Here is a 59,560-nt window from a genome sequence, read left to right as displayed (position 1 = left end):
ACTGTCCACACGATCGCAACCAGAAGCTCTTACGGCCCCACATCCACCGTCTCACGCGCGCCACGTGGCATGGACTTCTCACCAAGTGATTTGTCAGCGCTACTCCGATAGCTGGGTTTCATCTGTCACCAAAAAAACAAGTTGGTGAGTCGTCGTAATTGGAAAAGTCGAAAGATTTCGTGATCCCGCGGGCTGTGCATTTGCTTCGCCAATAAAACTCAATACAAGTAGTTATACACTTGAAAAAAAATAATGCCCAACTATCCCATAAAATAATGCCTCAAGATTGACTGTTCAATACGATGAGATCATAGTGTTATAGAACTTAAAATCCAAATTTTACCTTTTGAGAATGATATCTCGTGATTTTTAGGTCCATTCCAAATTTTTGGATTGAAATCCTAACAAGTACGCCATCTGGCAGAGAGAGTGACTAAATGTATAGTCGCCCCCGCAGGAGCATAGTATAGGGACTGGAACGTTTTAAAAAAATAAAAGGCACAACTTTTTTAAGGTGGTGCGGTTCGTGTAGAGCCAAGCCTCTAACCAATCTAAGTAAAGCGCACGTTCAAATTGTGTCGACAAATATGGTTTCAATATTGAAAATTTTTGTGATAGTATTAAAATAAAATTTTAATTTTAATTATAAATTTAAAGCTTCAAATATAATGTAAATTTAGCAGATTTTAAAAAACTTAAAAATTTTGAAAATAGATGGTTTAAAAATACATTATAAGATGCATTATTTTTAAATTTTGAAATTATTATTATTTTTCTCATATCCATAAATGTCAAGATGATCAATTTAAAAATATTTGACTGAAATTTTTGAGGTGATCTTTAATTTGATTGTTTAGAGCCTGGACTTTATATAAACTTTTTTATCTGCAGGGAAGACAGACAGCATGCTTTTTTGAACTTGGGCTCTCTATTTATGGCAAGTAAAAGGTCATCATCTCTTTTTGTAGTCCGATGCCAAATTTGACCGTTGGTGCTACGTTGTTGACCACGCTTAAAGTTTGAGCGTAAAGATTTCTTACTCTTTTGCCGGAGGATAAAGATTCCTTACTCTGGCCCGGCGAATGCTACCCATTTGCTTCCTCGACCAAAATGTATATTAATCTCCACGACCCATAGACTATTCTCAGTAAAAAAAAAAAAAATTGTGAAATAAACTCTACGTTCTGGAAAAGAAATTGTCTCCAAATTGAATACGGACTGTCCGATTTCTAAAGGGCTAGATCTAAGTATTAGGAAAACTAGAAAATCAAATTTTTTCTTTTGGAAATAGCCATCTAATATTAATGAGAAATTATCAATAATATTCCTAAATTTTAGTTAAATTCGCAAAAACCCCTAAACTTTCAAATACCTCACACACACCTCTTTTTCCCATTTTCCACTTTTTTTTTTTGATAAAATTACCCTTTACGGTAGATAGACTACCATAATTCACGAAATATTTACGACAATCTATTTACCATAAAAGCTTAAAGATCTATTACGGTAATCTATTTACCGTAAAATATTAAAGCTTAATTACAGTAATATATTTACAGTAATTCTTATAATAGATAATACGGTAAATATTTTACCGTAACAACATTTGTTAGTTTAATGGTATTCTAAATACCGTAAATTCTTAAAGCTCTATTACGGCAAACGCATTGCCGTAAAGCTTTCCCATATATCCCCTCATTAGAAAACCTCCTTCTCAAGTTCTCCTCAAGCTCTATTACTGCAAACGCAGTGTCATCTCTTAAAGCTCTATTATAGCAAACGCAGTGCCGTAAAGCTTTGCCGTACCCCCATATATCCCCTCATCAGAACCCCCCCCCCCCCCCTTTCGTTCCTCTTAAAGCTCTATTACGGCAAACACATTGCTGTAAAGCTTTCTTTCATTGAGGCTATTGAAGGTGATTGAGTATTAGGGGACGTGAGGCTATTGAAGGTGATTACAATGTTTCTATTGCAGTTATACAGATCTCTTATCACAGGTTTTTTTTTGCGATTTATCCATTTTATATGCATTTATCAATTTAAATAGATTTTAGATGAGAATGAGAGATGAAAAGATTCGTTTATTTTGTCGTTATGATAGATGTGCATTTTATCTGGATTTATTCCACGTTTTTTAGTTGTTTTCTAGTTCTATTTATTTCATGTTTTTTAGATGAAAATTTCTCAGGGCTTTCCTGTGAAATTTTAGAATTTTTCGGTGAAAACTTTAAATTAGGGTATTGTGAGAAATTAGGGTTTCTCTATGGGGGATTGATTTTTATGATGTATGATCGGTTTATCATAGATTTTGGATGAAATTGAGAGATGAAAAAAGGTTTGTTTATTTGGCTTACTGTTAAAAGCCCAAAAAAAAATGAAAGAATGAATTATCATTGAGAAGTACATCCAAATAACACTTTCTATGAAATTTTTTACAATATGGAATTATTTTGAGTTATATAAAATTGTTAGTTTGTTATGTAAAATCTATTTAAATAGTTTTTGGATGAAATTGAGAAGTCAATATTTGGATATGTTTTTTAATGGGGGAAATTTTCTCTTGAATATATGGATTTGTGAGTTTTTAACCATGATTTCATTGGACATTGAAGTTTATACTGTATTAGTAGCGATCTACAAATAGGTATCAAAATTTTATGTGAAGTTGTTTAGATAGTTTTATTAGCCATGATTTAATTGGACATTAAGAAAATTGTATTCCTGTGATTTCATTAGACATTCATATAATAATGAAGTTGTATCATCAAAATTTGATTCAATGTTTTGCTTTTGTCGATTTGTGATAAGTGAAATATCTTTTATTTTGTGTCACCTAGAAGATACTAGTCCATCAGGTTGGAATCATGTTTAGTGACTGATGTATGCAATAAATAAATAAATAAATAAATAAATAAATAAATAAATAAATAATATATATATATATATATAGGAAAAGTCTTTCTATGGCCTATAAGCGAAAATGAATAGTGATTTTTCCTACCCTCATCATCGTCCAAATTTCATTGCGCGGTTACGATTGTCCGGTAGTGTTTTATTTTTCATTTTTTTTTTACAAATCGAAATGACTTGAAATTTGGAGGATATGTACATGTTACTGAGGCGCATCTAATAAAAATATAAAAACAATTAAATTGGCCAAAATACCCTTGAAGCTTCATGTAAAATTTTTTTTTTTATAATTTTTGAAGATTCCCCTATTTTTGATGAATACACGCTCAAAATTTCAGGTCATTCTGATTTGTAGAAAAAAAATGAAACACTACCGGACGATCGTAATCATGCGATGAACTTTGAACGGTGATGGAGATAGGCGAAATCACTGATCATTTTCGCCTATAGGTATTGTTTTTCCATATATATATATATATATATATATATATATATACATATACATTTATATATATTACCTTGTAATCTACCTATTTTTATCACAAGAGGAGGCTCAAGGTCAGCCGCATCCAATTTTAGGGAAGATATAATTCAGGGTTCGGCCTCAATGTTATAATTCAGGGCGCACCAAGGCCACAAGTTGTTTACTTTTTAAGCTTAGGCACAAGTCGTGCCGAGCTTGGGCTAGGTGTGACCCATCCCTACTGCCATAAAATTAGAAGGTAGTTTAGTATACATCCCATTTTTTATTGTTGGCATGCCAAAAGTATAAGAGCCTTGTGTCCTGATTTGCAACATTACGACAGTGTTTGTAAAATCGAATCGGAACGGTTAATCGGACATGGGCTTGGAAGCGATTCAACCGGTTTAATCGGTAAATCAGTCGATTCAACCGCTCTAATCGGGCAAGTCCAGAACGATTAAAAAAATGTTAAAAAAATAAAAAGAGTAATGATCCTATGAGACCCTCCCACACCCATCTGTATAGGATTTCAAAGGATCACCATTAAATTTGATACAGATATCTAGAAAAGTTATCACATGGATATGAGACTTGACTTTTCTAGAGATCTGTGCCAAATTTAATAGTGATCCTATGGGGTCCTACACACATGGGTGTGAGAGGGTCTCATAGGATCATTACTCAAATAAAAAAGATACAAAAAAAATCTACTAAAATATGAAAAACATATAAAGAATATGATTAGACCAAAACACACTCAAATGAAATTGAAAATTAATGAAAAAATAGATTTTAACGAGTCGATTTGTGCTGAGGGATATTTTAAAATTTTATGAAAAGATAGGAAAATATAAAAGTGAATATCAACTATCAAAATATGTTGTAATCTTTACCATAATGTAAAGAATATTAAATAATATTAAAAAAATTGACTTGACCAACTCTTTTTTTTTAAAGAAAATAATCTTTTTTTAAAAAAAAAGATGATCTTTTTTATCTTTTTTTTTTTTTTTAAGAAAATGATTTTTTTTTCTTAAAAGAAAATGAAGAAAAAATTATGTTATATATAATATAAGAGTAATATGATCATTTCTCATAATTATAAACCTTTAGTTTTATTTAAGTAGTAAATGTTGATCAACTAAGTAATAAATGACATGGTTTTTTAACAGTGTTTCAATTGGGGGCATTGTTAACGCTAACCAACGAGCCACTCTAACATATTTAATATGAATATGAAGTATTATTCTATTTAAAGTTCAAAATACTAGGTGACCACCAAAACTGGCCAAACCGGAACCGGTTGTTGGACGGTTCCGATCTAACTGGCCGGTTAGTGGTTCGATCGGTCGGTCTTGCGAACACTGCGCTACGTCCTAAGAGGGTAGGGGACCTCTCCCACTGACTTACTAAAAAAGAAGAAAAAAAAAACATATACCATTATAAATGTTGGATGATTATTATTATAAGGTGTTGATTGATATGAGATAAACTATAATTAGCCTCAATTTTTTTTATGATAGTACGTAGGCATAGTTAAATTGGTCTAAATATTTTCTAATAGTATCTCAACTTCATCTTTAGAGTTTTTTTCCATCTATTTGGGGTCGGCTACACGAATCTTGATATACCATTATGCTTTATTAAGGGCATTACCCTCAATGAGACCTGTCCTAATATAAGTAGATATCATTGATGCATCATTCATGATAAGTTTTGGCAAAGTTTTATGTTGTCTGCCTGCCTAACACTACCCACCTCCTTTAGCTGAGCTTAGGACATGTTAAGAGGAACTTCAAGGTCTTCGCCCTTCTTAGGCCACACCAAAGTAGGAAAAAATCAAACCAGAATGATTCACCGGATATGGGCCCAAAAGTGGTTCAATTGGCCTAACCGATAAACTGGTCGGTTTAACCATTCTAATTGGATAAGTCCCAAACTATAAAAAAAGCGTTAAAAAATAAAAAAAATCTAATAAAATATGAAAAATATATTTAAAAAGCGAGTAAACAAAGAACATCCAAATGAAGTTGAAAATTAATGAAAAAAATAGATTTTAAATAATATATTTATGCCTTGGGGTAGTTTTGAAATTTTTTAGAAAGATGGAAAAGAAAGTATTAATGGGCAAAGCAATTTTCAATATTTGATATAATGATGAAAAATATTTTTTAAAAAATACATTACAAACAAAATCTCTTATTTTTTTTAATTTTATTTTTAAAACACCTGACCCGTCACCAAAACCGACCAAAATTGTAGCCAGCCAATGGCGAGCTCCAATCTAATAGAGTGGTTAACGGTTAGAGTGCCCCATTTTTCCTTGAATGGTATCTACCTTCCGTTTTTGGCCAAGGTTAATTTGGACTATTTACAGACGCCTATTTGGTCTCGTGTTACATACCCAAACCCAACTCCAATTCCAAATTGTACTTGTTAAAGAAAATACGTACAAGTAAGTACCTTGTCAAAATCTTTTCTCGTTTTAGGCTAAGCCCCAAAATGTTGCTTTTGTAAATTGATGTTAAAATGCTAGTTCATCCACACAATACTGTCCTTGCAACCACCTCACAATCCTCTCTACCCATCCTCCTTTTTCTCTTATTATTATTATACTTTTTGAATTCTCTGTCATGTATCCATCGTTCCTCTCAATTAAGTTGAGGCATGTAACTCAAGCTTTTTCGTTTCCCTTGTGTTGTGCCCATGAGGCCCTCATCAATTCATGAAGTGTGTGGTTTCTACAATGCTGCAACATTAAACAATTCAATTAAGGTTGCACCTCCAAATTTTATCATAATATGTAATTTTAGTATAAAAAAAATTACCTTCACATCAACCCTGCTAATTTTTTTCCTCTCAACTAACATGGCCATTTGACTCTAGATTTCACTGAACCCCTTCCGTTCACCTCACGCCCTTTCCTTGTACTTTTCTGTCGAAATAACAAGAAGTTTGCAGTCTGCATTTTACCTCCTGTATTTGCTTTGCAATTGAGGTTGATTGAACTCCCTTAAAAGTCCAACCCTCTTCTTGGGACATGTTAACTGGGGTAGTAAGTAGGAATGGAACCCGCAACGTAGAAATGGAATCCATGTCGTAACAATGTGGCTTTGCTATCCCAACCACTCGAGCCTCAGCCCATTCCTAAGATAACTTTTGCCAACCACCCACACTTTGGGCCTATTGCTACAATGATCTGATCTATCGTATGTAGTTAGGCCGACCATCAACGAAATCGTTAACCCCAAAAATACGGTTTAGGGAGAGTTTCTTTATTCAACTAATTTTCAGTTATCCCCAAAGATTAGTTAATTGGAATGCAAAAGGGAAAAATAAATTTGAAGCTCAAAAGCTAATCCAAATTAATTCCCCCCACCTTGAACCATCCATTTCACGGAAATAGATCAAGAGATTAAAAGTTTGGAAAGTATTTCTTGTTACTGGAATTATTTACAAGGTGAAGGAAAGATGATAGCGAAAGTATATAAAGAGATATTTTGTATAAGGATGTCACAATCATCTTGTCCCTTAAATTTTAAAATGGGTGATCGTAAAAGTCTCATCGACACAAACTTCCCAAACAATTTCTCAGACTTTGGAACTTACTCTAAGTCGTCCAATTTGACATTTAATGAGTGGGACCAGTTGTGACCTCCTTGTAATAAAAATTAAAACTCCCAAATCATAAAATCCCTCTTGCTATGTTTCTTAGGGGCATTCAAGTGGGCACTTATAATGTCCTTTATAAGGGCATCCAAACAAATCCTTATAAATGTCGGAAAAAGTTTATATAAGGATGCAACCTTATACTGTAGAACTACGAATGCACCTCAAAAATCCATTGGAAAAGGTAGTTTTAATGTTGAAAAATCCTTTGATTGATCATCGCAACATCGAGATGTATGATCATGAAAAATAAAAAAGATTTTACGTCTCAGAAATAGTGCATTTTACAACATATTATCTACACTGTCCATTTTCAAGATTTTCATATGTTATAGATCTACTTGATCTTAATCATTTTTGAAATTTAAAATTTTATAATTAGATATAAAAATAGATTTTGAGATAATCCTAAGAACATTTTACATCAAAATTATAAAACATGATAAAATTTGAAGGTGCACCTTACCTTTACAGCTACGGATGCATCCGGATGCCAACTGCACCCATATGGGGGTAAACCTGTCATTTTTTATCCACTTCACTCACAATATGTAGTCATGGAGGTCTTTAATGCTTAGGCGCGGTATCTTCTTCGTCTTTGCTGAAACGTGAAACCCCTAGAAAATGATATATATACAAATTTTATCCCTTTTTCTCAATTATTTCAACGCTTATTTCTAGTTATTTTTAATCTGATAATAGAGATTGTTATTTTTTTTTTTCATTTTTGGGAATTATCTGTTTTTTCTTTGTTAATCTCGGCTCCAAAGAAAGATAAGGCTTCTCCCCCATCTTCAAAGCTTGCTAAATCTGGAGGTGGAAAGCAAAAGAAGGTGCAAATTTGTGTTTAGGAAAATTTCGTATAGAACTCTCATTCAACATATTATTTCATGGTAGATACTCATTCTGTTTTTCTTTCAAGCTGCATAAAGAAACCCTAAAGATTCATCATACCCCCTCATCTCTTATCTCTCTCTCTTTTATTGACTTTTAACAATAAAAATTAACCCAATTTTTTTGTTATACCATTTCAACCCAAAAAGTTTTTTAATGGGTGGAAAGTTTTTTGTTTATACCATTTTAACTCAAAAAGTTTTTTAATAGGTGGAAAAAGAAAAAGAGGGTTAAAAAAGCTTTGAGTTGAAATGATATAAAAAGAATTATTGGGGCTAATTTTTATGATAAAAAATCAATAAAAGAAGATAAGAGATGTGGGGGATTGTGAAATCTTTAGGTTGCCGCTTGAAAGAAAAACGGAAAGATGGTCTATCATGGAATAGTACAAGGAATTAGGGTACTACATGAAATTTTCCCTTTGTGTTTTTTGTTTTATCTTTTTCTGTTTGAGATATGTATTTCTTACTTATACCCATCATTTGTAGGGAGGTTTTGTCTAATCTAGGGTTTCTTTTGGTTTTCGGCTAATACCGAGTGTCACAGTTTATTTATGATTGAACTTAGGGTTTATTGGCGATATTCAGTTTAGTTTTCACAAAACATTGTACAGAAGCTAGTGGTTTTGATTATTGTACTCGTTTTCTTTCTGATAATGAAACTGAAATATTCTACAGTATTTAGTGGTTTTGATTGTTGTTCTGGTTTTCTTTTAATACTGGTTTTGGTAATTTAGGGTTTCTGTTTGTGCACAGAAATGGAGCAAGGGAAAGCAAAAGGAAAAGGATGGTGCTATTTGATCAGGCATGCTATGACAAGCTGCTTTCTGAGGTGCCAAAATATAAGCTCATTACCCCTCCATACTCTCTGATAGATTGAGGGTACGCCTTGAATTTCTACGCTTTTCATCTATTTCTCCTTTGTTCTTGGCTATATTCTTAGCATAATGTGGAAACCATGTCTATTTCCTAGAAGTGAGATAGAGGAATTGTACAATTTTGAGTTGTGTTTTTTTTTTTTTGCGTGGATTATTCAATGTGGCGGATGCTGTTGGTTCTCTATGTAAAAAATGTCACATGTGTTGTGTTTCCTCTGATCAATTTACTGTAATGGTGAAAGCTATCCATGCAGCACTTTTTTGTTATTGTTAGCTCTATGTCTAATGGAGGAAAACATAAGAATGTTTTATGATTCTTTGAGACGGTGGATAGTCTACGAATTCACAAAAAAATGAAGTTATGGATATTGGATCTTAGTGGGTTTCAATCGTGGAATTTGTGTGCAGATGAGGTTGTTAGAGTTCGTAGATCTTCGCTCTTTTATGCATAGACCTTCTTCTTTCACGTAGAGTGCTACATTTTATTGGAGTTAGGTTACTGTAACTAAAAAGTAAAACTATTATGGTTGATATCCTAATGCATGTGGTTTTTATGCCAGATCTGTGCTAATTGTCTTGTCTAGCAGAGAGCCCTTGGGGAATGTTTTATTGAGAGGTGATAAATGTTGGTTTATGGGTCAGAAGAACAACTCTGATAACTTGAGGCGGGAGTTTTTACTTCGACGATTTTCTGATAATTTTGTACAGAAGGAATGGTATGGTACCATGAGAGTAAGTGGTCCCCTTGTGTGCTTTTCAATCAAGAATTAAGGCGAAAAAGGTTTTTACTAACTTTCGTTGTGAATTTTTGTGTCTTATGGCATTTTTCAAATAAACAGGCTTTGAGATGTCGTGTTCCTCCTGATGAGACTCTAAAGAGGACCAAACGTCTCATTAAATTGTAGGATGCCTGTTGTAATCATAGTCAGCAAGTCTCCGATTAAAACACTAATTTTCCAAAAAAAACTTTGATTTTTTGAAATACGCTTAGAATTCCAATTTTTTCAAAAGATCTTCAAAAAATCACGACTTTTTAATGGAGCCGAATTAAATCCAAATTTTATCTTTTTTTCAAAAAATCTTTTCAAAAAAAAACTTATTCCTTATTACTTTATTTATTCATTAACTTAATATTATTGAATTTTGATTTAAAGATGAATACATTAACAGTGGGAATAAATTAATATTCTTGATTTAGCAAAAAATTCCATCAAGAATTTCATCAATGAGTTATTTTAAAAAAAAGTGTACAAAAACTACAAGCAATATATTCCTTTTTTTTAAAAAAAAAAAAATCGTATATTTTAAAATAATAGGAAAAATTAGAAGAAGAGCAACTTAATAAAAAATCTATGTTTTTTTTTTCTTTAAACCCATAGTGTCCTTGTAAAGAGCGAGAGAGTGATTCAATCATACTAAAGATTTAGGTAGCTATTCAGTGTGAGATTCAAATTTTCTTGAGCAATTTTTTTTTTTTTATACTTAAAGAAGTTTGATTAGTATTTTATTGGTGTATACAACATAGCATTTTGGATGGACCATTATTTTACATATTTGGGTCTTTGTGTTGTTTTTTTTTTAATTACTTGCAATCTCATATTGAGGGCGTTTTTTGTTTTTTGTTTTGTTTTAGAAATAATCTTATACTTTGGTTCGCAGTTCTTATTATTTACTAATTAGTTCTTTTAGTATTGTCGTTGTTGTTTCATTTTGTGCTCGCAATAGATCTACGATATGTTTTGTGATGTGTCAACAAAGTAAGCATTGTTGTTGGATTTATTTACAGTTTCAACAAAAAAGTGTCAAGCATTATTCTAATGTCATCAGTAAGGCTATAAAATTATTGTTTAGTGGCTTTAGTATATCTATACAATAGCTGCAAATCATAATCCTATATTTTATTATCTTTATATATCCGATATTTTCACTACATTTTTTTGAATGAAATCCAAAATATTCACGATGCTATAGCTTACCTTATTTTTAACGATCCGTTTTTTTTACCCAATTTTTTCCTCCGAGTTTTTGAAATAAAATCTTGCTAACTATGATCTACACTCGTGCAACCAACACCTAAATAAAAAACGCCTCTTTCTCCTAACATGAACAAATAAAAAACGCCTCTTCGTTCTAACATGAATAGCAATAACAATGTCTCGGTTGTGAGGCCTATTGAAACCCAAAAGTGTTTTTGTTTGCTCAGTTTTTATAGGTCAAATTTTGTTTATAACATGAACGACAATGGCCTTTGCTTGTGAGGCTTATTGAACCTAAAGTGTTTCTTTTGCTCAGCTCTTTCAGATTAGGGATTAAAAACAAAGTTCTTTTTCTTAACCGTGCAAGAGTGGCTATTTCCGGTCTTGTTAACTCTTATAAATGTTCCTAAATTTTTTTTTTCTCGTGTCTTTTGATCTTTGCTCACTCATATTCTTCTCCATAACGTTGTATTTTTTAAAATTAGTAGGATGGACGATATATGCATTTTAAAGACACCGAAATAATCTTTTTGAATAACTTTGTTATTGGACTTAAATAACAAATTTAAAGGGATTAAGATTTGAGGAACGACTCTTGAAAGTGCATAGAGATTTGAGGAATTTTGAAAGGAAAATAAGGGAAAAAAAAAAAAGGGTTTGTCCATCTCAAAATGGCAGTCGTTAAACCAATTCTCCTATCAAAGTGAATGCTTTCTAGGAATTGTCTTTTTCATGTACTTAATTATTTTTCTAAGGATTTTAAAATTGTTCTTATGTTGTGTTTGGAATTTTGGATAAAGTACAATGAGACTGTTAACCTTTGATACAAGGAGGTCACAATTATTTACAGCCATCGGATGTGACATCAGATAGCTTTGGTGTCTTACAAAATTCGAGAAAATTTCTTTTGAAGTTTGAGCTTGATCAATAGAGTAAATACAACCATCTAATTTCACATCTAATGTACAAGATTCATTGCGACCACCTTATACTCAAAATAAATGGTCTCATTGTATATTTTTTAAAAAATCTATATAAAGCTGCAATTTAATACCACATAAGTAAGGTGCATATCAAAACAATACGAAAACAGTAGAAAAGAGAATGACAAAGTTGGAAAATCTTTCAATTGATCATCTCGATCTCACGTTGTATGGTTATTAAAAAAAAACAAAAAAATAATTTCAAGTCCTAAAACTTGTGCATCTTATAACAAGTTATTTATTATGCCTTTAAGATTTTCATAAGTGTTTATATATCTGCTTAATTTGTTATTTTTTAAAATTCTAATTTTCATGATACTGTTAAACATAAATTTTCAAACCATTGTAAGGTTTATGCAAACTTGGATGTCACTTTTACCCCGCCAATGTCTAGATCCACACCCAAAATGCCCGAGTTTTGAGTGATAAAAAATGAAACGAAAAAAAAAGTACTAATATTTACCTAATATGCCAAGTGTTTCAAAAACCGACAAGAATATTTGTGGAACCAAACAAGCCGTTATAAACCAGGAAAGAATACATCATTACCCAACTTATCTGTCTCAAAATCTGAAATAATGGATCACACTGTAAAGCATTGATTAGACTACAAATTCTTTTTCCTTACACTCAAATGAAACACAAATATGAAGCATAAAATAGGCCACAAATTCCTTTTCTTTACACCAAAATTTGCATGAGACTTGGAGTTCCATGGATTTCTTGGAATCTGCCTACATCTCGTAGTATTATTTCTTATCCAACATAAACTGAAAAATAGCGCTTAATCAGTGAATGAAGGATAAAGGCTGAATAAATGTATCTAGAAAAATAAATGAAAAATAAATAAAAAATGAAAAGGACCACCACCCCTCAAATAGAGAATATAAAGGTTCTACAACGATCAAGAAACCACATTTCCTAGAGAGAGAGCCAAATGGTGAGGTCAGTTTTCCTCTTATTGTCCTCTTCATGATCTCTGAATTTGGTGAAATAAAAACCATCCAAATACTAAACAATAATCAAGTTGCGATCAACCGATGCTCCTTTGAATCATCTGGAAGTAGCGGTTCATGGAGTCAAGGCGTTGGAGCTTCATTTGCTCGTAGAACTGTGAGATGAACTCCTCCGCCCTCTCGTCGATAGAATCGAAAGATTCCTCCCTGATTTCCTCAGAGCCCTCTTTGCCCTCACCTCCATTCTTGACGAGCTCTGCCAAGTTCTCCGCAGATGCGTAGCAACTCATCCCGCCATCACTGTCATATTCCTTTTCTCTGCAAGCCCTCGGTGGGGCTTGCACATCGTGAAATGGCTCCAACTCGCACTCAACCTTTGGCTCAGGCTCTAGTTTTTTCTCAGGCACGGGTTCGGGCTCAATGCCGGTCTTAGGTGCCTCAAGATTGTGCTGAAGGTTATGGTGCCCGGGCCGCATGGCGCTGATGAGGCTTTTCCAAATGCTAGCCTCCATATGTGCACTTTTCGACTTCCTGGCCCTACGAAGCATGAAGGTGGCCATCATAACCGAGCTCCAAAAGCCCCGTTTCTTTGTAGAAAGGCTTTGAGAGGCCTCTCTACGAGACTGTTCCATGGCTTCGAATCGGAGCCGGTCTGCCCTGCGTTGAGCAGGGCTCCAGTGGGGATTGCACCTTATAGAGGGGGCAGGGGAGGGGCATGTTTGTATTTATATTATTTAGAGAGAAGATGGGAGGTGAATAGGGAGAGTATTGGGGAAGAGAAAGAGGGGGAGGGGGAGAGGGAGAGGGAGGGCATTTAGGGGTCAAAGAGGGAATGAATGGAATTGGGTGGTGTGGGTTGCCTCGTATCGTTGGTGTCACCATGAAACCTGTACTACCTTCCACAGGATTCAAAGCTGTAATCCCGCGTCACTCGACAACTTGTCATTTTAGTTTCATTGAAAAAATAATTTTTAATTAATTGAAGTCAATTACACGAATCTTAATCCCGCATTTTGCTCTATTAGACACATTCGGCATTTTGCTCTATTAGACATATTTTGATGTATTAAGGGACGTACCTTAAGTGCACTTCCGGCATTTTGCTCTATTAGACATATTCTGATGTATTAAGGGACGTACCTTCAGTGCACTTCCGGCATTTTGCTCTATCAGACATATTCTGATGTATTAAGGGACGTACCTTCAGTGCACTTCCTTATTAGGGATTACTATCATTTAATTGTTTGTGTCTTGCTCTATATGCTCAATGTCCCGAACTAGTTTACCAAATCGCCAAAATGCCCATGCCATTTTTTGTTTTGCAAGGTTGTGACCTTAAATGGTAGAACTAAGTTGCACCTCAAAAACCAATCGGAAAAAGCCTGTTTTGATATTAGAAAACACTCTAATCGATCATCTTGATATCGAGATGTACAGGGAAAAAATATTTGCATCCCAAACATAGAGCATCTTGCAACATATTATGTTGACTATCCCCTTTCAAGATTTTCATGTGTTTATAAATTTACTTCATTTGAACCATTTTTTAAATTAAAAATTTTGTAATTAGATATGAAAATAGATTCTCATCATGTCTAAAGATTTTTTTCTACCAAGATTAATCTTACGATAAAATTTGGAGGTACACATTATTTTGACTTTTTGGTTTGCAACCTTATGCAAACCACACACGTTTTTTTGTATTGTGCCTAGGGGTGGTTTGCAACCTTATGCAAACCAAACCAACCCTGAATGTTGCAGCCTAAACCACAAAATGTGACTCGAGGGCCTAGCTGGGGCATGCTTGGGCTAGAGCTAGAACTAGAAGCAAGACAAGTTTGGCCCGGCTCGTCCAAATTCTTTACAAATTTTTTCTTTTATTTTCTTTTTTTTTCCATCCATTTGGCCTGGGCTGGCCCTGTAAAGGGCCCACGCCACAGCTAGGGCTAGCCCTATAAGTACCAAGGCTGGGCAAGGGCTGCCTGCCCGGGCTCAGCACATTGCAAGCCCTAACTTTGTTTTTCACGTGGGACCCATTTGCTTAGCATGATATTGAAAATTTGTGAAGGAAAAGGTCAACTCAAAGTCCCTCTAGAACTTGCATTTTTGGTATCAGAAAACCTTGAAATTATCAACCTCGATAAGTAAGGATATTCAATATCGAAGCAAAATGATTACAAGCTTTAAAGACAATGTGCCTCGTGACATATTAATATTCATTTTTGCACACAGATTCATTAGATCTACGTTATTTTTAGAGTTTCAAATTTCATAAACAGGGGAAGAAATAGATTTTAGGATTGATAATATTTTTAACGTGAGAACCACCTTTTCTAGCAGAGTTATAGGTTACTTTATATCATAAAACTGGGCCCTTAAGCTAACCACACACATTTAAAATATTTGAGTAAATAGTTCACGTAAAATATTGGCAGTTTAAAATTAATTGGGATTATTATGGACATTTCACTCAAATTCCACCTGGGTGCACCATATATGTTTAATTCTCTCAATTATTGAGAGGGATTGAGGTCATGTGTTCCCATGAAATACGGCAGGAGATGCATTACAGCTGAAGGAATTGAGGTCCATGAGTTTACCTAAAATATGAGTTTTTTATTATCATTTTGTTTTTTTCAGTTATCATAAGCGCATCTAAGCAATCACAAGTTTGACCTTGCGGAATTTTTCTATCCTTTTTGTCCATATATAGTTTTCAATATATACCTATCGAAAATAGTTTATACAAGGTGCCAACTTCATATCATAGATGGCAAATCGCCATTTAAAACACAATTTTTTCAAAAAAAATTTGATTTTTAAAAATATGTTTAGAACTCCAAGTTTTTCAAAAAAATCTATAAAAAAGCGTGTTTTTTTAATGGAACCACTATAAATCAGTATTTTATCTTTTTTCAAAAAAAAATTTTCCAAAAAACTTATTCCCTGTAGCTTTATCTCTTCATTAACTTAATATTATTGAAAAAAAAAATTTAAAGATAAGTACACTAACAATATAATAAATTAAGAATCTTGATTTAACAAAAAAATTCCATCAAAAATTTCACCAATGAGTTCCATTACAAAAAAATACAAGCAATATATTCTCCAAAAAAAAGTAATCAAAACAATCATATATCTCACAATAATAGGTTAAAAGAAGACTAACCCAATGATTTATATATATATCCCTTTAAATTGTTAGCGTCTTTATAAAAACAAGAGAGAGATTCAATGATACTCATGATTTAGGTAGCTAGGAATTCAATGTGAAATTCGAATTTACTTAAGTATTTTGTTCCTTTTTTTATGCATAAAGAAGTTTGATTAATTTTATATTTATTTTTTATTTTCATTGGTGTGTACAACATACCATTTTGGATGAACCACTATTTTATGTATTTGGGTCTTTGTGTTTTCTTTTAATTAATTGTAATCCTATATTGTGGGTGTAATATATTTTTTTCTTTGAAAAGTAATCCCATTCCTTGGTTCATAGCTCTTATTATTTGCTAATTAATTATTGTGCTTAGTATTATGGTTGGTGTTCCATTTTATATTCCCAATAAATCTACAATATGTTTTATGTCGTGAGAACATACTAAGTATTGTTGTTGGATTTATGAAACGTTTCAACAAAAAATTGTCAAGTATTACTCTAATGGCTCTAGTAACGCTATAAGATTATTGTTTAGTGGATTTAATATATCTATACAATAGCACAAATCATAATTCTATTGACCATCTTTACATATCCGATTTTTTCACTGCGTTTTTTCGAACCAAATCGGAAATATTCATGATTCTATAACTTACTTTATTTTTTGGTGATCTTTATTTTTATCCCTATTTTTTCCTCCGACTTTATGAAATAAAATCGATTTATTACGAATGTTTTGACTTGTCAGTATTTTATCATTTCCCAACTTGCCAACTATGGCATTTCCTAGTCATTTGATATTTTATGTGAATTGAGGAAATGGTTGTTCTCCTCCTTCAAAAACGAGGAGAAGAGAGGCTTACGGTTTCTCTTCTTCATCACATAAATGAAAGTCTTCGCCCTTTTGCGGGAGAAACTTGTATGCCTTAGAGCTTAAGTCATGAACATCAACATTTTATTATAAAAAAAGGAGGAAACTTCTACACCTTAGAGCTTTAAGTAATGAACATCAACATTTTATTACACACACAAAACAGAGAGAGAGAGAGAAAGTACTAGGATAATAATGTCAAAACATCCCCAGCTATCATATACGAAATCACCTGGTTGAGGGTAAAAGGGAATTTTTTTTCCTTTTTTTTTCCCTAATTTGTACAAGAACACTTTGATGTTACTGCTAAGAGTTTGAGTGGTTTGTGACTTTGTGTGCAGAAGTAACAGTCTCATTATATATAATCTCATATATATATATATATAAAGGAAAAGTATATAATGAGACCATTTATTTTTTAGTACAAGGTAGTCACAATTAATTTTGAACATTAAATGTGAAATTAAATAGTTACATTTATTCTATTTACCAAGCTCAAACTTCAAAAGAAAGTATATATATTTATAAATTTGATGTCGATTAGTATATCTTGTTATGTCTGAGTTTGAGGTGTTTTTGCTGTGAAAAGTAATAATTTCATTGTAAATAACCCTAAATACATTTTAATCTTTGAAGTCATGTAGCATCTCCACATATGTCTGTTTTGTAGCTGTGTTGGGAGAGTGACGTATTTGGAAGTAGTATGGACTTAGTGGCACACCAATACTTTTCATTTTATGGATCACCCAGGTTTACCGAACAAGTGCTTATAGTACGTGAAATCTCCACAAGTCACTCAATTAAACCTTGTGAAATAAATAAAAGACGATGTACTTTTCATGCAAGAAAATCGCATAGCCTTTTGAAATCGAACTTTAAGCCTAATCCCTATTATCCTCCTTTCACGCATCATGGTTAATTCTCAATAAATATTTTGACGCGAAAGAATTCACACCTAACCACATGAAAGCATTTTTTTTCCGCGTTAAATCTTTTCATGCGAACCAAATGTGCAATAATTGTTACTTTATGCAAGTGATTTACAACTCACATAAGCTAGTTGGATCGGTCAATGGTTGGAATTGGATCGCTGATCAAGGCTGGATCGACAGATTCTCCAGTGTGAGAACCTATAAGAAACATGTAAATAGTATTTGAGATTGAACATTAATAATAATAAAACATAAAAAAGAGGAGGGATCAGATGCCAATTAATTGAAAGACATACAGAATTAATTAGTCAAAATCTTACGATTCTTAGCGTCCGATAAGAATTGTGCCAGTCCCCCTTGACTACTCATCCATATTGGCATATTCGCAATCCAGATCAGCATTTTTTTCGATCAATGAGTTAAAATCCACAAAAAAAAAAAAAAAATAACAAGAAACATCCTTTGTCAAATTTCTTGAATCCTGATTAGAAATTTCGGCAAAATTTCGGAATGTTTTAATAAATAACGGCACCAAAACGGTTGAATCACCTGCAAGCATGGAGCAGTCGTTGCCCATACATCTCCTTTAAGACAAATGAGCACACCAAATTTCAGCCGAAACTATCCGAAATTTGGGACGAAATGTTTCTAAAAGCGCCGCTAGTTGAGCCGACCTTTTAAAGTTTGAAGTGAGCCAGCAAAATTACAGCTACGACTTAAAGCATCTTGTTTGACTTTTCCGGTGAATATACAGAATTGAAACATAACTTTGGTTGGCGTGAAATTAGTTTTTGAAAAATAATTTTAAATGAAAATTTTTTTTCGTGCGGTAAAATTTGAGAATATTTTTACGACCATCAATTAGTTGTTAATTGTTAATTGGTGTGAAAAGAAGAAGTAAGACTAACCGATAAATAAAATAATTCCACATTTTACGGCACGAGAAAAAAATTTCATATTAAATTATTTTCTATAGTACAATTTCACGCCGACGTATGTCATTGTCTTTTAATGGAAAGGATAAAGCAAGAGGAGACCTCAAAAGGAGCATCAAAATAAAAAATTTAATTCTCTGTGGCAAGGGCACACGACATTTGCTGTAATCACATAAAAGTCCCAGCAGATGTGATGATTAATTAGAGAGAGAGAGAGAGAGAGAGAGGGAGAGTTAAAGAGAGAAAAAGGCATAAAGAGGGAGGTGGGCATGAAGGCTTGCGTTTTTGTAATTTAGATATTGATAAGGGCTTCTTCGATAGCAAACCGCGTGAGAAGCACCGCCCAATCTCACCTGTTTGTTTTCTTAAGCCTTTTTCCACCATACAAACAACTCACACACATCACCTATCAAAACCCTAAAAAAAAAGGAGACCAAGAAGCAACAAAAACGACTTTGGCAACATTAACATGGAAGCGTCTCTCACAAAACAACGCGTACCCCCTCCCTCTCACCTTCCCAAATTGCACCATAAAACCCCTCTGCAACTCCCTCATCACCTCAACCTCACCTCAATCTCTCTCAAACTGTAACCACCATCTCTCTCTCTCTCTCTCTAGAATGGCGAAGAAGAAATGTGCATTGTCTACTAGAGCTTGGAGTCTCGTACGTTTTGCCTTGTTGTGGGCTAGGAAAGGTGGTATCTTCAAGAGGGGATTCATTAGGGACCTCAAGCTCTTAGCCAGATGCCCGCACCACTCCGAACTCACTGCTTACCGCCAGTTCTCCTTCGGCGACAGCCCGGCGGTCCAATTAAAGCTTCCGAGATCCATCGTCAAGTTTCCATGCATGAACCCACCCATCACATTGGACAATGACTATGACTATGATGACAACCATGAATATGACATCGACCCTGATGGCAATGGTGCTGGTTATGATCATAGCCATGAGGATTCATATTACGATGGTGACCGCAATGCATCCGAGTGCGATGAGTTGATTGATTCGAAGGCAGATGAGTTCATTGAGAGGTTTTATCAACAAATGAGATTGCAACGCCAACTCTCATGTTTAAAATATAATGAGATGCTTCATAGAGGGGTTTCTTGAGGAAATTTTCTCTCTTTTTTTTGTTGTTGTTAATAATTTTGTCAATTATATGGTGCATGTATTATTTCTTTTTTGGAGGTGGTTTGAGGGGTGGGTTGGGAGAATGTCGATTGTTTTGTGATTATATTCTTTCATTCTTTGTTGGTGGTTCAGTGAATAATGAGATCTTTTGAGTAATTATTATTGCTCTTTTATTTATATTTCTTGATTTCTTCTTACAATAATTTCCTGTCCTTTATTTGGCCCTCATAGAGTCACACATATGCATACTTAGACTATGACACAACCACCGTAATAGTTACGGTAACAATAATGGCAGAAATAATAATAATTTTTTTAAAAAATAAAATAAAAAAATAAACAAATAAATAAATAAAATAATCTTGTTGTTATTGTTGGTAGGATAGGGAGCTCTGGCATAATTTTTCAAGGGCTATGAAAATAGTAGAAAGACTGGTTAAACATCTTTTTCCTTAATTTGGAGAGAGTCTATGGGCCATAGGCTTCACTAATGGCCCCCTAAAATGTGGCAATTGAACAATGCTGGTTCCACGCAAAGAGAGAGAGGAGCTTTAGAGGCCTTCGAGTACACTCGTAGGAGTTTGGGTTCTAGAGCAAAGAAAGATGCCATCATTTGGACTCCAAATAGCAGAGATATATTCACCATGAAATCCTTTTATATGGCTCCATCATTGTTGCTCTTACGCGTATGATGCATGATTGAAGGCGAGATGAACGTCAAAGTATTCAAACTTGCGCTCCTCTGTTCTCTTCCAAATGTATCCAACCATTTAAAGTTTCCATTTCTGCCATATGTGTGTTAACAATCGTGGATGAAAGATTTTAATTAGAGAGAGAGAGCGATGGGCGTAGCAGTTGCTGCAAGATGGAACTTCCCGATGAGGGTTTCAGGCCAGGGTTTGGGGGACCGTAGAGTGAAAGAGACGAGTATCATGAGGTTCTAAAGAAGGTGGATTTCCCGATGAGGGTTTCAGGCCAGGGTTTGGGGGACTGTAGAGTGAAAGACACGAGTATCTTGAGGTTCTAAAGAAGGTGGATTTTCAGGCGAGGGTTTCACGCGCAGGTTTTAAGACGAATCTGAATAGGAGTGAAAGGGAGAGAGAGAGAGAGAGAGAGGGGTTCCTTTTGAGTCGAATCTAAACAGGAGGAATAGCTCGAGCCACGAAACTAGGGTTTAGACGGGGAAAATCAAGGGTTTGCGGTTAATTGGGTTTCCTACATGTTAGTGTTTTTTTTGCTCTTTTCTTTTAGCTCTGAAGCCTTAGCTTGATTCAATTTTTGTCTTAATAGCTTGGTGCCCTGGCTCGGTTTTGGTTGTTTGATAATTTGATCACTGTATTGTTTGTTTTATGGTAGGTATGTGTTTTTCTGAGGATTTTTGTGGTATTCCTTCTTGGCTTTGGAATTTTTTGGTCTTATAATAGCTGCTTGCTAGATTTGCTAGATCAACACGGGTTTTCGTTTGCTTTGTGAGCTTTGTCGCTGGTGGTCTATTACGCCTTTTTTAAGATAGATCTTTGTTGCATTTGATTGATGGGTTATGACCCAATTTTTTGGGTGCTCAAACTTCTAAAGTTTTAATTTAAGGACGAACTGTGAAAGTGGAAAGTGTTAGAAAATTTTTGTAGCTTGAGTTCTTCAGAGAGGATAAGCGGGTGATACAGTAGGAGTGGCTAAGAAGTAGAGTTGTGGTGATAGTGGCAATTGAGTGGTAGAATGCTGAAGAGTTGAGAAAGGTGCATTTTGAGAAGAAAATGGAGAAATGGGATGTTTCTTATGTTGCGGCTCTACGTTCTCTTCCCAGTTCTCATCGTCATAGGGACCCCGCTATTTTGGTTAGGGATGATATCATTAAAGAACGAGAAAAGAGAATTCAATTAGTAGTGATCGTGACTTTCAAGGAGAGATTTTTGAAAGTACAGATGCCCCAAGAATGGGTTGATAAGACTTGGGATTAAGACCTCGAGCCTGTGTCGCTCGATTACAAGAGGTAAATTTATTTATTTTCTAGGTTCTTTTGAGGAAGCTATGAAAGTAATCGATAAGAGATTTTAGCGCTTCTTGGGGGCTGACTTGGTCGCAGAAAGATGGGTCCCCTCTTTAGAAACCTCCTTCCCTAATTAAACCAAAATTGTCTTGGGTTGCAGTTTTTGGTATTCCAATCATTGCTTGGTCTTCTAAAGCCTTTAAAGAGGTAGCAAATCTATGTGTTAAGGTGATGAATATCGATTGGAATTTAACCAGCTATACATAGCCTGAAGGGTGAGCAAAATGAATGCTAATAAGGATGAGGGTTCCCAGAAGCCATTATCGTCGTTCTCAAGCAGCGACAATGGAGTTTCAAAAATTGACAATCGATATTATCGTTAGAAAATTCTTGGGAAGGGAAATTCAGGTCATTCTTATGCTACCACGTCATCTCTCAAAGGGAAATGTATCATTAAAAAATGGGTTATTAAATTTGATGGAAACATTCCAAAAAAATATGCTAGGAAAACTCCTTGGTAAAAATCATATGTTTTGGAACACAATGTTATTCCCTGCCATAACCAGTTTAAAACTTTTGAAAAGTTTTCCATTGGAAGTTTGGACGAGTGGCCAATTAATTTTTTCCCACAAACTTCCATCAAATATAAGAAAATTCTGCAGCTTCTAAAAGAAGCTCTCATCCCACGTGTAACCCAAAAGAACGTCATTGTTAAGCTTCAAGCTAGATCTTTCTCTGATGCGAGTATAGAGAGGAAATCTGAAGAAGAAAAGATGCAGTAGATGAGTCTATTTGGGAAGGCTGCTTCCAATCAATTAATGATCCAAAAGAACGGGGAGTTTGTTGAAAAAACAGTGCTGGTTTATAATGTTGAGAGTGAGAAAGAAGTTAGGGAAAGAAGATCTGCTCTTTCTACCTATAGTGATGAACTTTAGAAAAATCTTGAAAGTGTTGTTTTTTATAACAGTAGTTGAAGTCTCAAAGAATACGAGCTGGAAGAACCTCTTATAGTTCTTCCGATTGCTATGAGATCACCGAGTGATGATGATGATGATGAGAGATATGATAACTATAACAATGTCGATGATGGCATGTCCATAGTGATCCGACCTTTGGAAGTTAGTACAGTTTTGGATGCAATTAATGTGCGTTATGGTGACTCTCTTGATGCCATTACAGATACCCTAAAGCAGGAGCATAAAAAGGAACTAGAAGAAATGCTTGTTGGGAGCAAAATTTAGAAATCTAAGAAAAAAAAGAAGACTTCAAAGAGAACTTGACAATTTGGTATGCCCTATTAATTATGATCATGGTAAAGTAAGTGCTTGTTCTCACGTACATTTTTAACCTTTGCAGCCTATGTTTGCTGGTCCTCGAAGGGTCACCAAACATAGAGATGGTTACCAGTATGTATGAAAGTGTTAAGTTGGAATGTCAGGTGCCTCAATAGTGCTCAACGCAAGAGAGATGTTCTTTCTTTTTGTAGAAATAAAAGACATGATCTCTGACTTCGCTAAGAAACTAAATTGGATACCCCGACTCTTCGCACTACTAAACTGGTTTGGGGAAATAGTTCCTTGGATTTTTTGGGAGTAGATGCTTCTGGTTCTTCTGGTGGTATTTGGGTCATCTGGGACTTTTGGTTTTGAGTGCTTCACAAAACTTTCTTTCAAGTATACATTTTCCATTATTTTCCAATGGCCTGTAGATAATTTTCTTGGTGTTTATCTGGGTATATGGGCTTAACAAAGCTGCTGACAGATTTGCATTTTTTGAGGAACTAGCAAATATTCAGTTAAATTTGAATGTGTCTTGGTTGGTTTGTGGTAACTTTAATACTATTAGATGGCCAAGTGAATCTACATCTTCTTGTATGATATTATTTGAAGGTTTTATACAGCACCATGAATTGATTGATCTTTCTTCTACTGGGGCTAACTATACCTAGTCTAACATTTACACGATCCTATTTTGATAAGATTATACATGTTTCTTGTCTCTTCTGAGTTTGTTACTCGTTTCTAGTGGTTTAAAAAACAGATCGGTGCCCCAGATCGGGCACTCCAAAATCCCATCTGGATCGGTGAATCGGCGATTCAGCTCGAGAATCGACCGACTCGGTCGGATTAAGCTTTAAAAAAAATCCAAAAAAATTATTGAAATTCATTATAAATGTTGTCTCTTAGGAATCCAATAAGAAATGAGGGTACTACATTGTTAACTTTCATTTTTTTTCATCAATTTGTGAATATTGAGATGTTCTTTCCCTGTATAAACTTATGTTAACTATTAAATTTACATCACACAAAAAAAAAATCATAGAATTATCATAGACAAAGTATATAATCTTACATGGATTACAATAAAGAGTAGATTAAATCAATGAAAAAATAGCCACTAAAATCTTGAATTGACGGAAAACCCTAATCCACTAAAAAAACCTAAATTATTACAACCTAACTAACTATAAGAAATTAAAAATGTTGGTTTAAATTTTATAATTACTTTATTATACAAATAATAAGAAATCCAAAATATTTTAGAATACCATCAAATTTAAAATATATTATTGACAACTATAAAAAAAAATAGTACATTACATGATTTATAATACAAAAATTAATAAATAAAATAAAAGATTTGGTTATCAATATAGAAATTATTAGAATGTGTACCAATTTTCGAAATAACACTTTAATTTTTCAAAATTTTAATTTTTTATATTTCTAAAATAAATTTAGCAAAAGAGATTGTTAGTAGAAAGAGAGAGATTTCAAATGGAATAAACCTTTTTTTTTTTAACGGCTCTATTTTCTGCTTATTTTTTTTGCAACGAAAATTAAATACATATTTTTTTTACAACAAAAATTACTTTATTTTTCTAACTACTTTATTTTCTGTCTTTTTTTTTTTACAACAAAAATTAATATATATTTTTTTAACTACTTTATTTTCTGCCTGTTTCTTTTTTTACAACAAAACAATTACACGCGCTTCGAACCTCAAACGAAGTAAGTAGGAGTGATAACCATAAAGCCACGTCGCAGCATATGTATAAAGTTTCCATATTAATAATACTTACTCAACTCTCTTAATTTAATGCACTGTTTGTGGGATTTATCCCACGTCGAATGATGACAGTTACAATTATACATAGAAATTGTTTTGTCACATGCATCTAAGTGCACACGTAAAAGCATGGGGGCATCGCATGCGGGTTGAAGGTTTGTGGCCACATGTTGACAACAAAGATGAAGGTTGTCACGTGTCACCACATATTGCTGAGAATAGGCGATATTGTGACGCCATACGGGACCAGTTCTGACCGGTGTATGACATCATACAAGCGGTTCACTGTTTAGAATCGGCGGTTTTGTTCTAAAACCGGGCAATTCTCGGTTTTACAAAATAATCGCCACAGGGTTACCGATGCCCATGTCGACTTGGACGAGTCTGTTGCGAATGGCCGATTTTTAAGGGCGATCCTTGGTTTTACAAAATAATCTGCATGGGGTTACCGATTCCCGTGCTGACTCGGACGAGTCCGTTGCGAATCGTTGATTTTCAAATCACTGCTCGTTTCCCAAAAATAAGTGTGAAATCCTGCCCTATCGAAAATTTCTTCTAATCATGTCCTTCTTCTCCTTAACTCTGACGGTTTCTTGTCTGGACCATCATCATTTAGATTTGAATTGGCGTGGCTATCAGAGAGATCTTTACTTAACCTGATTAATGAAAAATACTACCATTGACGGTTAGAAAGGTTTCCAAATCTCAAAGAAGCTCAAACTATTGAAACAAATGATTATTACATGGAAGATGAATGTTTGGGGAGATTACAATCTAAAATTGGGGCAGCAAAGTCTCATACAGAGCAGTTAGATAATGTTCAGTTTATGGGAGGGACTCTAACACAGGATCAATTCAGAGACATAAGCTTATGGATGACTACGTATAAACAGTTGCTTACTTTAGAGGAAATTCATTAGAGACAAAGTGTGAAATGGCTCAAGGAGGGAGATAAAAACAAGATATGATTCCATGCTATTGCTAATACAAGGAAAATGGTTAACTCAATTTAAAGTCTCTGTATTGAAGGAATAGATTGTGACCATATGTCAGATGTTGAAAGAGCATGGTTGATCATTTCAAGAATTCTTATGAGGCAGAAAGTGGGATTCAACTATCCATTCAAGATTTACCTTTTACTAGGTTGCCGTTAGAACAAGCACAATGGTTGGAGAGAAAATTTGAAGAGCAAGAAATCAGAGATGCAGTCTTTAGCCTAGGTAGATATAAGGCTCCTAGCTCCGATGGATACCCAATAGTTTTTTTTCAATCTTTTTGGCATATTTTAAAAGATGGTATTATTTAATTATTAAAAGAATTTTATTGGAGAGGTAAAATTAATACTGTCATGAGTTCCACTTTTATTGCTTTAATTCCAAGGAAAAATGTCATTGCAGAGATCAAGGATATTCAGCCTATTAGTCTTATTGGTAGTTTGTATAAAATCATAGCAAAGATTTTAGCCAATAGACTGCGTCAGATGATCCACATAGTTATCAAATGACCACAATCAACATTCTTGAAGGATATGCAAATTATGGATAGTATTATTTGCACAAGAATGTATCCACTCAAAAATCAAGGATGACAAATCGGGCCTTATTTGTAAGCTAGACTGTGATGAAAAGGTTGATTGGGGGGTACTACAAACTATCATGTTTAAAATGGGTCTTCGCTCAATGTGGAGACTGTGGATTGATGGTTGCATATCTTCTGCACATTTTTTAGTCCTTGTTAATGGCAAACCAACTAGGTTTTTCAAAAGATCAAGATGATTGAGACAAGGGGACCATCTTTCACTATTTTTATATACTTTGGTAGCTGAGAACTTTAGTGTCATGCTTAATAGTGCAAATGATCATATGAGGTATTAATATTAGTAATAATGGTCTTATAGTATCTCATTTACAATAATGTTGATGATATCATTATATTTTGCGATCCCACGGTTAAGGAAATCACTTGCTATGGATTTTCTTGAAAAGTGTGGAACTCTCAACTTGACGTAAAGTTAATTTGAGCAAAACCAAGCTCATTGGGATTGGATATCCGCAAATAGTTGTATCAAGAATAGCACATTTATTAGGTTGTCGGGTCGAGTCCTTACCTTGTACTTATTTGGGAATTCCCCTAGTGGATTCGAGGCCTTCAAAATCAATTTGGGATTCGGTGGTAGAGAGATTTGACAAGAAACTTGATACTTGGAAAGCTAAAACTCTTTCTATGGGGGGAAGATATACGTTGATTAAATCCACTTTGTCCAACCTCCTAGTATATTTTATGCCATTATTTAAGATGACAAAAGAAGTCGAAAAGCAACTAGAGAGAATTATGAGAAATTTCTTGCGGTGAGATGACATAAGAAGAAAAGTATTTCATCTTGTGAGTTGGAAAAAAGTTTGTAGACCAATGAAAGAGGGAGGTTTGGGTGTTAGGAGACTGAAACATATGAAATCGACGCTTTTAATAAAATGGTGGTGGAGGATCCATACACAACTTGAGTCTTTCTGGGTGCTTGTTTTGAGAGATAAATATGGAATGGATTTGAACTTGGTCTCATTAAAAGTCCAAGAAATAAGACAAGTTTGTCTCATGATTGGAGAGGTATTGATTATGAGAGATCTGTATATCTATGGCAATTTCGAAAAATAGCGGGGAATGGAGAATCCACTCTCTTTTGATTTGACAAATGGATTGGAGATGACTCGTTGAAATACATTTTCCATGAGGTTTTCTCAAAAGCTTTAAACCCACTAACATCTGTCAAAGAGGCTACTGGGGGTGTTTATACTAATATCGTTTGGTTCATTCCTTGTAGGTTCAGGAGAAGTACAGACAGATTCATTGAGGAGTATCAAACATTGTTGGAATTATTGAATTACACATATTTGACTCCAAATATGGATGATAACTTCGTTTAGGATCTTACCCATTCAGGAGATTTTTCGGTTAAGTCAACCTACAATCTATTATTTTCTGATTGTTGGAGAGAGTTGGATCCCGGTTTATTCAAGACTAAGAAATTGCATGTGCCTCTTAAAGTGCAGCTATTCTTATGGATCATGTGTCAAGATAAATTAGCAATTGTTGACAACTTGAGAAATATGGGGTTTATTATCACCAACATATGTATTCTTTGCAAAGACGTGATGAAATTTCACAGCATCTTTTCATCTCATACCCTTTTGTTACATATATTTGGGATTGGGCTCGGCAGTATCTCGATCTAGCATTACCTTTGCCCCATGGTGTCAGAACTCTTATTGACCAATGGATCGCACTCAATATTTAAAAAATGGGAACTATTCTTTGGAGATCTATTTGGGTTAACCTTCTTTGGAGTGTGTGGAAAGAAAGAAATATAAGATTTTTTTATAGTATAAGTACAGATCTGTCTGCATTAAAATCGACTATTTTGGCAGTTGTGGCTGATTGGTTCCTCGCTCATAAGGATAGTGATTTTATTCCTAAAAGTCTTATCATTAGCAATCTCTTAGCAATAGCAACTATAGGTGTTACCACCAACATTCGTAGTAAGGTTGTTTGGATACCACCACCAGTGAATTCCTTCAAACTTAATTTTGATGGAAGTTCACTTGGTAATCCAAGACCAGTTGGCTATGGTGGTCTCATCAAAAATAATTGGGTCACATTATATTTTCTTGCTAGGGTCATTGTGGTATCACAGTAGCAAATGAGGTGGAAGCATGAGGTTTATTAGAAGGTCTGAAATTGCTATGCACTTTGGAAGGGGGCAGGATTATCAAAGAGACTCGACAAATGTCATTATCTGGAGCAAGAGAAAAGCCCATATTCCTTGGAGATTAAAGACTATTTTTCTTCAAATTTGGGATATTTTGTCAACTTCTATAGCAACGGTCCAACATTGTTATAGAGAGGCGAATGAAGATGCCGATGTTCTTGCCAAATGAGGAGTCCATACTCCCTCTGTTGGTTACTACATTTTTGTAATCTTGTGTCTTTGCTAGAATATCTTGTATTTTACATTTGAATTAATGATAAGTCGTACGTTACCGTTAAAAAAAAAAAATCCTTGAATTAGAATCTACACATAATTTCATTTTATATATATTTATTTGAACATGTCACTTTATTACCGAAGAATGGAGATTCTAAGCTTTAGGGTAGGGTATTTATTGAAAAAGCCTGGGTTTATAGCAACTTACTCGGGAAGCTAATGGTTTGGCAGATGAATTGGCTAAAAAAGACGCTTAAATTCCGGTGTTGGTCATTGCTTATGATGTTCGTTGAGTGTTATAATTTTGTTGTGATATGTTGATTGATTAATAAGACGTTTCGAATATTGTCAAAAAAAAAAAAAAAAAGTTTGCGGTAATTTTCCACTTAATTTAATGCAGTGTATCAAAAAGTGCTAGGTGGGTCCTAAGCGGCTTGAGGGGTCCAGGCCACCTAGCACCTAGGCAGCCACCCAGAACCTGGGCGGCTCAGCAAAAATATTTTTTTTTGAGTTCCCTCTCTCTAAAATAGCCCCTAATGGGTTTTAGGTTTCAATTAAACCTAAAACTATAATTTTACCTCTTTAGTATTAAAAAAAAAACCCAAAAATACCCTTAAAAAGCCATAGTTTCGCCCCTAAGTGGGGCATAAGCCCTGTACGGCCGCCTAAACAAATTCAGGCGGTCGCCCAGGCTCTAAGTGATCCGCTTTTTGAAACAATAGTTTTATGCTATATTTGTTTCTCTATAAGAAATATTTTCATTAGTAATTTAATTAAAATATATAATAGTGAAACTAACTGAAAAAAGAATCATTTGAGAATGCTCCCATATTAAGAATTATTAACTTCATTATTATTATTATTATTATTATTTTATATATATATATATATATATATTTGATCCTATGAGACCCTCGCACACCCATTTGTATAAAACCCCAAAAAATCACCACTAAATTTGACACATTTCTAAAAAAGTCAAGTTCCACACTCATATTAATATATATATAACTTCATTGTTAATTCTTAATAACGAAAATGGAGACGCAAATCATGTGCCTCTTTCTAGTATCCATAAACCATGTTTATAACAGGGTTCCTATACAATGAATGCAGTGAAGTTTTTTGCAGGACTTCTAGCAAACGAATCACAAAACTCAGCCAACCTTTGCTGACATTTAATGGCCAAACGGATTTGAACTTTTCTATAGAATCTTCGTTGCGCTCATTGCTTACAAACACGTACTAATAAGATGGTAGTCATGACCATGCCAAATGATTCCTTTGGAATTGAATCAGGCCTCCAATCCAAATCTGACGGTAGGAACAACATGCTGGCTTGCGTGTTTGTGTGTGCGTACACTCACTCATGAGAGAGAGAGAGAGAGAGAGAGAATTTCATTGCATTAAAATGCTTAAAAGGGTATAAAAAGTAATTTCTATAATGAGATTAAGATATATTTTGTTGATTGATCACCAGGCAATAACAACATAACTGAAATGACAGGATACAAACACATGAGCAATTATAACTGGTAAGTGTAAAATATGCTAGCTTGAGAAGATGAGATATGACTCCTATTTTTCACTGGTTCCGATTCAAAGTTTTGTTTAATCTTGACATCAACTAATATCTACATATAAAGAAGAAAAAGAAAGTAAATTCAGGCTCAATGTCGGCAACATGACATTTCAGCATTTACAAAAACATAGAAAGAGATACCTCCATTCAATGTCGGCAACAACACGTTTCAGCATTTACAAAAAACATAGAAAGAGATACTCCTATTTGTTTTCATATGCATGTGTAATTCGATCCAATTCATTGGATCGCTTTCATTCTTAAGGTCTTGTTTCGACTTGGTTAACTGTACCAGACACTGGTAACGAGGCACAGAAAATTATTTTCTTTCCACAAGGACTGTAACTTGAGAACACTCTTGACTCAATAGAGGGCCAATAATAGCAAATAAAACAATTATTTATAGATCAAAGTATCACTCCACAAAGAAACATTCAGAACAAACTATCAACAATTCCATTAGATATCCACAGTTTAACATGGTTTCAAAATCCATCTTTATTTCATTCTTTCACTTGGTGGAAATCAAACCAGCAATAAATTGTGGGGGCCCCGATGACACTACATCTCCATCAATTCAAGAGACGGGGAGTGCAGGAAAATTGGGTTAGTTACCCCAAAAACACAATGAGCTCAAATTGAATATTTATCTCCCTAATATGTACTTCAGGAAACTGAGAGGCTCTGCCAACTTGATGTGGCATTCATATCTCATTTCGAGCCTTACAATTTGTTCAAGTATTTCTGCAACTTCCCTGTTGCTGCCAGTATAAGACCTGGAATTGTACAATATTAAAAGTAAATAGCAATATCAATCTTCCAAGGCATAATGCATTAATATGCCCAAATATGAGATCCAATTACATTATAAGGCCCAAAAGCCTAAGCATGAAATCAGCAGGCAAAATGAGATTTCTTCCCAACTATTTTAAACTTACTAATTTTTTTTAAAGATCACTCAACCTATACAAGTTCCATTTTATACATTTGTCAACTCGTGTGAAGCTGGACTTTGAGTTTCATTGGAACTTGTTTTCCACTTTCCTTACAGCGTCCTCTTTTGGTTTCTTCAAGGGTAAAGAGACTTGGTGTGTACTTAAGAGAAGAACCTGTGGCTTCTTTTCGTAATTAAATCTTCCAGGCCAAAGAATTCTTGAAGAGTCCTCCAAATTTCCATCGTTTTGATTTCAATCTAAGCTACAGTACTTCCTGAAAAATTTGGATGACTGAAGGCATTCTAATTTTCAATGACGGAAGATCAGTGTAGGAGAGGTTTAATGATGGTAAGCTTTTTTCTTAGTTGTATGACTAGAAATCTAGGGGACATTTGAAAAGAGAAAACAGACGAGATCATATGCAACAAATGGTATTTCATTCCATTTTTCTTTGTCAGGTATGGGTGCCTAGTGTTGTCTTAACTCTTAAATGGTGATAAGTCTCTTCATTGCCCATTGAAGCTGGAGCAGAAATTCCTTATGTCACAGAGCATTGCTTTCCCATAGAGTAGAATGATCATGGGCCTTTTGATCCTGGCAATTATTGCAAATTATTTGATGTCAAAGAAACTAACTATATTTTATCAAGTAACAATGTGCTGATCCTAGATTCATGTAAACTCAACCTCCCATTCCCAAACAAAATTGGATAAGTCCATGACCTACTCTAAAATGGATTTTGGAAAGTTTACAACAGCCATGAGAATACAGTCATGCAATAATTATTTTGTTAAATAGCACTGCTCAGAGAAGTCACTGAATGGAGGAACAGAGAAATTGAATCACTAGAATCATTGGTAGTACAAGAGCATAATTTAATTAATATATAAAAACCAAAGCACAAAGAACTACCATGTCATAGATTTTTCATTAAACTGACCAGTTAGTGGCATTTTTCATGCAACACAAGAAGAGCCTAACAGCAGTTCATTCAAAATTTATGCTGAATATTTCTACAGGCAGCATGTGTGCAAGAACAATATTTTCTAATTCTCATACTTGAACCAACTTACTATTTTCAACAAGTAAAATTTTTCATAAGCAACGCACAAGTTTGTGAGTGTTATGAAGATTTGCACCTTTAAAAACCATATCTGTTTTTACACATGCTGGTTGAAAATCCCAACATCCCAAAGTATAGGACCAATATTCTGCTAGTTCCAAATTAGGCAAGACACACAATAGTAGAAATAAAACAATGAGTATAACCACAGAAAGAGTTAGCAGTATTAAGTACTAACATTGTTCTGTAGAAGCAATTTGCATATATCACAGGTAACCCAACCCTAAGACTACTCCAAAGTTCTAACTTAAAAGTTACTTTTTAGCATGTCTGACAAAACACCATCATACCATCATAACATATGCTCTCAAGTGATAATTATTGAATCTAACATTTGGATGAATTTTACAACTTGGAAGGATTGCACTACATGAAATATGGACCTCCAATCTCCAGAAAGTTATTCATAAACTCTACTTTCTGTAGTTCCCTTCTGGATGGTATTTAATCAGTGTCGTCCACTACATAAGGATAATTTATAATCTACTCTTTCATTCTCTCTTTCTTTCCTGTAGTATGTTTCATTTTTTTTTTGTTCAACATCAACTGAACTACTGTCAATATTTTTAAGAGAGGAAATACGACTTTAGTTAGATACAAACTGTTGACCATGTGCATTGAAATAGTAGCTAACAGAATAATGCAAGATTTGCAGCCTAGTGGGCATAAACAAGTGAGAAATTCTAGTAATGACAAGGCATGCATAATTTGGTTCTGCATTACTAACATTGTTCTGTAGTAGCAATTTGCATATATCACAGGTAACCCAACCCTAAAACTTCTCCAAAGCTCTAACTTAAAAGTTCCTTTTAGCATGTATGACAAAACACCATCATACCATCATAACATATGCTCTCAAGTGATAATTATCGAATCTAACATTTGGATGAATTTTACAACTTGGAAGGATTGCACTACATGAAATATGGACGTCCAATCTCCAGAAAGTTATTCATAAACTCTACTTTCTGTAGTTCCCCTCTGGATGGTATTTAATCAGTGTCGTCCACTACATAAGGATAATTTATAATCTGCTCTTTCATTCTCTCTTTCTTTCCTGTAGTATGTTTCTTTTTTTCTTTTTTTTTTCAACATCGACTGAACTACTTTCAATATTTTTAAGAGAGGACATACAACTTTAGTTAGATACAAACAGTTGACCATGTGCATAGAAATAGTAGCTAACAGAATAATGCAGCTTTGCAGCCTAGTGGGCATAAACAAGTGAGAAATTCTAGTAATGACAAGGCATGCATAATTTGGTTCTGCATTCGAACAATAGATGGAAGAAAGCTCAAGATATGCATTAGAAACACAGGGAAAAGAGACATTTAATTTCCGTCATAATGGAAGTATATTTGAATTGACTAGATCGTACCTAGAAATGGAGCAGAAGGCTTCCCAGGTCTTGACTTGAACTCTGGATGGAATTGCACTCCCACATAGTAAGGATGACTTGGTAACTCTAAAACCTGGTAACACAAACTGATGTTTAGAGTAATAGCAAGTCCGCATATTTGATGCCAATGAGATCCAAGACAATTACTGGGATAGGTTACCACATTCTGATGGCTTATGGCACTCTAATTGGCATCCACTGTTAATCGCCATTCACTACTCAAATGGTTGGAGATTAACTATACCCAGTGGTACTTGCGCGTATGTCCTAGTGGACCCAAATATCTCCAGTTAATCCTCAACCATTAATAACTGATGCTGGATTAACCGTATTACAATATAATGACGATAATATATCCCTTTGGATTATAGTATATGCTTTCTTGCAGTCCCATACCTCCATTCTTTTGCCACTTTCGTCCTTTCCTGTAAATTTCAATCCAGCATCTTCTATGCGGTCTACAATTTCTGGATTTACCTACAAAGGAAAATATTGCATTATCTTGATGATTACAATGCCATTCATTTCCTTTATTCAGGAATGCATTATTCTTACCAATAGAATCGATTAATTCTACATTCTCATGAATAGGATAGAAAATGTACAAACATCTCTGAAGGGATAAAGCAAGATCTTTAGGTCTTCCCTCTAAGGTTACCTCATATCTATGTCGGTGACGCTCATCCACAAACCGAGAGTTTCGGTATCTACAAGAGAAACAAAAAGTTTTATGTAATTTTGTTGTTTTTATAATTAAAACAGAAATATTTTTTCAGAGACAAATTGGTTGAATCCAAAGGAGTCAATTTATCAATAATATGCATTGTACATAATAAATACGTTGGCACTTATCAAGTATAAAATCATATGATAAGGAAGAATTCTAGAGTTAATTTAGATTACAGCAACTCTAATGAGTGACTATCCAGTTTATCTCAATTCAAGAACTCTTGTCATGAATTTATTGGGGATCTAGCATACAGCTTAGAAGTAATGCAGTCAGGAGTCTGGAAGAATGTTGTCCTAGATCCCAGTCTCATTGTGCTTCCCATGTGTGTTCTCGAACCCTGCAAAATAGATACCAAAGGATAATAGGCTTGTATACTCATGAACACGTATGGTAAGTTGGTAAATACAATTAACTATGCAAAGCATTACCTCAGGCATAAAGATGACAACAGGTTCAGTTGTTTCAGAGTCAAACTCTGTACTGTTGGCTCTTTTGAGTCCCAAAATCTGATAGAAGGTCATGGTTATGAACTAAAGTAGGAAAGCAAGAAAACCAATATCTGAGAGAATGATAACTCACTGATCGGGCAAACTCAATCACAGATATTTGCATGCCCAAGCATATCCCAAGGTAGGGAACTTGACTTTCTCTTGCATACTTGGCAGCTAGTATCATCCCTAGAACTCCACGATCTCCAAATCCACCAGGCACCAAAACGCAAGCAGCACTCTGTGATCGTCGACAGGTCATCAATAGTGTTGCATAATACAAATTGGAATAGTGAGTCCAACCGGCTAAGGTAATCCCCGATCCAGATAAGGATATGGGTATCCTATACATAGCTATGTAAAATACAAGGATATGGGTATCCTATATGTAGCTATATAAAGTTTGCGTAATGCAAGAATTATATACTAAAACAAGTTTAATAGCATGCATATGCTATAGTTTTGGAAAGATATATCATAGGTTTGGATATGTTATACTACGAGACAATTTAATATGTTAATCAGATTACGATCATTTTGGATTTTTCTTAACAACGATGGGCAGTGTATTGTACCCATATAGACATGAAACACATATACAAGCACCTTGGTGCCTTAGTTACCCAGGCATGGATAGTACCATAATGTAACAAAATGCAAAGTGCATTAATAAATATCCCACCTTCAATTTCACCCACGCAGCTAGATGCTCTTCTGGTCTCTGGATGGCAAAGAGAAGTCTCAGAACATGGCATATTCATTAGATTTAAGGGCAGAGAATTTCTCACTGGGGAGGATATAAAAATGAGTCCAAACCTCTTTTTCTGCTGTATCTTCAAGATCACTGGCTGCAATCCATTCAATTGATGGTTTCAATGAGCATGCAATACAAGCATGTAGAAGTGCCTGCATTGCGAAATCAATGGTAATGCACATGAGTCCTGAACAAGGAAAGGATTTCTTGGAACATTTAATACACTCAATAAACTAGTTAAGTAGATCTGAAGATAAGGAAGCCCAAACATTTCATGACATGAATCTGAACACAGTAAGAAATCCAATATCTGATAAGGAAACAACTATTTAAGGTCAAGCAAGACAAATAGTCAAAGAGTTAAGAGAACAATTATCCTGATTGTTAGTTGAGAGAACTATGTATAATAAACAAACAGTATACTTCTCTCTTCCCTCAAAAAGAAAAAGCTAAAGGAATTAAACTATAAGCACTGCTATTTTTCAAGAAAGATAAATAGGACAAGAGAACTTCTAGTGCCACTACATTACTAATGCAGCAGGTGTTAGCTGCTTCTTAACTTTCCAAAAAATAAGTAATGCAAAAACATCCACATAAACTTCAAAGAAAAAAGGATTTCTAGTCCCTTAGGCTTTGACCAGGTAGTAGCCATATTGGTCTAGGTGAAGAAGGCCAACAGTTTGAACCCATGAAGTTTGTGCCATAAAAACCCAACAAGCTGACCTAGCCTTTTTAGTTTAGAGAAAAGATATACGTATCGGACTGAATATAAGATATGCTTAACAACAGGAAAAACAATATCACAATCATAAATCTTTTAAAACAAGACAATATTCAGTCATTCTTACATCTCAATGACAATCAAAACTATCAGCAGGTATGCTCAGTAAAAGACTTGACTGCATAAATGTGAAAGAAAAGAATGGTGTCACGTGATATGAATCCTTGAAGGGTGCACAACTACCCCCCCCCCCCCCCAATGTTTCAGATTAAAAGAAAAGAAATGGACGGTCGGGATTGTTTATAATTGTTTTTATCAGTGTTTTAAAACCTAGAGCAGTAGGGTGGATTGTTGACCAACAAATCCTTGTCAAATCGCCGGATTGGAAATCTGGATCAGGTTTGAATCTGTCAGCATCGGTGATCCAAAAAATTTAAAAATAAAAATTGTTGTCTATGGCATGGGGATTTAAGGGTTTAAGGGAACCTAAGAAAACATTAGACAAGCTTAATATATATATATATATATATATATATATATATATATATATTTTTTTTTTTTTTTTTTTTTTTTTTTTTTTTTTTTTTTTTTTTTGTGGTGGTGGTGGTGATGGTGGGGGGGAACCAAATCGGACCTTGTACCATCCCAAACAGGTTCGGTCCCAATACCATCCCAAACAGGTTCGGTCCCAACGGATTCCCATCCGGACAAGCGATCCGAAGCAAAGATCACCAGGTTTTAAAATATTGACAATCGGAGCTTGAGCTTTGCTTACGGGAGCAAATGGATAGCATGCTCCTGCACGAGTATGAAATCCTTACATTTTTTTATTAGGAGTGGCTCAGTGCCTAGTGTGGTACAAACACCTTCAAAATTTCATGTTAATCCAATAAGTAGAAAATAAGTAGAAAAACTTTCAAATTAAAATATTATCCATTAAATCGTGACCATCATGTTTTATCCTTCTAATCTAAACCTTTGAAGGTGCTTGTGCGTCTTTCCAGCATCCTCACGATGTGGATATTATATTATCCTAAAGCAAATAGCAACCAATGAGTTGATAATCCAAGAAAATAGAGAGATTGAGGAAGATGTCACACATAAAATTAGAGTTGGGTGGGTAAAGTGGAATGTGCAATTGAAGTTTTATGTGATTGCCACATACCAATCAAGCTGAAGGGGAAGTTCTACAAGACAACTGTGAGACTAGCTTTGCTTTATGGGGCGGAATGTTGGTCAAAAAACAACATACCCATAGAATGAGTGTAGCTGAGATGACGATATTAAGATGGATGAATAGCAAGACAAGAAGAGTTAGAATTCGAAATGAATATATTCGAGAGAACTATTGGGCCACCAACCATAGCCGGTTCAGGCACCTCTTGACCTCAAATTTAATCCTTAACTGGACCAACATTCTCCAACATAGGCCTCTAAAGATCCCTTGCTCTGCGCTCTATGGAGATGTCCCGAAGAGGGAAGGATCAAACTCAATTTCGATGGGTCCTCTTTGGGCAACCCGAGACCAACATCACACTCATCTCCTACTCCTCCTCCATCAGTGTCACAGACTCCACGGAGGCCGAAGCTAGCGCCCTCTACAACCATTCTTGGGGTCCTTTGCTTTCCAAAGAAGGGGACTCCAAGAATGTCATTGGATGGGCTTCCTAGCAATCCCCCCCCCCCATTGGAGACTTTGGCAAATTTTTACATTCATGATATTTGTAGGCATATGCAAGTCTCTTGGACTCATATCTGGAGGCAGGGCAACTAGGTGGCAGACGACCTAGCTAAGGAGCCACCTTGCAAAAACATTTACCAGTTTTACCTAGCATTGTTGTGCCTTTTATCTTTTTTAGTAGACTGCTTCCTTTCTTGTTATAGTTATAGGGTGCAATTAATGTTCTCTTCAGTGGTCACCTCTCTCGGTGCTTATTTTGCCCCTCGAGGAACTATGTAACCTTTATCTCTTTCAATGCAATGTCAAAAGTATAAAAAAAGATACATTCGGGAGAACTTAAGTGTGGCTCCAATACGCGATAAGATGAGAGAAACTAGACTTAGGTGGGCTGGCCATGGGCAGCGCGATCCCAATACAACACCTGTTAAGAGGTGTGGATTGGTTCCAGTAGTAGGCTCAAAAAGGGCAAGGGTTAGGCCCAAAAGAACATGGTTGAAAGTAGTGAGAAAAGATTTGGGGACTTACAGCCTCAGTGAGGGTATGACCCTTAATAGAGCAAAATGGCAGAGTAATATTTGTGTAGCCAACCCCAAATAGTAGAGAAAAGGCTCTAGTGATAATAATGATGAAATGGCAACCAGTGTGTTTGACATTCCAGTACCACAAAAACATAGAAACTCAGGCAGAAGCCTAGAAGAATCACAGAAGTGTTTTGATAGATTTGCACATGGTCAATTTTTTTCAAGGATGCAGGTCACTTTTTGAAAGATAAAATGAATTTCAACTTCATGAGTGAAAATTTTGATTAAAAAGAAACAAAAAGATAAAAGTTATTCAGGTTAATGATTTTCATGGCAATCAGATTGACCAGAAGCATATTCATTCTGAAAAGTTCAAATCCAAATATAGGATCATCAATGCCGATTACTGCAGCTCAGGCAGTGTCTCATCATATTCAGCACATAGCCATATACCTTACATAGTCTGAATCGCAGTACACAAAAAATACCTTGGTTACAGATAAGTAGGAATCCGCTAGGCCGGTATACTTTCCAACCATGGCAATTTTTACCTACAAGAAGAGCACCTCCATTACTTCTCTGCATAGGTACTAGGAAAGAACATCTTAAAGAACAAACAAATGCCAGATAGTACTAACTGTGTCAGTGAGATTATCATAGGTTTCTGCCCTCTCAGTCCACTCCTGCAAACAAGGGGGTCTCGAAATGCTGCAGCAGAATCTCATTTATAATTTTTAAGCTCCAAAATAATTATTCATATTCCAGAAAGTAATGAATATATAGAAACTCACATTTGAAAATTCAATTGTTTCAAGATGGCCTCATGAGCATTTTGACTCTGGAAACGTAATCAGTAGAATTCAGTTAAAGCAAACCTGCCATTCATACACAAAAGTAAGAAAAACTTAGGTTTAATGTGCCATTGCACTCACCTGGAGTAGAAGAGGGACATGCCAAATGTTTGGAACATCATGGATATTAAGAATGTTGCCAGCCTATTAAAAGAAACAAAATTTGCAATCTGAGTACCTAAATGTAATACAGGAAAACAAGAGAGAGAGAGAGAGAGAGAGAGAGAGAGAGACGTCTAACATGCAGCAATCCCAGTAGAGACACCTACAGGAACATGACAAAACAGTGAAAGTTTTTCCTTCGTACTTTGCAGCAACGGCTGAAATAGCAACCATGAAATAAACATAAGTGATTCTCATCAAATTGCCAAATTCAGGCAATAGCATATCCAAAATGCAAGCGGATGAATAATATGCTAGTATTGAAAAAGCAATCTCAGAAGACATTTAAGACTTGAAATACAGTAAAACCAAACCAACATCACAACAAGATATTATACAACAGGAAACAAATAAAAATAGGTTAATGAGGAACTCATACATATAACAAGTACCTTAACATGACTAAAAGCAATAAATGATTTACAAAAACAGACAATAGCCAATTGACATGCTTGGGAGGGAAAACTTTTTGACCAACGAAGCCAATAAAAAAATGAAGACAAAGAAGCGAAGAACATAGAACCAAAATCTTCAAACAATAATTATTCTTGCGGGGGTCACATAGATTGTGTATAAAAACTACATCATGGCTTGTTTCTTTTTTTTTTGATGGAACATAGACGAGGTTACTGCAATCTTCCAAAAAAGTAAGAGTGGATCAAAGAATATGCATTTTTCAATCACGGACTTTTATTGATGAATACAGAAACACAATAACCAGCAAATGGTACAATGTCAGGGGTAGGCTACGATGATGGATAAAAGTAATTTGTGTTACTTGTTTCCCTTGGGGCCCAAACTTAATTAGTTGAATCAGGAGTTAGGCTCTGGGCCCAATTATCGCTGAAAGTTTGGTAAACTTCTGATGTTGTAGCTTGGCAAGAAAGAAGAGGAAGAGAAAGAAAAAGAACACATGTATTTAGTACGGAAAAGTGTTCCATGAGTTAGTGGGTGCAAGAGTGCGCTGACTTACAAATGTCCATTCTAAAGATGGAGGTTATGTAAAGTGTATAGTCCATAAATAAATATGCACGATGCACATAAAACTACCAAAAATATATTTTTCAATTTAAAAGTCTAATTTTCTTTTCACATTTGTTATCATCTTTGCCTAGATTATGAATCTACAAAAAAAATAGATAAAAAATCCATCTTTAAAGTGGATTTTAGAAGGGGGGGGGGGGGGGGTGGATATGTACATATGAGTCCGCCGACTCATAGAAACTCTATCCATTTAACAATTTTATTGAGAAAAAACTATTCATTAGAAGTCAAAGCACCAAATCTGTTTCGGCAAAACTAAGTTACCTTTGCAGAGCGGCATGCTAGCAGATGGGGAGTCAAGCCCAATGCCCGTAATTCTCTGACACTATGTTGTGTGGGCTTTGTTTTCTACAAGCAAGTGGCACAATAAAGATTATAGTATAAGAGTCTTGATTCTCTTGAATGGCTAGGGACTGTAAAGCATCACACGTGCTTAGTAATTCTCTGACGGTATTGTAGAAAACTAAAAACAAATAAAAAATAGAAAAAAAGAAAAATAAAAAAAGATTGAAGATAAAATAGTTACTTGTTCACCAACGACACCCAGAACAGGTACAAGGCTCACATGAATGATGCAAAAGTTGTCTTGACCTGAAAATAAAGAGTAACTAACCTCTATTATCGAACATTTAATATGGCCAATCATGCCACTGTTCAATAACATTATAATACAGATGCACTTTCTGATTTGAAGATTTAAACACACACAATTTATATAAAACCTCAGGTTGATCAGCCAATAGCCATAGAATATATTCATTTCATTTTGAAAAACAAACAGCACCGAAAAGTGACCTAGGCAGAAAATTTCGACATTTTTGCTGACATTTTTGTACAAACATACCAACTGAGAAGTTGGATATCTTGACAATGGCTAAGTTGAACATTTTTGCTCAATAGTGGAAACAGTAAACTTTTCTTTTTCTTTTTGTTTTTTGTAAAAAAAGAGAAGGTAGAAAGTGTGCATAAGGAGAAGATTTCCTGAGAAAGTAGTAAAAGGTTAACTCTTTTTTTTGTTTATAGGTGTAGTAAAAAGCTAACACTTCATAGTGATATTATCAGAAAGAGTACAGGCTCACCTACAGAATATGATAACTGCCGCAAGGCCTCAATAAATGGCATGGATTCAATGTCACCTGAGAGTATAAAGGTCTTAGTGTTATGAGCAGTTGAAGAATCATACAATATACCTTAAATAGTATAGTCGTTGAAAGTTCAAACAAAATATTGGGCAACAAGTTAAAAATTTTCTAGCCTTTACCTACAGTTCCTCCCAACTCAATAACACAAACATCGGCTGGACCATCTTTGCCATCAACAGGAATAATGGAAACTGATTGAATCCAATCCTTTATGGCATCTGTGATGTGTGGAACTACCTGGATGCCACAGAAAGTACTCATAAGATTCTCTCCCCTTTTTTGTGTATATTTGAAATAGTAATAGCAATTGTTATTTCTTCATGGGCAGTTAGCAAAAACTTCTATGTAAGGTAATATGGTGGGTCCACTTCACCTGAACAGTCTTTCCAAGATAATCACCCTTCCTCTCTTTGTCGATAACAGACTAAAGGCAGTAAAATCATACATGTTAGCAAGAAAGACACTTTCATAAGAAATATCTATTATTCACTTTAGAATAATTAGCCATATAGCATATGTATGAATGAAAATGCCAGCACCTGATAGATCTTTCCTGTGGTAATGTTGTTATCTCGAGTAAGTGTTACATCCAAGAAACGTTCATAATTTCCAAGATCCAGATCAACCTTTAAACATATAAATAATAGGCTAGTTAGAGGGAACTACATGAACACAAAGATGAAAAGAAGGATAAACACAATGGTTACACCCCAAAATGAGGGGAACATATACATAATTGATGCAGGACAAGATGCTTCTGATTTTTTAATTTTTTTCTTATTGAATTTTATGGATGTATTTTTTAAGGTTTTAGGATTTACGTTTAGGGGCCGTTTGGGTGCTTGAAAATGTATTGTCTGTGAAATACATTACTGTCGTAATACATTACCGCCGCAACATATTATTTGGAAATAGATTGTTGTTGTTTGAGTAGCATCTAGACGCAATCTGGGAAATACATTCCTATTGTTTGGCTACATCTAGAAGAAATCCGGGAAATGCATTACTATCTTTTTATTTTTATTGCTCAAATATTGCTCAAATATTGATTTGACGACTAAATCTAAATTTCTTAAGCTTAGAAGATATCAATGTGGCATAACGATTCATAAATTATTCGTTATTATAATTAGCAAAACCAACTCCTAACAACCAATGTTGTCAGATTCGCTTCAGAGTCTTCTTTTGTTTGGTGAGAAAAATGAAGCAATTCGGTGCTTCGAATGATTGGGGGGAAAACTTCAGAATTTTCTTAAATTTAATATAAATAAAATAGATATTTATATATAAAAAAATAAAAATAATATAAAAATTAAAAATAAACATTTCCAAAAAAAACTTTTATATAGATATTTCTTTGCTTCGGTCGAATCAGATCGAATCTAACCAAAACAGCCCGAATTTGTACGAAGCGACAGCACCAGGCGTCACTTCGCTTCTATCTAGGCCTAAAATCCAAAGGCTTCAGCCTCTTCGGCCGAAGCAAAGTGAATTTGACAACATTGCTACCAGCAGAAAAAATAAATAAAAGATATTAGCTTCTATTAAAATTGCATTTCATATTTCTTGAAATATGCAAGAATGGCTTTGAAAAAACATAGGACTTCAAATGACGTGTAAGAAAAACACTAAAAAAAATGACTTGTAAGAAAAAAAATAAAAAATATAATATCTTGGAATATGTAAGAATGGACCATTTGCAAGAATGGACCTACCTTTACAAGAATGTAACGTCTTTTAAACAAACTTCAAATGACTTCAATGGATTTAATAGATGCATACAGCTCCGACATGGAATTGATTACCCGTCACTCCTTGTAATCCATTCTCATCCATTTATGTGGAAAATGCATTTCATGATTTTCACTGTAATTCGTTTCATTTCAAGCCTATCTTTTGCGTACCCAAACGGTGAAGATTAGCTATGTTTACGCTCCGATCTACACCGATCTTTGGGATGAGATTTGCTCAAATTTTAGCAAAAATTGCGTTATTTTTTAAAAGGTAGAGAGAGTGGGGTCGCTTGAATTATGGGTCAAAAAAAATCCCAAATCTATACAAATCCGGTCTTTTTTTAAGTCCACTGGCAGTGTCAGCTCCAAATCCATATTTTGACCTAAAAAAGGCTTTTAAATTTAATTAAATCTAATAATACATTAAATTCCAAAATAAATAAATAAAATAGAGAACTAAATGAAGAAAAAAAAAATAAATTAAGCAAAAAAACATATACTTACCTTTAGGGACCCGAAACCTGAAGTTTCAGTCTTGGATCAAACAACTCTTCCGATTTACACCATCTCCTTTTTTGGATGCCTTTACTTGCGGGAATTGGTAGATCTAAGGTTCTTTGAACTAGATCTAGGGGGTTCTTAAGGCATAGGGAAAAGCTGCGAATATTAGGTAGGGTCTACCTAGGCATTTCTTGGGATTTATTGAGATTGGAGAAGAAATTCCTTAGTTTTCTAAAGGTTTTAGGATTTCCAAAGGTTGAACATGAATTCTGGGATTTTTTGTGCTTTGTTGGGATTTTCCAAGGGTTTTTCCTATTTTTTGGGTATTTTAGGCTATTTTTCGGGAATTTCTAAGGGATTTCTTGATCACCTTTTTTTTATTATTATGGAGGGGGAATTTATAGGACGTAATTAGTGATTTTTTCTTGATTTTTTAGGAACTTTTTGGAGTTTTTGGAATTATCTTGAAGTTTTAGCCTTATCTAATTAAAGAAAACGTGTTTACTGCGTCATCGGGTCGTGTCTGGGCTTACCGGGTCTCATCACAACCCCGCCCGTGGCTTGATACTTGGGTCTCATAGGCACTAAATTACCATTTGTTAAATCTTTTTATCCGTAAAACCAATTCAGGCGATTCTTGAACCATTGGAAAGCTCTCGGGCTCTACTTCAAGTTGGGATAGGTTTTGGGCACTTTTAGGACAATTGTGTTGGGTCTAGATTGTCTATGATCTGCTAGGGTTTTTGTGGTCCTTCGGGCTCATAATCGAGGTTTTTAGGAGTTCCCTTAGCCATGATTTCGAGAGGGTGTCTACAGTTGCCCCTCTTTGGCATTCACTTGGGGCACCCGGTGAATGCCAAAGAAGTAGACACCTGAAACACGGTGGGAATGAAAATGTTTTTCAAGGGATCATTCTTTTGAATAACCAGCACCCTTTGGGTGGGCGATATGCCAATGGATGTTTTTGATCCGTAAGACATAGAACTGGCACTGCTATCTTTGAGTCAACAGGAACCGTGTTATCTTTGAGCCGGTGACACTCCTTGTTGTAGTCACTCCATTGCTACCTGGGAAGCTGCCAGTGTAGTCATCTTTGACTTTAGACCTTTTTCTTGGGGTCTAGTTCTCCAATCGAATGGGATTTTGATTTAGAAGAAATGATGGGATGATGAATTTCTGGATAATTGAACTTCTTGTTCCCCTTCGATTCTGATTCTTGGGGTCCACCATGCTTTTAAAATGCGACCGCATCGCCGCATCATGCGGGATGCACTCGCATCCGCATCAGAAGCAGGCGCAAATGCGCTTTTGACAGAGGCGGCCACATATGCACCGCATCAGGCCACATCATAGCCGCATCCCACCGCTGCAATGTCCGCCAAAAAAAAATTTGTTTTGCCCCTTGGGGAGGGCAAAATGGTCTTTTTGACCATCCAAATGTTAAGGAAACTGTTTGGGGGGGATATTAGGGGCCTTAAACAAAGATTTTCGACCACTTTTGTGGCTTTTTTTGCATCAAATCGAGGGAAAAAACAATTTACGCAGAAATGTTTTTTAATCGAAATCTTCGATTTGGAGGTTGTTTGATACTTGATGTTCATTGGATGCCTTTGATTGTTGATTTGGAGATGTTAGGGTGAATTTGTGATAAGAAATCGAGCAATGATTCACAGAGTCGGTAAATTTTTTTTCCTTCTTGTACAATATTACTATTATACATATTTTTGGGGCAATGTCTTCTTCCCAATCTTCTAGCAATAAGGATCCGACTTGGAAATATGCTAAACTAAAAAATCCCAAAGATAGAAATTGTGTGATATGCTTGCTCTAAGGAAATACTTATATGGGTGGTATTTTTCGACAAAAAAAGCATTTAGCTGGAATTTCTAGGAATGTAAGAGCATGCTCACAAGCTACAGATTATATAAAAAAGGAGACTAGAGAATATTTTGATAGATTGAAAAAAGATAAAGAGAAAAAAAAAATGAAAAGAAAAAAATTACTTTATGATATGCTATTATTTAATGATGATGTTGATGATGATGATGATGATTACTCATACTCCAACATCAAGAGAGAGGGTTATAAATATTGGTGGTAGTGTTGACTGAAGAACACCTCTCTCCAAGGGGCCAATGGATGTTTTTTTCACCCCTAACTAGAAATTGTGGTTTAGGAGAGAAAGAAAAAAACAAAACAAACCACAACTGAAAATAGATATAAGAAAGAGCAGAGAAAGTCGGTATGTAAGTGGATTGCAAAGTAGATTTACATGGCCGGCATTCCTTTTAATACTATAACTCTAAATAGTTTTGCATGTATGGTCCAGGCAATTGGGTAATATGGCCCAGGACTTGTTCCTCATTCACTACATGAGGTTAATGAGCCCTTGTTGAAGGATGTTGTATTTAATGTGAATAAAATTTTGATTTCTCAGAGAGAAGGGTGGGAGAAATATGAGGCCACTGTTATGTGTGATGGTTATCCGATGGGAAATCAAGGTCATTCATTAATTTTTTGGTTAACTGCCCAACAGGTACTTTTTTTGTTAAGTTTGTTGATGCATCAGACAAGTCACATGATGCTACATACTTATGTGCTTTTATGGACGAGATTGTCGAGTTTGTTGGAGGGCAAAATGTGGTACAAATTGTCACTGACAATGGTGCCAATTACGCTGCAGCTGGGCATTTATTGACTTTGAAAATGACGCATATGTTTTGGACTCCTTGCGCAACTCACTGTGTTAATCTTATGCTTAAGGAAACGGGTACAACATCTTTATTTAGTGGGGTGTTTCAAGAGCTATGTTTGTTGTTCGATTTATTTACAATCACACCATAGTCCTAAGCATAATGAGGTCTTTTACAAAGAAGAGAGAATTAGTAAGACCGGGTATCACTAGATTTGCTACGTCATTTCTCACTCTTCGAAGCCTAGCCAAGCAAAAAAGTGCCTTGAGGACTATGTTTGCTTTACAGCAATGGAGTCAAAGCAAATGGTCAAAGCATAAGGATGGGAGAAAGGCTGAAAAAATTATTCTAAATACATCTTTTTGGAGTCAAATAATTTTTGCATTGGAGGTGTCTCGCCCTTTAGTGAGAGTGCTCTGACTGGTTGATGGAGATGCGAAGCCCGCCATGGGCTACATACATGAGGCAATGACTAGGGCAAGAGCTGAAATAAATGATGTTTTAAAGGATGATGAAACTATGCGTAAGGCTATACTTGAAATTATTGATAGGAGATGAAATACCTAGCTTCACAGGCACCTCCATTAAGCCGGTTACTTTCTAAACCCATCTCTTCACTGCAAGCACCCATCCATTGAGTCAAATCGTGTAATAAATGGTGGGTTCTTAGTTGTGCTTGAGAGGTTGGTGCCTGACAGAGATATCCAGGATGAGATCCAGAGCCATGAATTGATTAAGTTCAAGTTAGCCTTGGGAAACTTTGGGAAAGATATTACTACTCGAAATAGGGACACTACAGATCCAGGTAAATGCCAAAAGTAACCTTACTTGTCTCTGACTTTATGTGTAGTTCCATTGTTTATTTGTTTATCTATAATCTAAATTATAAATTATTATACAGCAATATGGTGGGCATTATATGGAAACGAGACACCAAATCTACAGCGTCTCGCTATTCGAGTGTTGAATCTCACATGTAGCTCATCTGGTTGTTAACGCAATTGGAGTGCATTTGAGATTTTAAGTCCTTTACTCCTTATTCCTTAATCCCTATTTCTTGAATTTCAATTTTCTAATCTAAATTTCTAAAATCCAATTTGTCTAATTTCAATTTTCTACCACAGCTCCATACAAAAAAAAGAAATAGGTTGAAGCAAAAAAAGTTGAATGATTTGGTTTATGTGCGGTATAATGAGCGGCTTAGGGAGAGGTATGAAAATCGCATGAAGCTCAACCCTATTCAATTGTATGAAGCTGATGGTGATTCAACAAGTGAGTGGACCATCGATCCAAGACAAGAGCATGTGTTTGGGGGTGAGGATCTTATATGGCTTGATGTCGAGCTAGCAACAAGGGCTGATGAAGAAGATCGACCTAACACTAGAGCACAAAGAAGTAGAAGAGCTGCTAAGTCTAGTCACACTCGCACATTAGCTTCAGAGGTTGAGGAGGAGGAAGCTGACTCAAGGAGACCGAAGAAGAAGAATACATGGAGGCCGTCGAGGATGATATTGATGCACATGATGACTCTCAAGATGATTTCTCGTATTGATATTTGAAAAATTAACTTCAAATTTCAAAATCGACTCTCAAAATGAATGATTATATTATATAAAGTTATTAACTATTAACTCTTCTTGAGCTTGACTTTTGGTTTGTAAAATCACTATTTGGTGCTTATGGTTGTTTATGGTTGTGCTTATGGTTGCTGATGGTTGTGCTTTTGTGCTTATGGTTGAATCTCCGACAGCTAATAATTTGGTGGCGACAGACGCATCATATCCAAGCCTCCATGAAACTCCTTCGTTTTTTAAAACATTTTATAAGGTTTTGAAGATAGATTGAATTTTGAGACAAAAACATAATTTCAGGCTACGTTTTAACAAAGAAATTAAGGTTTTTGAAAACTCACGAAATACAGGGGAAATTTGAAGATGGATGAGAAATTTTGAAAAACAAGTTTTGATAAGCAGTTTAGGCTCATGCTACCATGGAGCTCCCTCTTCTTCTTCCTCCTTTTTTCTTTTTTTTTTTGTTTTTTTCGACGTGATCTTGTCGAGCCTCTACTTGGGACTTTCAAGAAGAGGAATCACTAAGTACTTCCTCATCTTCCAATCTTGGCTCTTATGTCATAATTTAAGGAACAATTTTTCTTATTTTCCTAGTAAACCGGTGTCTTGGATAATATGGGATGCTACTTTAGAGTGCTCATCATAACCTTGGACTTCCAATTTCGTTCCTCCACTAGCACTCCTTTGAAGTTCAGATAGTCGATGCTTTTCAGGTTTTACTTGGACTGATGTCGTACTTAGCAAATTCTAACTTGAGAAGAGAAGAATTTCTGGAGATTTTGGAGAAGAGACGAAAAGATAGAGAAGTTCTATTTTTCCATCACCTCGGGGTCCTTTTTAGGTGTTCAGTACGGCGGCCTTTTTTCTAATGCTTGGGTTGCCTTTAGGATTTTCGGCCCAACGGATTTTTCTTTTCCTACCCCTAGGATCCCTTTCAAGTGTTCAGCCCAGTGGCTCTTTTTTCCAACGCTCGATATTCCTTTCGATTTTTCATCTCGGTGGAATTTCTTTCTTTTCTTTTTTCCTCTGCTGCTAGTGTCCCTTTCGGTGTTCAGCCCAATGGCTTTTTTTTCAACGCTCGAGATTCCTTTTGATTTTTCATCTCGACGGAATTTCTTTTTTTTTTGTCTTTCTTTTGAAGAAGATGAAGAAATAGGAAGAGTACAAGAGTCAGAGGCATTTTTTCCGTCTTGTGGCACTTCGTCCTAAAAAATAGATAAAAACTCGATCATTCTTCCTTCTCCAAGTGGCAAGGAGGTCCTAGTCTGGGTTATCCTTAGATTTGCCCTAGTTGGTATCTGATACTTCCCTGACAAAGGTTGTCGAATTCTTATAGAATCTTTCCTCCTTGGATTGCTTCACTTAAGCCTTGATCTTTAGACTCAGAGTCACTCTCACCCCACGCCTTTTCGGTAATCTTTTTCAATCGGAATTCCATTTTGCTCTTTAGGAGTATATCGCTTCAAGGCTTGTTGAGAGTTATGGGATAAGGAGTGGGCCTCACCGGTTGCCCCCGTTTTATTTTCATCATCAAGCGAGGGTACCCTTATCAATGGTTTGACGGGGCACCCCTGTAGGGTCTTCTTTTTGAGATCCTTTCCCTTGAGGGAATAACATGATTTGATCTTCAGCCCCTATATGCGGCTTATTAAGAAAATCCTGTAAAAGTGGCCCAGGTGGTCCCCTTAGAACTTCTCGGAGTTTGATTTCTTTTAACTCTTGTAGAGATGTTGAATCTTCAAGAATGATCAAATTTGGATCCCTCGCTTCTTTGGTGTTGATTGCTAGATCAATCTTAGAGATTGGTGTAATCGAATGCTCTAAGCTCAGTTCTTCATCCCAAATAGGTTGGTCTGCCAAGATGTCAAGTGAAGGTGGCCCAGGTGGGCCTCTTAGGATCTCTAGAGGTTCAAGTTCTTTCATCCATTCTTGAGGGGATGGATATTCTTTTGGATTCACATTAGGGAATAGTTCAGCAGAATCCTCTAGGCTTGACTCTTTGTTTCTTTGTGCATTGCACTGTCGAGATTAAGACATTCCTCACAAAAGTAGTCTTCGGAGTCCCTAGCTTCAGGATCTCGATAGAGCTCATTGATGACTTAAGCCTCCCGTGGATCATCCACTGCACTTATTTGAAAGATGGGATCAATTAGGCCATTTCCTTTTGTGGTGACATGTATCACAAGGATGTCCTGAACTTTTTGTGGGCTTGTTTCTTCAACCGAAATCGAGATTTTTCTTGTACTTTCCTCATTTTCTTGAGTTTCAAAATTATGGCTACAATTACTCTCCTCAATTTTAATTTGAGATTCTATAGCCTCAAGATTTAGATCATTTACCTGTTATCTAGGATAGGGGTGTCTTGAGCCTTCTGCAAGTTTGTTCCTTCCACTTCAATTGGAACTTCTCGTGGGGAAGTTTGCTCTTTCATTCTCTCTTGGATCATGGTCCTTGTGCTAAGGCAATCCTTGGCATTTTCTTTATGAAATACTCTAGCCAAAGGGCTTTGAGTATGTTCATGCTCATTTGGTATTTTTTTTATAAGGTGGATAATTTGGTCCCTTTGTGTCGTCATATTCTCAACTATTATTGAGGCTGCTGGAATTGTTTCCTCCTTTTGTGGGTTGGACTTCTCTAATTCTATGGGAGCTCTCCATGAAATAGACATAGAGTTAAGACAATTCTCATCATTTGGTTTCTGAAATTCCTTAATAACATAGGCCACTCTACCATTTCGGTCTTCATTTTCACGGCGGTTTCTTCCTGTGCCCCAAGACCATATTGGATGATTTTCAAGGTTGAGCATGGATTTCGACTCGTCGATCTTTATCAGGTTGATACCAGCTAGGACTTCTTCAACTTTATCAGTCCTATCATCTGATATTACCCTGGTTTGCTTTGAGTAAGCCCCATCTATGTCCTTAAATGATCGGCTTCACATTATTCAATTGTCATCTCTTCAGAGTTACATTTAGATGAATCCACATTGTAGTCGGGCTTTTGTTCCATCATGACTTCATCTAGCCCTTGCCTTAACGTGGTTTCCTCGGGCTCTTGCCCCAACATCACTGGTGACCGATCTCGGGCCCTTTCCTTTGCTCTCTCAGAATGTGAAACCATTTCTAACATTGAGTCAAACGAGAAAGGCCGAATGTTTTTACTGAGGTAGAATTTATACTCAGGGGGAAGCATTTTCTATGGCCATACTGATCTTAGAGGCTTCAGAAAGCGAGCAATCAATGACTTATGATGCAGCCTCTCTAAATCTTTGGACAAAGTCAGTGAACAACTCGTCATGATTTTGTCTGGTGGAGACCAATTCGCCAAGGGTCATTGATCTCTTTCTGGTCCCGCGATATTTCTCAACAAAACGTTGAAACAACTCATCGGGAGTTTGATTCTGGTATTTCGTAACTACTTCCTAGAACCACATTAAAGGTTCTCCAGAGAGAGTGTATTGAAACATAGCCTTGAGACGATGAGGTTTCTCTTCAAGTGCAAGAACAATCAATAGGTAAGTGATGATGTGATTTACAAGATGACCTTTCCCGTTGAACTTGTTTTCAAACTGAGGGAATTCGAAACCCGGAGGAAGAGGTTCGACTTTCTCAAGAACATCCTTGACGTAAGATCTTGGAGGAAGTATATTTGGAACTCCAATATTAGTCAGGGTCTCTTTCAATGTGGTTAGTTCGCCATTCAGTTCGGCGAGCTCAACTGACTCAGGGGTTTTGACCTCAAAAGTCTGTTGGGTGCCTAGAACTGATAGCATAATTTGTGGTACAAGAGATGCAGTTGATATGGGCTGCAACAGATTAGAGGCAGGCTGAATCTGCGAGATGGCTGGATCCAGATAGAGAGGTGGTGCATACATAGGGGCTAGTTGACAGGATATCCCAGGTAAAGATGGCTGGAGGCTAGAGATGCAGCCGGAGGGTATAGAGCCGACAGATATGGCTGACTTGGAGTATACTAAGTTAGAACAGGGGTTGAATAGGCCGCCTGCGAATAATGGTGTGGGACCAAGGTGGCTTGAAGAGGCTACGCCGGTGGGTAACTGACTATACATGAAATGAGGAGGGTCAGGTCTTAAGTGAATATGGGATGGACGGTCCTGTGGTCGAGCCGATTCTATGAAAGGTGGAGGACGAGAAGATTGGCGGTGCCGGCTCTCCAACGGGGTAGAACTCACATGACTTTGTTGTTCAGGGGCTAGAGAGGTCCCATGACTCTGACCTGACTGATGACTCGACACACTAGGAGGGGCGTGTGACTCAACAAGGGCAGCACGCCTCAAGAAAGCCTTGACCTCGTGTAAGTTCTTAAAACACTCGATTGGAAGAGACTCGTAATCCATAGAATTGGACAAGGGTGAACTTTGAGGAATAGAGGCATGGCTTAAAGAACTCTTGGGTTTAGGTGAAAATATCTTACTCTCTCGTTTTCCTTGGTGGTTAACCTTGCTTGGGCCCTGACTTAATCTTCGGCAGTACTCTAAGTCTAACAGGTTAGCCTGCCTGATGAGCTCATCATCTGGGTTGCTCTGGACCTTACTGGGTTGGTGGCCCCTAGAATGGGTCTTTTGAGGAGGTGGGTAGTATGCCCCTAATTGGGCAGCATCAACTCTAGGTTTTGACATAGAAGGGTAGTGTGCCCCTAGTTGGGCAATGTAACCCTTAGACTTGGACATTTGTGGTAGCTTCACCCCTGATTGAGTTGCATCTTTCTTAGACCTAGACTTAGAAGATGAAGGTGGGTTCAACCCTGGTTCTTTAGTCTCAGGTCGAATGCCCAGACTATTTTGAGTAGCTCGAGCCAGGCAGACTTGCTAGACTATACGGCCTGGCTGGACTACCGATGGGCTAGCTAGGCTTAGCCCTGAGTGTGGGATTATGGACCCACTAAAACTCGATATTGACTGACTTGAGACAGAGTAGACCCAAGGAACTGAGCCATAAGATTTTGTAGGTCTTGTCATCCAAAGGGGTCTAGACTATGCAGTAGACATACTGAGCACCATAAACTATGGACATAACTACAAGACTCTGCAAAAAAATCTCTTCTTTTTTTTTTAATATTACCCCCCCTTTGTTTTTCAATCTATCTAAGAAATATGTATTTTAAAAAATGAGATAAAGATGGTTCTAAAAGAAAAAGATTTTTTTTTCTAAAAAAAAAGATAAAGTCAAGAAATTTCTAAGTTATGCAGATAAATAAGGCTGAAAAGCAACATATAAGATAAAAAAAAAAATGAGATCTATTTCTAATCTAAATAGGTAAAGCAGAGAAAGCCTAGATCTATCTTCTATTTTTTTCCTTTTTTTTTTTAAACAAAATTATTTTATCAAAAGAGATAAAGATTCTTTTTTTTTTTTTAGAAAAGCTTTTTAAAAGATAAAAATGCATATAAAGAAGTTAAGTATGATCTAAAGAAGATGAAAGATGATACTAAAGAAGATAAAGCTGCTTCAAAAGACGATTAAGACACTTCTAAAAAAGCTCAAGATGATTTAAAACATGATAAAGAATATTCTAAAGAAGATAAAGACAAAGATGATCTTAAAGAAGAAAAAGATGATCTAAAGATGATGAGCATGAATGAAAGAAGATCAAAAAAACATAATCAAGATGGATCTAACGATGATAAAGAATAACATATAAAATGACAAGGATTGATCTAAAAGATGATCTAACAATGATCTAAAAGGTAAACCTAAAAGATGATCTAAAGATAAAGATAATCAAGATGGATCTAAAAGAAGATAATAAAAATTAATCTACAAGATGATAAAGATTGATCTAAAGATGATCTAAAAGAAAGATCTAAAGATGATCTAAAAGATAGACCTAAAAGATGATCTAAAGATAAAGATGATCAAGATGGATCTAAAAGAAAATCTAAAAAAAGATAATAATGATTGATCTAAAAGATGAATCTAAAAGAAGATAATCTAAAAGATCATAAAGATTGAGAGAAAAAAATATCTTAAATTTTTTATAGAGAGTGAAAAGATAAGATCTATAAATAAAAGATAGAATCTAATAAAAGGAAATCTTTTCAAATCTACTTTGTTTTTCTTCTTTTTAATTTTTTTATTTTTGTTGGAAAAATAAATATCAGAAAAAAAAAAAAAAAAAAAAAAGCTTTTTGAAGTCTAAAATAAGGATCTAAGGCTCAAGGTGCCCAACGGTGGGCGCCAAAATGTTTACACTCTGATCTACGCCGATCTCTGAGATGAAATTTGCTCAAATCTTAACAAAACTAAGTTATTTTTTAAAAGGTAGAGAAAGTGGGGTCGCTTGAATGATGGGCTCAGAAAAAATCCCAGATCTATACAAATCCGGTCTTTTTCTGAGTCTACTAGCAGCGCCAGTTCCAAATCCGTATTTTGACCTAAAAAAAATACTTCTAAATTTAATTAAATCTAATTATAAATTAATTTCCAAAAAAAATAAAATAAAATAAAGAATTAAATGAAGAAAAACAAACTAAATTAAGCAAATAACGATATACTTTTTTGGATGCTTTTGCTTGCTGGAATTGGTAGATCTAAGGTTCTTTGACCTAGATCTAGGGTTCCTAAGGCAGGAGAAAAAACTGTGAATTTTAGGTAGAGTCTACTTAGGCTTTTCTTGGAATTTTTTGGGATTAGAGAAGAATTTCCTTAGTTTTCTAAAAGTTTTGGGATCTCCAAATGTTGAATATGAATTATGGGATTTTCTGTGATTTTTTTGGATTTTTTCTAATTTTTCAACAATTTTCCAAAAAAATTTCGTAACTATTTTTCTACTTTCTAGAATTTTTAAAGGATTTTTTAACATTTTTTTTTTTTTTGTTATGGAGGGGGTATTTATAGGACTTAATTGGAGACTTTTCTTGATTTTTTAGGAAATGTTTTGGATTTTTTTGGATTTATCTTGAAGTTTTAGCCTTATCTAATTAAAAAAAACACGTTTACTGCATCATCAGGCTGCATCTGGGCCTACCGGGCAACATCATGGCTTGGCCCGTGGCTCAATACTTGAGACTAAATTGTCATTTGTTAGATCTTTTTATCCGTAGGTCCGATTCAGACGATTCTTGAACCATTGGAGAGCTCTCGGGCTCTACTTCAAGTTGGGATAGGTTTTGCGCAATTTTGGGACAATTATACTGGGTCTAGGTTAATTAATTCTCTACTTAGGGTTGGTGATTTTTGTGAACCTGCAATAAATGGAAGGGACCGAGGAATGGGGACTCCCATAAATATACCCCGTGATCCCAAAGATGAGTTGATTAAAGACCTTAAAAGGCAAGTTCAGCAGCTTACGCAGTAGTACATGGACATCACTCATGACAAGACGGGGATCTTTCGTCCCATGAAGATGCTGAATTATATCCTTTTCACCATGGTGCTCCACATATGGAGTCAAGTGCTAAGGACAACGACCAAAGGCCTAGATGTGGGAGGCTGGTGTCTAGGGTAATCAAAATAAAGGTTGATATTCCTTATTTTTATTCAGGTTGTAAATTGGAATCTGCCACCAATCTTCGATGCATGCACAGATGACGCGGGCAATGATCTAATTTTTTTTGAAGAACCGAGCGACAACAAGGAAGGTGGCATTGGTCTAGATGAAGATGTATAAGTTTTGGAAGAGGAATTTGCTGATTTGGTCAGCAATTTGGGGAGATGATCATCTCAAAGATGCTCCCATGGTCTATTCTAGAGTTGAGCCAAGGCAATTTCAGCAGAGCTATATGGCTGAATTGATGCAAGTTTAGCTTAGTTCATATGACTGAACTAAGCATATATATCACAGTTATTCCATTTACAAAGAACGACCCTTTCCTCGAGTGTTTCTCATAAGTGTTTAAGAATATATCAATGGACTTTAATTTCAATGGACAATCGTTGTGATTAGTCTAATAACCCACAAGTACTAGAATCATGTTTATAATGCTCGGGTTAAAGAAGATTTTCATCTTAGCCTATTTCAAACTCGAGAAGAGTTTTCTCCAACCAAGGGAGATTGATGCAAGACAAGATAACTCTTGTTTTTAACTTTTTTCTTATTAAATTTTAGGATGCATTTTTTTAAGTTTTCGGATTTACTTTTGAGGTTTTTGAGAAGAGAACCTAGGTTTTTTTTTTTTGGAAGTGTAAGAAAAGCTAGTTTCTTATACTTTGTGAATACGTTTTACATATTTTTGGCGGTAATATTTATCAAAAGGGTTTTCCTCTCAATCAATACAAAAACTCGACAAAACGACTTTGGGAACTACTCTTTGAAGAACAATTTGTAGCAAACAACCAGCATAATACTTAATAACAAAATCTAATGCATCGTTCAATTCAACTCAAGAAAAGAAAGGCCAAAATCTAACCTCTCCACCATCATCAAGAACAAAGACTTCACCATGCTCGAAAGGAGACATGGTTCCAGCATCTGTATTCAAATATGGATCTGAACAACATTCCAGAAAGAACAGAATATCACAACTCGATACAGCAGAACAACAACATCTAGAAGAAGGGTAAATAAGCAGCAACTCAAAAAAAAAATACAAGAAGAATGATAAATGAAGAAAGAGCGAGAGCTAACCTATTTTAATGGAGGTAACACGAAGGCCACATGCTTTAAGCACTACGCCAACACTACTGGCTGTCACACCCTTTCCAAGCCCGCTCACGACTCCCCCTGTTACGAGTACGTACTTCATCCTCTGTCTCTTCTAAGACAGCTCTCTCTCCCTTCTTTCTCTCTCTACTGTTTTGAAACGCTAGAGAGTTCTCTGTCACAGCTGAAGCACGACGGAATGGGTCTCTTTTCCCTCTCTCTCCTCAATTGAATTCTCTCCCGAGGTGAAAAACGAGGCAAATGAATTTCGAGGTTTCTCTCTCTATCTCTATCTCTATCCCGAGGTGAAGAATCTCTCCCGTCGGATGAAGAGGGAAATGGAAACCTGATTCACGGTAATTCGAGGGAAGAAATAAAAAGCTAACCGCAAGCTAGGTTTTAAAAGCGTAGGTTTTTATCTCTTTCAATTTTTAAAAAATTAGGGGGGATTTATTTAAAAAATGAAGAGACCTTCCATAAGATTTAAAAGATCATCATTAAATTTGACATAGATTTCTAAAAAAATTATCATATAAGTAGAGAATTGGACTTTTCTAAAGATCTATACTAAATTTGATGGTGATCATTTTGGGTCTTATTCACATGGGTATGGGAGGGTCTCATAGGATCAGTTCTCATATTATAATTGAACTTAATTTTTGTATATAATATAATTGAACTTAATTTTTGTAATGATAGTTTTATCCTTGTGAACATTATTTGTGAATAGTACTTATGAAATAAACAAAAAACTATAAAAACTGTAAAATTTTAAAAAAAATTAAAAATCCCTAAAAATAAACTCTAAAATTAAAATTAGGAAAAAGTTTATATAAGATTGCAATCTTAAAATGTTGAATTACAAATGCACCTCAAAAATCCATCGGAAAAAGTTGTTTTAATGTTGAAAAATCCTCTAACTAATCATCTTGATATCAAGATGTATGAATATGAAAAAATAAACAAAAATAATGCATCTTGCAACACATTATCTAGACCGTCCATTTTCAAGATTTTCATATGTTTATAGATCTACTTGATTTTAACTATTTTTAGAGTTTAAAATTTTATAATTATATATGAAAATAGATTTTTAGATAATCCTAATATCTTTTTACGTAAAAAATTCATGTTATGATAAAATTTGGAGGTGCGCCTTAATTGAATTATTTAAGGTTGCAGCCTTATAGAAACCACATCCTTAAAATTATAATATACATCATTTGAAGTTAAATAAAAATAAAAAATTAATATAATTTCCCTCTATCATTCTTCTTTTGTTGTTGAAAACCCGTCCTCAAGTTTTAAATTGTGCTAAGATGAATTCAATATTAAAAACACATTCTTCAACCTTGTTTTTTTTTTTCGGCTCAAATATTATTCAATGTGAAAGAAATTATGCAAGAAATAGATCATGATATATATTGAGGAATCAATATAACTTTACCAAATATGGATATCCTTTAACTTCATTTGAAAATTGTGTAAGATACTCCAAACTCTATTTTTTTGTCTTTAAATGCTTTTTCAACATTTATTTCATTACTCTCAAAATCTAAGGCAACGATTTACATATTATGGGTCAACCATGTTGTTGGCTTTATATGGCCTTTAAAAGCCTTATGAGTGTGTAAGGAAAAACACGAACATAAACTCAGTGGGAGTGTGGTTCTTCGAAGACCATATTAAGCAAATGATATTTGCAGATAATGGACTGTGTTTAACGATCTAGGCCAATCGGTTGGAAAGCCCAATGTACCTGGGTATAAAAATAAACCGAGAAGGGTTTTTGGGTTAACCCTTGACGAGGTCAGAGCTTATACCTAGATAAGTGAGTCGACAGACTGTGTGACCCTTGTGTGTAATAGTAGGCCTACAGAGACGGGGGCCAAAACCTCATCCTTGTTCCATCACACGGCATGCATATAGATAGATTGTTCGAGAAAGCTAGATATCCACCTTTTGGGTGAAGCATATGCATGTGCGAGAGATACCCCTATGCGCCATAGAGCTGTGGTCGCATCAGGTTGTGGTGACCTTGACTTGTTTTCTAGGGGAGGACCTATAACCCAAAGACTGAGATTGCGACTCCTTGGCGAATCAACCAGACTTTGATGACCTGCTAATGAGCCCCTGCTTGGACTGTGGGTCATGGAAAACACTGGATCGGTTTGATAAAGCAAGTGTGGTCTGTAGTCCACAGTTGAAGGTGGAGTACCCTGTGATCGTTGATTGAATTCCTAAACCATATGGATCCACTTCCTATCATATTAATTTAATTGTATTGATTTTATTATTAAATTATTTTAGATTTATTATTTGAATTTTTGTAAGTCATTTGATATTTTATGTCTTATTTTTGGACTTATAAAAACGGAATTATTAATTTACAAAGTTATAATGTTTTAAAATTCATTTTATTTAAATTTTAAAATATTTATTAATATATATATATATATATATATATATATATATATATATATATATAATACATGAGGGCCCATAGTGCAAATGGGCCCACCATGTGGGTATTA

The 59,560-nt window shown here is 35.3% G+C and overlaps 2 protein-coding genes across 11 annotated transcripts; one reads left to right on the top strand and one right to left on the bottom strand.

The window, feature by feature from the left end:
* The first annotated feature begins 19,025 nt into the window (after nucleotides 1-19,025).
* Nucleotides 19,026-19,959, top strand: LOC18445113 (uncharacterized). Its single transcript, XM_006855258.4, has one exon. It carries the CDS (start codon nucleotides 19,247-19,249, stop codon nucleotides 19,736-19,738), a length of 492 nt encoding a protein of 163 aa, XP_006855320.1. The 5' UTR covers nucleotides 19,026-19,246; the 3' UTR covers nucleotides 19,739-19,959.
* Nucleotides 19,960-25,386: 5,427 nt separating this feature from the next.
* LOC18445112 (uncharacterized) lies at nucleotides 25,387-57,270 on the bottom strand. Of its 10 annotated transcripts, none has more exons than XR_016049869.1 (23): nucleotides 57,012-57,270; nucleotides 56,794-56,873; nucleotides 42,467-42,553; nucleotides 42,301-42,351; nucleotides 42,047-42,164; nucleotides 41,865-41,921; nucleotides 41,312-41,376; nucleotides 41,050-41,133; nucleotides 39,814-39,899; nucleotides 39,661-39,723; nucleotides 39,520-39,566; nucleotides 39,367-39,436; nucleotides 39,217-39,279; nucleotides 35,868-35,957; nucleotides 35,734-35,772; nucleotides 35,143-35,292; nucleotides 34,992-35,069; nucleotides 34,815-34,900; nucleotides 34,492-34,540; nucleotides 34,230-34,310; nucleotides 33,994-34,100; nucleotides 33,813-33,906; nucleotides 30,810-31,152 (listed from the first exon to the last, which is right to left on the bottom strand). XR_016049869.1 is itself a non-coding variant. In XM_088859057.1 (23 exons), exons 8-23 carry the CDS (start codon nucleotides 41,063-41,065, stop codon nucleotides 31,100-31,102), a joined length of 1,137 nt encoding a protein of 378 aa, XP_088715183.1. In that variant the 5' UTR covers nucleotides 41,066-41,133; nucleotides 41,312-41,376; nucleotides 41,865-41,921; nucleotides 42,047-42,164; nucleotides 42,301-42,351; nucleotides 42,467-42,553; nucleotides 56,794-56,873; nucleotides 57,012-57,270; the 3' UTR covers nucleotides 30,810-31,099. The 10 variants fall into 10 exon arrangements, 7 of the variants coding, with proteins under 7 accessions (XP_088715182.1, XP_088715181.1, XP_088715183.1 ...); XR_016049867.1 differs by having other exon boundaries at nucleotides 30,810-31,905; nucleotides 39,849-39,899; XR_016049866.1 differs by having other exon boundaries at nucleotides 39,849-39,899.
* Between the last annotated feature and the right edge of the window lie 2,290 nt (nucleotides 57,271-59,560).

Source organism: Amborella trichopoda, chromosome 2, assembly GCF_054954075.1.
Source record: "Amborella trichopoda isolate Santa Cruz 75 chromosome 2, AtrichopodaSantaCruz75HAP2 v2.0, whole genome shotgun sequence".
NCBI lineage: Eukaryota > Viridiplantae > Streptophyta > Magnoliopsida > Amborellales > Amborellaceae > Amborella > Amborella trichopoda.
Note: the sequence above shows the minus strand (reverse complement) of the source record. Positions and strands in the feature narration are given on the sequence as shown.

Bases quoted from the DNA above. Each gene is read 5' to 3' on its own strand.
- LOC18445113 (XM_006855258.4), top strand. From the start codon at position 19,247: ATGGCGAAGAAGAAATGTGCATTGTCTACTAGAGCTTGGAGTCTCGTA.
- LOC18445112 (XM_088859054.1), bottom strand. From the start codon at position 57,129: ATGAAGTACGTACTCGTAACAGGGGGAGTCGTGAGCGGGCTTGGAAAG. The intron at 41,922-42,046 runs GTAAAGGCTAGA...TTATACTCTCAG, and splicing joins TGAGTTGGGAGGAACTGTAG to GTGACATTGAATCCATGCCA. The intron at 34,901-34,991 runs GTAATGCTTTGC...TCTATTTTGCAG, and splicing joins TTGTCATCTTTATGCCTGAG to GGTTCGAGAACACACATGGG.